This window comes from Oncorhynchus kisutch, linkage group LG11 (genome assembly GCF_002021735.2).
Source record: "Oncorhynchus kisutch isolate 150728-3 linkage group LG11, Okis_V2, whole genome shotgun sequence".
In the NCBI taxonomy this organism is placed as follows: Eukaryota; Metazoa; Chordata; class Actinopteri; order Salmoniformes; family Salmonidae; genus Oncorhynchus; species Oncorhynchus kisutch.
Genome location: NC_034184.2, coordinates 67,199,209 through 67,260,156, shown reverse-complemented (window position 1 = coordinate 67,260,156; position 60,948 = coordinate 67,199,209). Strand labels below are relative to the sequence as shown.

General features: G+C 44.0%; 2 protein-coding genes across 2 annotated transcripts in view; one reads left to right on the top strand and one right to left on the bottom strand.

The window, feature by feature from the left end:
- The first annotated feature begins 5,164 nt into the window (after nucleotides 1-5,164).
- gfod1 (glucose-fructose oxidoreductase domain containing 1) lies at nucleotides 5,165-48,182 on the top strand. Its single transcript, XM_020494545.2, has 2 exons — nucleotides 5,165-6,256; nucleotides 40,596-48,182. Exons 1-2 carry the CDS (start codon nucleotides 6,004-6,006, stop codon nucleotides 41,516-41,518), a joined length of 1,176 nt encoding a protein of 391 aa, XP_020350134.1. The 5' UTR covers nucleotides 5,165-6,003; the 3' UTR covers nucleotides 41,519-48,182.
- A 6,192-nt stretch (nucleotides 48,183-54,374) lies between these two features.
- LOC109899025 (uncharacterized) overlaps nucleotides 54,375-60,948 on the bottom strand; it is a 7,288-nt gene continuing 714 nt past the window's right edge. Inside the window, exons 2-17 of the mRNA XM_020494068.2 lie at nucleotides 60,872-60,948; nucleotides 60,599-60,734; nucleotides 59,033-59,120; nucleotides 58,833-58,913; nucleotides 58,552-58,689; nucleotides 58,247-58,292; nucleotides 58,068-58,146; nucleotides 57,736-57,841; nucleotides 57,217-57,412; nucleotides 56,912-56,945; nucleotides 56,714-56,817; nucleotides 56,227-56,251; nucleotides 56,009-56,116; nucleotides 55,247-55,375; nucleotides 54,970-55,093; nucleotides 54,375-54,713 (exon numbers count right to left, since the gene is read on the bottom strand). The exon at nucleotides 60,872-60,948 is cut by the window's right edge and continues 42 nt beyond it. Coding sequence (XP_020349657.1) covers nucleotides 54,540-54,713; nucleotides 54,970-55,093; nucleotides 55,247-55,375; nucleotides 56,009-56,116; nucleotides 56,227-56,251; nucleotides 56,714-56,817; nucleotides 56,912-56,945; nucleotides 57,217-57,412; nucleotides 57,736-57,841; nucleotides 58,068-58,146; nucleotides 58,247-58,292; nucleotides 58,552-58,689; nucleotides 58,833-58,913; nucleotides 59,033-59,120; nucleotides 60,599-60,734; nucleotides 60,872-60,948 — 1,645 coding nt within the window. The 3' untranslated portion in view covers nucleotides 54,375-54,539. The remainder of the gene's footprint in view (nucleotides 54,714-54,969; nucleotides 55,094-55,246; nucleotides 55,376-56,008; nucleotides 56,117-56,226; nucleotides 56,252-56,713; nucleotides 56,818-56,911; nucleotides 56,946-57,216; nucleotides 57,413-57,735; nucleotides 57,842-58,067; nucleotides 58,147-58,246; nucleotides 58,293-58,551; nucleotides 58,690-58,832; nucleotides 58,914-59,032; nucleotides 59,121-60,598; nucleotides 60,735-60,871) is intronic.

The following is a 60,948-nucleotide window of genomic DNA, read 5'->3' as shown; positions in this document are numbered from 1 at the left end:
TCCACCAATCAAGCCTTTATGGTAGAGTGGCCAGACGGAAGCCACTCCTCAGTAAAAGGCATGAAAATGAGATTGAAATCTTTGGCCTGAATGCCAAGCGTCATGTCTGGAGGAAACCTGGCACCCTCCCTACGGTGAATCATGGTGGTGGTAGCATCATGCTGTGGGGATGTTTTTCAGAGGCAGGGACTGTGAGACTAGTCAGGATCAAGGCAAAAGTGAATGGAGCAAAGTACAGAGATCCTTGATTAAAACCTGCTCCAGAGCGCTTATGTAACAGTATAACTTGAGACCGTCCCCTCGCCCATACCTGGGCGCGAACCAGGGACCCTCTGCACACATCAACAACAGTCACCCTCGAAGCATCGTTACCCATCGCTGCACAAAATTCGCGGACCTTGCAGAGCAAGAGGAACCGCTACTTCAAGGTCTCAGAGCAAGTGACGTCACCGATTGAAATGCTATTTAGCGCGCACCACCGCTAACTAGCTAGCCGTTTCACATCCGTTACACTTTGGACCTCAGACTGGGGTGACCTTCCAACAGGACAACAACCTTAAGCACAGAGCCAGGACAACGCAGGAGTGGCTTCGGGACAAGTCTCTGAATGTCCTCAAGTGGCCCAGACCTGAACCAAAAGGTGCTTCAACAAAGTACTGAGTAAAGAGTCTGAATACTTATGTAAATATGATATTTTAGTTTTTAATTTGTAATACATTTGCTAAAATTTCAAAAACACTGTTTTTGCTTTGTCATTATGTGGTATTGTGTTTAAATTGATGAGGGAAAAAAATCTATTTAATCCATTTTAGAATAAGGCTGTAATGTAAAAAATTAAAATGGGAAAAAGTCAAGGGGTCTGAATACTTTCCGAATGCACAGTATGCTATTCTGACATGGAGAGTAAGGAATCATGTCGGCTCTGTTGATGGCATTTCTAACCGTTGGACAACTTTCAGTACATTGCACCATCCTGTCCTGAACTGCAGGATATTGCGTCTGTCACATGGACTCAGAACACTGTAGAATCTCTCCACCAGGGGGCAGCCAGCCCTTTATACATCTAAGTAGTCTGAAAAGCCACATAGATAAGCCACATCTTTTGCATGCTTATTTTGCGAGAGAGCAAAAACGTGTCCCACTGCATGAATCAGAGTTGATCAGATGTCTGAGTTTTGACAGAGTTTGGGTATGTGTTGTTAGATCAAACCTTTTTCTGTATCCAAAAGGGGTCATCAAGACTTCTATAACCTCCAGAAATCACTGTTATCTTGTTTAAGATGTAGTGGTTAAGTAGTGCCATTTGTGTAACCTTTTGCGACCTTTGTCACCTCTGATAGATACTGCTGAATTGTAGTTTCATTCGTCTTTGCATTAAATGCCCCTGTGATGAACCCAGGGGGGTTCAGGAGGACAAAAAGGGAAGAGAATGCTTTGGATAGTTTCAGTGGACATGTCGTTTTGTCCCTGTCATTCACTATGTGAATGATACATTAATATATTGTGGGTTAGTGCATTGTCTGTAAAACACACAATTGTATAGTCAGAGGAATTGTTTGTTATAGTACAATCATGACAAGCCATTGGTGTTGAAAAACTGTCCACTAGGAGCCTGCTAAATCCTGAATGAGACCGAGGTTACTGGATACCTGGGTGACACAGTAACCATCTCCTGTCATTATATATTTTTTGTGATTGTGTGTGTGCGCTGACACTCCTATATTCTCATGCTGATGGACAGAGAAAATATTTTGAGAGTACATTCAGGACTTCATACTCCTAACTCTGGGCTTCTATCACCAACAGGTCCTAACCAGAGCCAAGGCACATGGTACTGGTCACTCCTCCTAGCCAGCCAGACCGACCAGACACCCCAGTCAAATGACCCACAGCAGGACGTGACCGCCGTCTGTCTGCAGCAAATCAACGGCACGAGCATCTCACACAATGAGAGAGAGACACAAAGACAAAGTGTGTTGCAGTGTTATTCAGTCTGTTTGTGACACTGTGTCATACCACACACAGATGACTCACCTTGACATGACCCTGCTGGGCTGGCCCTCTTGCTCAGACATGAGAATGGGTAGTCAGGATGAGTGTGAAGATGCACGTAGCCTACGTGGACTGCTTTGGTCTCTGTTACTGTAGGTGGGTTAAAACAAGCCTGTGGTTGTAAATGATGCCCTTTACTAGTCTGTCTTCCTATACCTACAGGTTTATATGGACTGTCACCAGATGGATTCTCTTTGCCATCCTGCTAGCCTGCACTGTGACTGCTTCAAGCCCTGCACCCATCACTCCCCGGTTGAGTTGCCCTTAACGCTTGGCTAATGTCAGGTATTCTCCTTTCCCCATAAGATTAAGTTTTGGATTGGGGTAATCTGATCCTAGATCTGTGGTTAGAGGCATCTTTTCAAATTCTCACTACACTGGGCAAGGAAAGTACCAGAACCTTGAACTTTGGCATTGAATGACCTTTGACCTCTTTTACAGTATATGAATCGTCAGCACAAGCTGGGCAAAGTACTGCCACTGTTTTCCACCTCAGTTTGCTCTGTTGTTTACAGAATCAACGGCACACTCTGCCAAAGACAAACTGATATAGACACTGTGGATTATGTCAGCAAGTTCACAGTGGTTACAAAATAAATGGAAGATGTGGTGCTGAAGGCTGAACTAATCTGTATACTTAGTAGCAACAATGGCCCAGCCATGAAGTGGTAGGCCACACAAGCAACACTTACTACAGAGTTCCAAACTGCCTCGAGGAGCAACGTCAGCCGAAGAACTGTCCGTCTGGAGCTTCATGAAATGGGTTTCCATGGCCGAGCAGCCGCACACAAGCCTAAGATGACCATGCGCAATGCCAAGCGTCAGCTGGAGTGGTGCAAAGCTCACCGCCATTGGTCTCTGGAGCAGTGGAAAGGCATTCTCTGGAGTGATGAATCACGCTTCACCATCTGGCAGTCTGATGGACAAATCTGGGTTTGGCAGGTGCCAGGAGAACGTCACCTGCCCAAATGCATAGCGCCAACTGTAAGGTTTGGTGGAGGAGGAATGATGGTCTGCGGCTGTTTTTCATGGTTTGGGCTAGGCCACTTAGTTCCAGTGAAGGGAAATCTTAATGCTACAGCATACATGTAGCATAATTCTACAGCATACAACGACATTCTAGAAGATTCTGTGCTTCCAACTTTCTGGCAACAGTTTGGGGAAGGCCCTTTCCTGTTTCAGCATGACAATGCCCCTGTGCACAAAGCGAGGTTCATACAGAAATATTTTGTTGAGATCGGTGTGGAACAACTTGACTGGCCTGCACAGAGCCCTGACCTCAACCCCATTGAACACCTTTGGGATGAATTGGAAGGCCGACTGCGAGCCAGGCCTAATCGCCCAACATCAGTGCCCGACCCGGCAGCAATGTTCCAACATCTAGTGGAAAGCCTCCCAGAAGTGTGGATGCTGTTTTAGCAGCAAAGGGGGGGACCAACTCTATATTAATGCCCATTATTTTGGAATGAGATGTTCAACGAGCAGGTGTCCACATACTTTTGGTCATGTAGAGTACCTCCATATTATCATTTCAGAGTGAGTAGCAGTAAAATAAAGCGAACTGATAGAATCCGGGCCATGCCGAGGAGCAAGACAGCGTACAGCGAACTCGATCCTGATAAAATTCCAATCCTCGCTGGCACCCAGGGCATTGTGCTCTGCTGCAGAATTCAAAGTAGCTCACATCCGTCATATGATAAGATATGCCAACTGCCAATGAGGTTCTAAGATTTCTCTTTTTCTTTTGCTTAAGCCTGTAGTATTATCCAGCATTGCAGCGTCACATGGTTTATCAGTCTCTCTGTGACATCCAATAACTTCACAACAAAGTCGACTACAAATGCAAAGTTGCCAATGTCTTTGCAATTGTTACAAACAAGCAAGACTGAGATGACTGCATTCAAATATAAACAGTAGGCTATAGGCCTATTTCAATCATATTGAAATATATTTTATGTTCAATCGAGTTCTATTTTGCTACTTATAGGCTACTGTCTGTAATTTGTCTCAATATATTTCATGATGTGTAGCCTAACGTGTGCAATGACATGCCAAATCGGTGGTTTAGTGCCTCGATATTTGCAGCTCTCTAGGAGCTGATCCATTGCCAGTATTGTGAAATAATTTAATGGAGAAGGCTGATCTGAGAGCAGCATTCCCTTTCAAACACGTATGTGTACATTTATTTTACAACTCTTGTGCACACAACGCGGGCGGTCTGGTTAGTATGTTAGGCTTATGCTTGTTTTAACAATGCATATTTCCTACAACAGCCAAAGACGTAACATTCGTTTCCCAAAACACCACACATCGAGAACAGTTGCTTCGTGCGCCGCTGGAGCATGTGTTGATACTGATAGGATCGAAAGAAAGGCATTGCTGCTCTCGGATCAGCTTTTATAATTAAAATCTTACCATATCATTATTTTGCAATACTAACAACGGATCAGCTTCTCGAGAAATACAGTACAGTGGCTTCAGAAAGGATTCACACCCCTTGACTTTAGTGCTTTGTTGGAAACAGGATGCATATTTTTGCCATACTGGCTTCTTTCTTTTCACTCTGTCAATTATGTTAGTATTGTGGAGTAACTACAGTGTTGATCCATCCTCAGTCTTCTCCTATCACAGCCATTAAACTCTGTAAATGTTTTAATGTCACCGTTGGCCTCATGGTGAAATCCCTGAGTGGTGTCCTTCCTCTCCGGCAACTGAGTTAGGAAGGATGTCTGTATCTTTGTAGTGACTGGGTGTATGTAATTAATAACTTTACCATGCTCAAAGGCTTGTTAAACACATTTTTACTCCTGAACTTATGTTTGCTTTCCATAACAAAAGGGTTCAGTACTTATTGACTCAAGACATTTCAGCTTTCCATTTTTTATTAATTTGTAAAGATTTTGAAACATAATTCCACTTTGACATTATGGGGTATTGTGTGTAGGCCAGTGACAAAAAGTGGGCGTGAATCATTTCTGAAGGCACTGTATTACCACCTACGGCTGCAAATATTGATGTGGCTTGTTCTTATGCTTACCCAATAAAAAGTAACAAAATCACAGATTTGGCACATCATTGCGGCTGCGCACATCATTGCGGCTGCGCACACCTGAAATGAAATAGAGACAAATTAGACCGTTTACAAAGTCGCAAAATAAGGAGGACAAAATAAAACACGACGCATTTAGCTGTTCTACGAGTGGTCTGAGGCAGGTGTTAGATTACGAGCATTTTCAAGTGCAACGTTATAACGATGGTTTTGGTTAACAGCTCGGAGATTTAACGATACTCCTATGATCTTAGCCGTAAAATGCTTTTTGGAGACCATGCCCTGGTCTTTAATAAACTATACTCCATTATTGCACCTGCTGCGACTATGATGGGCGTCAAATTCGAACCACTTCATACCAGGAGCGAGAGGGTTAAAACTGGGAGGGGATCACTCTCTGGAGCCTGACGTATCCAGCACAGTCATTGCAGAACTGGGTTGCAACGTTATTAAAAGCTGCATAATACCGCTGGATCATCGGCGTTGCATGCATTTAAATACAGGCATCCTCCCAGGCCTATTGAAGGCGACTGGAATGCTTTTTCACACCTCTACAACGTTCAGGAAATTCGGACTTATTTTCTTGGTTTCTATATCTGTACAGAGGGCGTTGCAGGAAAGACGAAAGTGACATGCCCTTCATTCGTAGCCGGACGCGGTTAATTCAGAATGGTGCATTTTAATTTGTGTATCTTGAATACGCGGATTTAGGTATAATTGTTGTGATAACTGCGGATATGACCATATCTATTACAAATCGATCAAAACGGATGCTAAAATGCGAGGTGCCAGGTCGATTTGAGCGGGTGGATGGCCAATCTGATGTTAACAATTGCGTTTCTCCCCGCGTCTGCCGCGTTGCTATGCTGTGAAGCTGGTCGGGAATACCGGGCACTCGAGCCATGCTTCCCGGGGTCGGCGTGTTTGGCACCAGCTTGACCGCGCGTGTGATTATCCCTCTTCTGAAGAACGAAGGATTCGCCGTCAAGGCTCTATGGGGACGGACTCAGGAGGAAGCAGAGGAGTTGGCCAAGGAAATGAATGTACCGTTTTATACCAATAGAATCGACGACGTTTTGCTGCATCAGGATGTGGATTTGGTGTGCATTAACCTGCCTCCACCTTTGACGAGACAGATTGCTGTCAAAACATTAGGTGAGTCGGGGATGCTGTGACACGAGCTTCCTTGGTGTGATAGCCTATATATGGCGTTTGACTTATTCCCCATTGATTTCACAAGGACAGTTATACAGCTTATTTCAACATTGCTATGTATTATTTTCAATTAACAGACGTAGAGTAAGGTAGGCTATTTGCGGAGAAGTGTATCTGATGTTGCCGACAGCTGTGGCAGTCTCTCCCAATCAGCTGCAATCCAAATGAATGACAATGAGCAGCCTATACTTCTGTATAATCACTTTAAAATCCCTTACTAATAGGCCAGGGTTCGGGACACAATGTCCCTGCTATCTTAATTACGTCTTCTTCAATATGAACCAGTTGACATTTGGTAAGGCAGGAACTTTTGCAATTGATTCTACAGTTATTCCATAATTATGACAGAAATGACTGGCTGACTATTTGAGAAGGGTGCAACTGCAGCTGCAATTTGGGGTGTTCCTGCATGTGGGAATTCCTGCATCTGCAGGAACCCCTCTTTATTCTACACTACATGACTAAAAGTATGTGGACACCTGCTTGTCAAACATCTCATTCCAAAATCATAGGCATTAATATGGAGTTGGTCCCCCCTTTGCTGCTAAAACAGCATCCACTTTTCAGGTAAGTTTTTCCACTAGATGTTGGAACATTGCTGCGGGACTTGCTTCCATTTACCGACGAGTGTTAGGGAGGTTGGGCATTGATGTTAGGTGATTCGGCCTGGCTCGCAGTCTGCCTTCCAATTCATTCCAAAGGGGTTGAGGTCAGGGCTCTGTGCAGGCCAGTCAAGTTTTTCCACACCGATCTCAACAAACCATTTCTGTATGAACCTCGCTTTGTGCATGGGGGCATTGTCATGCTGAAAAGGGCCTTCCCCAAACTGTTGCCACAAAGTTGGAAGCACAGTATTGTCTAGAATGTTGTATGCTGTAGCGTTAAGATTTCCCTTCACTGAAACTAGGGGGCCTAGCCCGAACCATGAAAAACAGCCCCAGAACATGTTCCCTCCTCCACCAAACGTTACAGTTGCCACTATACATTGGAGCAGGTAACATTCTCCTGGCAGCTGCCAAATCTGCCTTTCGTGCACTGTTTTCCTGCAGTTCCGTTAACGACGGCGAGGGCAGGTGTTCGGGCAGGCGGGAGCGAAGGACACTGCGCTAGCTTAACCAGCTAGTCCTAAGGAGGACTCCAGTACACGGGAGGTGGGGAAGGCTAGCACACAATGTCGCTAGCACACAGTGTCGCTCCCGCCTGCTCTGTACCGGAGTAGCTAGCTGTAAGTGGGGGTGACACTGGTATACCGTGTCCTTCGTCCCAGCCTGTCGGTTACGGTTTTCTATGGTACACAGCAGGCTGGAGGCGGGGGCGAGAACTAGCTAGTTAGCACACGGTGTTGCTCCAGACTCCTGCCTGCTTTACTAGCAAGAGGCGGGGGTAACCAGTAGACCGTGTCCTTTGCCACTGCCTGTCGGGCACTGTTTTCCTGCAGTTCTGTTAAAGACAGTGAGGGCAGGCAGGGGAGGGGGGGTGTTCATGCAGGAACCAATGGGATACTCGAGGTGGGGATGTTCCTGTAGATGCCCACAGGCAGGAATGCTCCGAATTGCAGGCTGCAGTTGCACACTATTGGACTATTTGCCTCTAGTCTAGACCATGTGATAATGGATAAATCAGATGGACAGACTGACACATGCAGGTGTCCAGGGACGATGATGAAATAGGAAATAACCATGGGACGAGACATGGGAGACCTAAAGATAACCCAACGCTGGTCGAGCCAGCAGAGGGCAAAACGCATCACTAAGGCCACATCACAGAGAATGATAACCTTAATAAATAAAACCCTCTTAATAAGCCTACTTTCTGCGGTTCTTGGAGCTGTGGCCTTGTTACATAAGTAGAGGCTGAATATAGTTACATGATGTAGGATCTTAATTTGATCACTATTTTGTTGGTAAGAGTTTTCTTACATAGTAGGAAATGCAATATTGTAGTGTATTCAAGGTTTAAAAAGACTTCTAAAGTTTTTAATTTCCACAAACTTTTTTTTTTTTTTTTCCATTTTTATTATTATATTTCGTGGTATTCAATTGGTAGTTACATTCTTTTCTCATTGCTGCTACTCCCGTACGGACTCGGGAGAGGCGAAGTCGAGAGCCGTGCGTCCTCCGAAGCGCAACCCAACCAAGCCGCACTGCTTCTTGACACAATGCCCACTTAACCCGGAAGCCAGTGGCACCAATGTGTCGGAGGAAACACCGTGCACCTGGCGACCGTGTCAGCGTGCACTGCGCCCGGCCCGCCACAGAAGTTTCTTGTGCACGATGGGACAAGGACATCCCTGCCGGCCAAACCCTCCCCTAACCCGGATGACACTGGGCCAATTGTGCGCCGCCCCATGGGTCTCCCGGTCGCAGCCGGCTGGGACAGAGCCTGGACTCAAACCCAGGAATCTCTAGTGGCTCAACTAGCACTGCGATGCATTGCCTTATACCACTGCGCAACTCAGGAGGCCACCACTTTAACATTTCAGACATGATTTGCCCTGATATAAAATGTATCAATCATTTTAATCCATATAATAATTCACATTTCCTGTTGCTGCAGGATTATGTCCCTGCTGTAGCAAACTGGCTCACATTAAGATCCTACATCTGTAGCTAGCATTAGGGTCAGACTCAGCAGATAGGAAATTATGGACTTTAAGAGGCAGTTTAGCAGAGTTAAACTAGTAGTAATTAGTCTAACAGTGGCGTTTGGTGCCGTTTTAAGATGAGGGAAGACAAGATCTTTTTTCATGAGCACAGCCTTATTTCTATTAAAGCATATATAGCTAGCTCTCTCTCTTGCTTCTCCTTCATTTTTGAAGAAATGTATTTTTTCAAAACAGTTTAACTATTCTTTCTCTCTCTTTGAATCAAATACTTACCAGATTTTATGCATTGCACTGATATCTAGCTATAACTAATGCCTTCTAGTAAGATTCATTCTCTGATCCTTTGATTGGGTGGACAAAATGTCAGTTCATGCTGCAAGAGTTCTGATGGGTTGTAAGATGTCCTCCGGAAGTGAATTACTGTGTAAGTCTACGGAAGGGGGTGAGAACCATGAGCCTTCTAGGATTTGTATTGAAATCAATGTACCCAGAGGAGGACGGAAACTAGCTATCCTCCGGCTACACCATGGTGCTTACCCCACAGAGTGCTTTTGAGGCAACTGTAGACCATTGCAAAACAGTGTGTTTTAGAGGGGTTGGGTTAAATGCGTAAGACACGTTTCAATTGAATGCATTCAGTTGTACAACTGACTAGGGAAAGGGAGATACCTAGTCAGTTGTCCAACTGAATGCCTTCAACTGAAATGTGTCTTACGCATTAACCCAATCCTTCTGAATCAGAGCGGTGCGAGGGGGTTGCCTGAATCAACATCCACGTCTTTGGCGCCTGGGGAACAGTGGGTTAACTGCCTTGTTCAGAATGACAGATTTTTACCTTGTCAGCTCAGAGATTCCACCCAGCAACCTTTGTGTTACTGACCCAACGCTCTAACCACTAGGTTACCTGCCGCTAGGTATCCCTCTTTCCTTAATCAATTATTTGGTGACGTGAATATTTTATTTTACTAGGCAAGTTAGTTAAGAACAAATTCTTATTTTCAATGACGGCCTAGGAACAGTGGGTGGCAGAACGACGGGATTCGATCGGTTACAAGGCCAACGCTCCAACCACTAGGCTACCCTGCCGCCCCTATTTAGTATAGTTTTATCTTAAAATGATAGCTTTTTTAAATGTTTCACTATTTTTTTTTTTATGAAATAAACTGAGGAGGAGGGTCCTCCCCTTCCTCCTCTGTCCTCTGAGGAGCCTCCACTGCAGTGTCAGATACTACACAGGTAAAGAGCAATGTGAAATGTTGCCCAGATGAGTACTGGCCAGTGTATGTTCAACAAATGCCCATGTAGCTGATGTGATGTCAACCCTTCCTAACCTGGAAGGCTTTTGCTCACTGTCCAGACCAATGTATTTGTTTATTGTTAATGTGTGAAGATGACATTTTACTTGTCATTTACCTTTCTTTGAACTGTGACCAAAGCAGCAGCAGCAGCTGACAGGAGCACCAGATAGCAGCCTCAAGGACACAGCAGTGGTAGAACTGGGTGGTGGCGTCTCTTCGGTAGAAAATGCTTGGGGTCGTTAAGGTTCATTGACCGTAGTAAAAAAAGATTGGACAATTGAAACAGATGTTTCACCGGATGTATAAATCTGAAGCATCCGGTTATCATTTCCACTCGCCACCAAATATGGTAATGAGAGGAGGCCCAGTGGGAGAAGATGGAGTGAGATGGATTTTGCCCGACATTCTGCAAATTTTCGCATTGATGAAACATTTGAGCTCAATACAGTTTTCTGTTCACAAAACTTGAACCTGTTACGAACAAAGTGGACTCAGTTTTGTAGACTTTACCCTTTGCCAAAGTTTTTAAAAAGTGTGTCATTTAGGAGTTCAAGGGCTAATTGAGTCATTGCACACTTAACAGCGTAGGCGTTCCCTACCCTTTTTGTGGTACCTTAAATTGTCATGCTGGCCATGTTAGAAAAGTATAACCAGAGCCTGAAGATGTCAACAGTCACTACGCAGCGGAGTAATCAAAGTGTCATCATTGTAACTTTTGGAGTGAATTCATTGTACTAATTTGTTAAAGGTGTGCCGATATGCGTACAATGGTCTTTGTCATAACTTGAACTTTACTCTGGCGTGTGTAAATAAAGTTGCCACCAACCGTGACCACTCTGGTGTAAACATGTCATCTAGCTTCTGTTTTGACAGTCTTTCTTAGAGCCCCTTATTACATTTCCCACCCCAGTTTTGTTGGTTTAGGTTTAGTGACAGTGCTAGCAGATGATTGATGAGAGCAAGGCAAGCCTCTGTTTACTCCATGACTGGGCTAATGTGAAATATTAAAAGTGTGACCACACACCACCTCGGATTTTGTTCCATTTATTGCTGTGGTGACGGTCTTCATGTTCCCCCTCCACCTGAACAGGTACTGACATTTTGAGTTACGTTACGTTCTCATTTCTCACTATGATGTCAACCTGGAACGCTGTAGCCCTGCCCCTCCTCGACCAGATCCTCCATGTCTCATTGTGTCAAACATTATTTCTGGAATCTCTCTGTCTCTCTGTCATGTGGAGGAGGAGTGTCAAGATACAGGTCCTTTGACAGCAGCCCATGATGGCTCAGGAAATTGCTTTGGCCACCAACCCACGCTGGATTGGAATAGTGTCCGTTGAATGCAAAGCTACTTCCCCTTTTCAGGGTGTGTGACAAGGCAATGCTTATCTCTCTAACACCGGCTTGTTTACCTCGTGCATCGTGTCGATAAGCCCTAATCAGACGGTTGCAGAACTGGAATTTGCACTTGGAAGGCATTTGCCGACTGTCTAACCAAAATCATGGATGGGCCGGCCTGACAATGGACATAGAACCAAACTAAGGGGACCAGGGTAAAACACTGGCATGAGGCAAGTGATGTTTCCCAAGCAACTGGTATTGTTATGCGGTTTTACCCCTCAGTGTAACAATCTTGGTCACATTACAGCAAACTGGTCTAACCAACAAGGCCACATCTTCTTCAAAAGGAATTTCTTCTTTGTTTTTTCTCCTTCCTACTATAGCATTACTAAGGCATCTGATGTTGGGAGTCTGAGACATTTCTCAGGGAATTGGTGCGCTGGTTGGGATTAGTAGCTCATCTTACAGTCTTCAGTTAAAGGACTTGCGTTAGCACCTAGAATTTATTGCCCGACAGTGTAAAGTGCATCAGTGTTTAGGCTGTTAAGGATTAGGAACTCCCTCACTCACTCAAGTTTTACCCAAATTCATTAGCATTTCTTCTGCACTCGAGCCCAAAGAATTTCCATTTGCTGCTGTGCATTCTAGCAAGGAGATGGAGGATGAGATCAGATTGTGTGATGTAGGACAGATGCTAGATGCAATCAGAGACTGGAAGCAAATGTATTTTGAGGAAGAGGTGCTGGTGCACTTTTCCTACCTTTTGCAGATTTGTCTTGTAGGTGGGAAGAAAATATAGGCGGGAAGACATTTAAACCTGTTTTGATGCACACTCACCATCTAGCACGTTCATCTGGTGTAGAGCGCGTGTGACACAGGTAGAGCCTTGAGCCTTCCTGTGCAATTCATGAATGAACACACAGAATACAAAGCCAAGTAGTGAAACCACAGTGTTGACTTGGTACAATAGTTAGCCTACAAATGGCATCTTATCAGTACATTGACCAAAGTATCACCTGTTAATCGTTTGGCCTATCTGTCTCTTCTCTCTATGCCATGTCAATCTGTCTGTCTATTTCTAAGTGTCCCTGGTTAGTTTAGACTGCTCACTCCCACTATGAAGTTGTTTCAAAGGAACAGAAACCCTGCGGAGACGTGATGGGCGGGGTGAACTAGTTGGGCCTGGGAGGGAGGAGGAGTTTGCCCGACTTCTAGTCTTCTCCACATCCCATTTTCCTTTGACCTATATGTCGTTATCAATAAAACGTCACAATACGGTGCAGAGCGTTTGATTTGACTCCTGGGGGGGGGGGGGGCAAGGAGACCCACAGCTCCTCTGAAACCATTGACAACTACGTGCTGTTTTCAAGGGATTGTTAAATAAATGTTAGCACTATTTGGTTTTAATATCATCACTTCTCAAAGAGCATAGTCAGAACACATTTTCCCATTATTCCACATTTCACTCAGAGTTTACAGCAAGCAACTGCATGCTTTTCATGATCAGTAAACATCAATCGATCGTCATTTCAGATACGTGAGGGTAGCCTATCCATTTGGCATGTAGCTAGCTAGCTCAGCAAACAACATGTCATTTAGCTTCCTTCATCAGAGGTTAGGCTTTTGGAAAGAGCTTGACATCGGCAAGTCCTTGTCCTGGTAAAGTCGGACTACTGTCATCACCACTAGCATGGCAAGCAAATCTAACAATATTTGGATATCGCCATCTAGTTTATCTCCTGAAAGTTGGCTTGTTAACGAGCCATATTGAAGTGATCTGTTATTAGCTAGCTAGCCAATTTGACGTGGTCCATCAATCCATGTAGCCTATCATATCTGTCAGCAGCAATCGTGATGAAACAACCTTAAAAACAATGTTGAAAGTGGGATGTTAGCTAGTTTCGCTAGGTAGACCTACATTGGTTGGAGGACAAAGTACATTAGGTCTACTTACCACTATGTTTAGCCAATTATATGAAGTTTCTACCAGTAGCTTGCAAGGTAAACATTATCAGCTAACAGTAAATCAGCAACACAGGAGGCTGCTGAGGGGAGGAAGGCTCATAATAATGTCTAACACAGCAAATGGAATGGCATCAACCACATGGAAACCATTTGTTTGATGTATTTGATACCATTCCGCTCCAGCCATTACCACAAGCCTGTCCTCCCCAATTAAGGTGCCACCAACCTCCTGTGATCGGCAAATGTGCCCTTCTGCTGCTTGGCAGGCAGAGCCAACAAAGGATGGGAAATTAATCCTAAACCACATACTTGTCAGTTACAGTTCACTTTCTTTTAATACCACTCAAATATCCAATTGTAATGAACAAAAATATATACGAAACATGCAACAATTTCATTGGTTGTACTGAGTTACAGTTTATATAAGGAAATCTGTCAATGTAAATATATTCAGTAGGCCCTAATCTATGGATTTCACATGACTGGGAATACAGATATGCATCACAGATACTGTACCTTAAAAGAACGGGTCACACAATTGGCCTTAGGATCTTGTCACGGTATTTTTGTTAATTCAAATTGCCATCGATAAAATGCAATTCTGTTCATTGTCCGTAGCTTATGCCTGCCCATACCATAACCCCACCGCCATAATGTTCACAACGTTGAAATCAGCAAACCGCTCGCCCACACGACACCGTGCACGTGGTCTGTGGTTGTGAGGCCGATTGGATGTACTTCCAAATTCTCTAAAACAACGGTAGAGAAATAAACATTCAATTCTCTGGCAACAGCTCTGGTGGACATTCCTGCAGTCAGAATGACAATTGCACGGTCCCTCAACTTGAGACGTAACATTGTGTTGTGTGACAAAATTGAACATTTTAGAGTCTCCTTTTATTGTAATGATCATGCTGTTTAGTCACTTCTTGATATGCATAACCTGTCAGGTAGATGGAATATCTTGGTAAAGGAGAAATGCTCACTGACAGGGATGTAAACAAATTTGTGCACAACATTTGCGAGGAATTAGGTTTATGTGCATATGACAAGATTCAAGGATCTTTTATCTCCGCTCATGAAACATGGGACCAACACTTTACGTGTTACGTTTATATATTTGTTCAGTGTAATTGTGTCCAATATTGAGAGATCGTGAGACTACCCTCACACATCTGAAATTACATGATCAATTGATTTTGACTGATCATGAGAAGCATGCATTTACTTGCTGTGTAACTCTGATTACAGAACTAATTTATTTTGCATGGAATAATCAGACATTTGATGTTCTGATCTATGCTCTTCAAGGGGTGATGATATTGCAACCAAATAGTTAACATTTATTTAACAATCGCTTGACAGCGGCACAAAGTTGTCAATGGTTTTAGCGGAGCTGAGGTCTCCTTGCCCGCCAGCATGAAATCCAACGCTCTGGACCTTATTGTAACATTTTAATGATAAGACAATTCTCAGTAGGTCGTTATCAGTGTATGCAAAGGAGAAGAGATGAGGAAAGGAGGCCACTTTATTCTATTGAGATGCAGCCTCTGCTCTCTGGCTCAGTGTTGGGGTCTATGATGCAACTGACCTTTGCAGCACCGTGTGAGCCTGCCTGCACTCCTAAGCCTGACCCTGGTTTCAGCGGCCGGGGCTATCGGGTAACAGGTCAGCGTCCTCTGAGACGCACAGACAGACACTTCCTCATCAATAGAAGAAGTCCAAGCGGAGCTACCTGCTAGTGGTGTGCAGCTGTTGTGATTATAAACTGGGTGGTTTGAGCCCTGAATGCTGATTGATTGACAGCTATGGTATATCAGACTGCATACCATGGGTATAACAAAACATTTCTTTTTACTGCCCTGATTACATTGGTAACCAGTTTTTATAATAGCAATAAGGCACCTCGGGGGTATGTGGTATATGGCCAACTGCGTTGCGTCGTGCCTAAAAACAGCCCTTAGCCGTGGTATATTGGCCATATACCACACCCCCTCGGGCCTTATTGCTTAATTATATCCTGTGGAGAGTAGGCCTCCTCTAGCCTAAACACTAGCACTGCCCAGATACTACACTTCCAATACATTTGGTACCTACCAACTCTGCCTGGATTGGATATCATCATGTACCTTGCAGTTACCTCACATGCGTGTAGGTTATGCTAGCTGAAACCGGCTGACCTCTGTGACACTTTCTGTGGGCTTAAAGCCTTGCAATTGCTCACCCTACTGTGGTGGACATACTACAGCCACCTATCATGCTGTGGAGAAGTCTGAAGGAGGTCTTTCTAGGGAGCTTGGTTATGTGAATGTACTAGAGCAGTCCTCCACAGGATATCTTCCTCTGAGAGAATGATGATGTCCAAAATGTAATGTGACAAGCCTTCAGGGCACCCAGAACATTGTGGTCTAGATGAACTATTGGTCTTCCACGTCCTTCCATTGCCCTCTGTTCTAGGTCCCTATTGTCAAGACTCGAGCTGTGTGTGTTTGTAGCTTTTTTGGCTCGGTGTTAGCCAGACGTATAGGAGACCGAATGACCGTGCCATTCCCATGCTTTTCCTCAATGTCGCTACTTGTTTTTTGGGAGTTTCCCGGCCCTTCATGTTCCATCCTGTTGGACGTCCATTTACATGCTAATAGAAGCTGCAGAGGGAGAGTGGGAGAAAGAGAGAAAGGGCCCTGGTCTTAAGGTCCTGTGAAATTGCCTTTGTTTGCGAACTGAATCGCAGAACAGGAGCTCTTTCAGGATACCTTCTCCCGGTGCTGAAAAGTGAGCGTTCCTCAATTGGGGGGAAGAGTTTACTCTTCGAAGCCCGTCTGTCTCTATGAAATGAGGGTCTGTTCTTTCGCTGCTCTGTGCCTCCACTTGTTGTTTGTGTTTTTGAAAGTGCCTCAATGGCTACATTTGGCCATGCACCCCACAAACGCAGTGATGCCTGGATGCATAATTACTTTTTTTTGCTGCCTCCATTCCTTACTTCTATTCATGTTGTGACACGCTGCACTAATCGCCAGAAATTGTGCCCGTCATCCAAATATCCATCCAAAAATGTTCTGCAGGATTGCCTTGTTGCCAAATAATGTATCTGCTGACTGTTGTGGGGGCATCTTGATTGACGTTCCTTTGACCAGAAGCGAAGCGTAGACATTTGCCATAAACCAATCCTTCTAGGTGAGGTTAAACAGGGATAATCTTGTCTACACAAAGTACAGACTTGCAGCTACTGTACCAGTCGGTAAGAAATCAGGGATGATGTCATTTTTCTGCACTGCAAACACTGATAGACACGGAACCTATTGTTTCAAGATTTTAAAAATCAATTTATTGTTGATAGGATTTTTTTTTTTTTTTTGCTGATATTATTATCATTACCAAGGTGGAATCCTCACGTAAGAGATTCCATGCTAGCACAGCAAAAATATTTCCTGACTATCTCTGATTGTTCTGGCAATTCTTACATAGAAACTTCATTGGGATGTTTGACATGCTTATTCCATTTGTATCACTAACCATTTTTGAGAGAATCATGATGAAATTGGCCATTTTACGTCCCTTTTAAGACCATATGATCTGTGAACTGTACATGATACAGACATCTTGGTGTCATTATACTCCTTAGTGTGCTCTATAATATGAAGTATGTCCACACAGCATAAATATTAATATCTCAAAAGTACTCTTAGTTTTGGTCATTTTATGATATTGTTAGGAACAATATTCTGTACAAGTACATCACATTTCTAAAATCGGCTCTGCTAAATGTAATAAATTTTATGAGCACCACCAACACTGTGAATGGGAAAATGGATTCAAATGGGACTTGCTGAATGTGCAATCCTGTGATTGGTTAATGACCTAGAAAGTCATTTTCTATCCATAAACTGGGTGGTTCGAGCCCACAATGCTGATTGGCTGAAAGCCGTGGTATATCAGACCGTATACCATGTGTATGACCCCAAAATATTTTTACTGTTCTAAGTACGTTGGTAACCAATCTATAATAGCAATAAGGCACCTCGGGGGGGTTGTGATATATGGTCAATATACCACGGCTAATGGCTGTATCCAGGCACTCCGCATTATGTCGTGCGTAAGAACAGCCATATACCAAATCTTAACTTGTTTGAAGCATAAATTGTTACAATGTCTAAAAATAAACAATAAAAAGGGTACTTTTGAAATATTATATTTTGATGTTGAACAGATTAATGTGAAGTTTGATTTCAGAATCTAGATATACTGCATATTTGAGAGCACATTGTAAGGAATATAATGACACCAAGATGTTGTCTGTGTCTTGTACGGTTGACAGATCATAGGGTCTTGCAGGAGGCATGTATAGGTCTAAAAGGGTCATGTTCATCTCATAAATAAAGCATGTCAAACAATGAAGTTAATATGTGCGAATTGCCAGAACAATCTGAGATACCAAATTTTTTTTCGGGCTACGCTGGTGTGGAATCACCCCCAAATGTCTTAAATATCCTTTGTGCATTTGCACAGGAGCAGCCACACTTGTGTTTCATAATTGGACAATGGGGAATAGAGACAGGTGGCAGTCCCATGAGGAGAGAGCAGACTACTCTGGAAGGCCACCAACATTCACCTGCAGTCCTAAAGAGCCTTAACATAAGATTTGGTCTGACAGTGCGGTACCCCAGTCAGATTAACAATTATAGGATGGTATCAGTAACGCATCTACAACTGTGTTTTAATGCTTATAGATGGGGTTTGTAACACCATTGAAAGAAGAGACTTCTTTTAAGACCTACTGTAAGAACAGGAAGGCCATGTTTGTATCAGATCTAGCCGCAGTACATATCTCACTTCCTGTATGAGTGTTTTTGTGTGGTCATGCTCTGGTATTTGAGAGAAGTGTGACTTCAAGTGCACCTTTGCAGGGTGTCTTGCTAGCAGCAATGAACAACAGGAAAAAGGAAGTTCCCTGCTATGACAATGCTAATCATGGCCACAACCTACATACACCATGGGCGGCTGTCGACAAGAGCCTATTCAGGGTGCGACATCCGAAGAACAATGCCTCAGTGCCATACTCAAAAACATCCCTCTTGAGTGATTCGTATTTGCATACCCTGTTCTTGCTACTTGGGCCTAGCTGTCCAATTTCTCCACCAAGACGTTTTCTTCCAATCTACCAGCAACACAATTCTTCAGAACGTCTACTTATATTCCATTTCTGGTCCTTGTCACCCTCAACCCATTCATTTCCATCCTACATAGACCAGTAATTGTGGTAAGTTTCTCTCATTGAGGTCAAGCATCCTGGCAGTCCTGCATTGTAGCAGTACCGTGATTTCAGGTCTCCATTGTCTTTATGCCGCCTCAGAATGCAGAAGACCAGTCTCAGGGGTCCTTCTGTCTGCTCCATCTCTACAGCACAAGCTGACCCAAGCAACCTGCAGTCATCCCCAAAGCTGAGAGGGAAGCTTCTGTGCTCGCATCACACACGTGCCCCCCTCTCCCGTGAAAGACAGACATGTGGTTTCCCCCTCAAAGAGATTGTCTTCACGGGGGGAGAGTCCAACATTATGTATATGCAGATTTATTTTAATTTATAGCCGTTGTGGGATGCAAAATACACATTTTCTATTAATGGTATTCAGTGACTATGTAGGCGCTTACTCTTAATTTCCCACAATCATCATTGCCATTGATGCAGAGTCACTTCACTTTTCTCACTCATGTAGTGTTATTTTAATGTCAAGCCTTTTTGAAGGGTGCCCATCTCCAATCCTCGGTACTACCATCACATGCTAGGCACAATGGCCCTTTTCCATGAAGGGCTTAATAATGAAGCAGTCCTAAGTTCTGTCCTCTGATACACCGACCTGCTGTGCATTGATATCAAATGTTATTTGTCACATGCGCGGAATACCGCAAAATGCTTATTTACAAGCCGTGAACCAACAATGCAGTTCAAGAAATAGTTAATGAAATATTTGCTAAATAAACTAAAGTAAAAAAATAAATAAAGTAACACAAAAAAATTACAACGAGGCTATATACAGGGGGTACCTGTACAGAGTCAATGTGGGGATACATGTTAGTAAGGGTAATTTGTACATGAACGTAGGGGTAAAGTGACTATGCATAGATAATAAACAGAGTAGCAGCAGTGTAAAAACAAGGGGGGGGGGGGTCCATGTGAAAATCCCGGATGGCAATTTGAATGTTGTTCAGCAGTCTTATAGCTTTGGGGTAGAAGCTGTTAAGGAGCCTTATGGAGCTAGACTTGGCACTCTAGTACCGCTTGCTGTGCGTTAGCAGAGAGAACAGTCTGTGACTTGGGTGACTGGAGTCTTTGACAATATTTTGGGCCTTCCTCTGACACCGACATGAGCAAACTTAATGATGGTGTTGGAGTCGTGCTAGGCCACTTAATCGTGGGTGAATGGGGAGTACAGGAGGGGACAAAGCATGCACCCCTGAGGGGCCCTGGTGTTGAGGATCAGCGTGGCAGATGTGTTGTAGCCTACCCTTACCACCTGGGGGCAGCCCGTCAGGAAGACCATGATCCAGTTGCAGAGGGAGGTGTTTAGTCCCACGGTCCTTTAGCTTAGTGATGAGCTTTGTGGGCACTATGGTGTTGAACGCAGAGCTGTAGTCAATGAACAGCATTCTCACATAGGTCTTCCTTTTGTCCAGGTGGGAAAAGGCAGTGTTACCGTCACATTCTTGGGCACCGAGACTATGGTGGTCTGCTTGAAACGTGGGGAATACAGACTCGGTTAGGGAGAGGTTGAAAATGTCAGTGAAGACCCTTTCCAGTTGGTCTGCGCATGCTCTGAGTACACACCATGGTAAGCCGTCTGACCCCGCAGCCTTGTGAAGGTCTTGCTCAAATCGGCTACGGAGAGCGTGATCACACAGTTGTCCGGCAACTGCTTGCCTCAAAGAAAGCATAAAAGGAATTTAGCTCGTCTGGTAGGCTCACGTCACTGGGCAGCTCGCGGCTGGGTTTCCCTTTGTAGTCCGTATTAGTTTGTAAGCCCTGCCACATACGACACTGGCTCTGACGCTCGTTAGAAGATTCAATCTTAGTACTGAATTGACTCTTTGCCCGTTTGATGGTTCGTCTGAGGGCATAGCTGGATGTCTTATAAGCCTTCATATTAGTGGCCTTTAGCTCAGTGCGGATGTTGCCTGTTATCCATGACTTCTGGTTAGGATATGTATGTATGGTCACTGTGGGGACAACGTCGTTGATGCACTTATTGATGAAGCCAGTGACTGAGGTGGTATACTCCTTACTGCCATTGGATGAATCACAGAACATATTCCAGTCTGTGCTCTCAAAATAGTCCTGTAGTGTAGCATCCGCGTCATCTGACCACTTCCGTATTGAACGAGTCACTGATACTTCCTGCTTTAATTTGAGCTTGTAAGCAGGAATCGGGAGGATATAATTATGGTCATATTTGCCAAATGGAGGGAGAGCTTTGTATGCCTCTATGTGTGGAGTTAAGGTGGTCTATAGTTTTTTTCCCCCCTCTGGTTAAACATGTCACATGCTGGTAGAAATGAGGTAAAACAGATTTAAGTTTGGCTGCATTAAAGTCCCCAGCGACTGAGAGGGCCGCTTCTGGATGAGCATTTTCTTGTTTGCTTATGTCCTTATACAGCTCGTTGAGTGTGGTCTTGGTACCAACATCGTTTTGTGGTGGTAAATAGAGGGCTACAAATAATATAAACTCAGCACAAAAAAAAACGTCCTTTCACTGTCAACTGTGTTTATTTTCGGCAAACTTAACGTGTAAATATTTGTATGAACATAACAAGATTCAACAACTGAGACATAAACTGAACAAGTTCCACAGACGTGTGCCTAACAGAAATGGAATAATGTGTCCCTGAACAAAGGGGGCATCAAAATCTAAAGTAAAAGTCAGTATCTGGTGTGGCCACCAGCTGCATCAAGTACTGTAGTGCATCTCATCCTCATGGACTGCACCAGATTTGCCAGTTCTTACTGTGAGATGTTACCCCACTCTTCCACCATGGCACCTGCAATTTCCCTGACATTTCTGGGGGGAATGGCCTCTGATCCAACAGGTCCCAGACGTGCTCAATGGGATTGAGATCCGGGAACTTCGCTGGCCATGGCAGAACACTGACATTCCTATCTTGCGGGATATGACAAGACTGCTCCAAATCGATCCCACTCCAGAGTACAGGTCTTGGTGTAACGCTCATTCCTTCGACGATAAATGCAAATCCGACCATCACCCCTGGTGAGACAACCGCGACTCGTCAGTGAAGAGCACTGTTTGACAGTCCTGTCTGGTCCAACGACGGTGGGTTTGTGCCCGTTGATGTCTGGCGAGGATGATCAGCTTTCCGTCCTCTCTCCATGTAGCGCTGTCTTAGGCGTCTCACAGTACGGACATTGCAATTTATTGCCCTGGCCACATCTGCAGTCTTCATGCCTCCTTGCAGCATGCCTAAGTCATGTTCACGCAGATGAGCAGGGACCCTGGTTATCTTTCTTTATGGTGTTTTTCAGAGTCAGTAGAAAGGCCTCTTTAGTGTCCTAAGTTTTCATAACTGTGACCTTAATTGCCTACCTTCTGAAAGATGTGTCTAAACGACTGTTCCGCAGGTGCATGTTCATTAATTGTTTATGGTTCATTGAACCAAACCCTTTACATTGATCTGTGAAGTTATTTGGATTATTACGAATTATCTTTGAAAGACAGGGTCCTGAAAAAGGGGCGTTTCTTTTTTTGCTGAGTTTAGATGAGAACTTGGTAGATAGTGTGGTCTCCAGCTTATCACACCTCGAGACTTCGTTAATATTAGACATCATGCACCAGCAGTTATTGACAAATAGACAAACACCCCCGCCCTTCGTCTTACCAGACTTAGCTCCTCTGTCCTGATGAATGGAAAACCCAACCAGTTCTATATTATCCGTGTCGTTGTTTAGCCACGACTCTGTGAAACATAAGTTATTACCATTTTTAATGTCCATTGGCAGGATAGTCTCGATCATAGATCATCGAGTTTGTTTTCTAGTGATTGCACGTTGGCCAATAGAACTGATGGTAATGGCAATTTACTCACTCGCTTGTGAATCCTAACAAGGCACCGCTCCCTTCTCCCTCTGTATCTTCGCGCCAATGACGGGGATTCGGGCCTGTTCTCCAGAAAGCAGTATATCCTTTGCGTCGGACACATTAAATAAAAAAATCTTTGTCCAGTTCGAGTATCGTTTTTCTGATGTCCAGAAGATGTTTTTGATAATAAGAGACGGTAGCAGCAACTTTATGTACAAAATAAGTTACAAACAATGCAAAAAAACTAACAAAATGGCACAGTTGGTTAGGAGCCCGTAAAATGGCAGCCATCCCCTCCGGTGCCATTATAGGCAGACCCTGATTAACATTCTATAGAAGTACTGCAGGCCTCTTATATAAACAAGGCAGGTTGCAGTCCAACACAGACACCCTATAGAAATGGTAGATTCTGTTAGGAATAGAAAGACGATTCATGCTGCAAGCTTGAAACACATTTCCTGTTTTCTTTTTCTGTTGTACCGTAATCTAATTTACTTACCGCCCTGACATGGACTTTTTATTTTAATGTGTGGTCTGTGGAATGACTGTGTTTCCTACGGTAACAACAGTTGAGTCAGGTTGACATCCTCTTAGCAGGATCGTTTTCGTCTGCATAGCTCTGTCAGAATGAATTGTGTTCCGTATATATTTTAGACATTCAAGGAGAGTGATTGGTGCTTTAGTAAGTACATGCGCAGTATTGTTTTTCTCACAGCCTTCTGGGTTGGTCTGCATTGGAGTTGTAAGGCAGAATTTACAAAGCGGAAAATAAATCAGGGCCGTATCCTAGAGAAGCTACCAGAGAGGTGGGCAAGTCTGTAATTCGAGTGTATGATTGTTTTTATTTTCACTCTGCACCGTGACACTGAGCACGTAAAGGCCTCTCTGCTGTCACAATTGAGCCTCGAGGCTGCAGAGTCTAGGGATGCTGCTGCAGAGTCTAGGGATGCTGCTGCAGAGTCTAGGGATGCTGCTGCAGAGTCTAGGGATGCTGCTGCAGAGTCTAGGGATGCTGCTGCAGAGTCTAGGGATGCTGCTGCAGAGTCTAGGGATGCTGCTGCAGAGTCTAGGGATGCTGCTGCAGAGTCTAGGGATGCTGCTGCAGAGTCTAGGGATGCTGCTGCAGAGTCTAGGGATGCTGCTGCAGAGTCTAGGGATGCTGCTGCAGAGTCTAGGGATGCTGCTGCAGAGTCTAGGGATGCTGCTGCAGAGTCTAGGGATGCTGCTGCAGAGTCTAGGGATGCTGCTGCAGAGTCTAGGGATGCTGCTGCAGAGTCTAGGGATGCTGCTGCAGAGTCTAGGGATGCTGCTGCAGAGTCTAGGGATGCTGCTGCAGAGTCTAGGGATGCTGCTGCAGAGTCTAGGGATGCTGCTGCAGAGTCTAGGGATGCTGCTGCAGAGTCTAGGGACGACACAAGCGATAATGCATGAACAGGAGCGAGGAGGGTTTTCTCATGTTGGCTGTTCATCTAGCTCACGGATTATCTAGCCATTCAGATGCATGCAGGCCCAGAACCATATCGTTCAAAAGCACAGCGTTTCTTGGAAGATAAGGATGTTTGATTCATATGTTGAAGACGAAGCATCTTCCAGTGTTGAGCCCTGTGAATAACTGCTGCGTAACACTCGACTCATTTTTGTTTGTTTTGTTTTACTCTTCTAAATGATCCTCTCCCTGAGGTGCAGTGCATATGTCATCATGTTTAGCCGACATCTTGAGGCAGGAACCACACAAATTATTCATTGTGGCGTTCCTGTCAGCAATGCTTTTCTTTCACACAAAGGCGGAGCTATCTGCTGAGCTCTGTATCATAATGCTCTGCCAAGGCATTTAAGGATGGACAATCCTGATAAAATTGTTGCTGTAAGTTACCAAATGGCCAAAGCAAGAAGAGCAATTAAACCCAACCTATAATATAGAAATATCTTGCAATGTGTCAAGGAGGTTATCTGGGGCCATTTCCATCCAAAATCAAAGCTTATCTTGAAGGGCTGGGAATTGCCAGGGACCTCGCGGTACGATATTATCATGATACTTAGGTGCAGATTGTCAAGTTTTTAAATTCGATACTGTGATTTTATTGCGATTCAATTTCCAAACATATTGCTCACCAAATGTCTGCTGCAGAGAGCTATGAGAAAACCAGTCATGGAGATCAAAGTGCTGAAAACTAATTGGCTCCCTATTTAAAAAGAAGATGGCGAACAACTATGAAGGACCAATAATGGAGTTTTGGTGCAGGTACATCCAACTAGCACAACAATAATATTGTGATATTGTCAAAACTATACGATATATCGTCAAAAAGAATATCCCGATATGTAACTGTAGATTTTTTTTTCTTCCCACCATCACTATTATCTTGTGACCTTGTCTTAACTTTAGCCTCTGAGAGAATAATGTCTCTATGTTCTCTATGTGGTAGTAATCAGTCATCCTAAATGGTTGTTGTCCTCAGCACTGATTGTCCATAAAGGCTGAAAGATTGCCAACCCTCTTTCCCGTAGAGATATGATATCTGTGTACTCTCCCTCTCTTGCTCTTTAACCTCCCTTTGTTTCTCTCTCTCTCTCCCTTTTGACCCTGAGTGGGAGAATGACAGAGGGCATCACCATGTCGATGATGACAACCCCCCCCCCCCTTTCCCAGTTACCCAGCTGAGCGTTCATTGTGTTTCTCTCCTCCCTTGAGAAAGAGGAACTTAATTTCTAGCCATCTTTGCAGAAAGGGCTGGCAGTGAGGCGTACAAGGCAAGCGAGGCTCTATTCAGCCATAGCTGTTATACTGCCTTTCCCCTGTAGTCACTGTGAGTTAATGGAGATGTCTGGCTCTGTTGCTCAGACCTGGCTGTTCCATTCAGTTGCCTGTAGGCCTTTTTGACATCGATGGTTATTAATGAATGTCTCTATACTAACATCAGATGGATTTATTGAACTGTGTAAATATCCCTCTGAGGGTGAGAAAGTTTGAAGGGCACGGTTGTTAGTAAACCGTCACTGTGGGATCTGTCTTCTAGGATGATACCATTTCCCAGCAGCCTGAATATGTTCCTCCTCCTCGCTGGACTGGACTGCCCCCCCCCCCCTCTCCTCCTTTGCCTTTTCCTGTAGTCCAACTACTATGCTGCTTTTACCATATTTTTTTATGAGTTTAGGATTGAAGTGAATGAGAGTCACATGTGAGGGAGCTAACAAAGTCACATGCCCAACCAGCCCTTGTCTTAAGGAGAAGGATGAGGGTCCTAGAAGGTCACTTGTTTTTCTTTTAATCTCATTACCTCCAGCCATGTTTGGAGGACAACTTTATTGTTGGTTGTATTTTATTATGTTAAATAGTGTAGTACTAGAAGTTTTTGTTACTGGAAAATGTCACTCACTAAGCTGTGAGGGACCAAAGCTGTTCCTGTCGTCCATTGTCCATCTTTGCCTTAGCATTTAAGTCACCACTCTAACACCTCAGACACCTTCATTTATTTCTGGAACAGTTTTGAAAGCCGTTCCACTACAAAGATGTCAAAATGAGGGTTGAGTTGACTTCATGTGACAGCACGGCTTGTCCCAAAAGATGGGCCTTAACGTGCACATTGAGCGGTATCCTTACTTGACCTAACATGCTCCTTGTCTAGCCTGTTCTCTGCTGGTGAGCAAGCTGCTCTCCTATGAAAGGATAGGCACCATTTCCCAGTAGACAATGGAACTGATCAATCACCTAAACTGTTCAAGACGACCGGCAACCACTACATCACTATTGTTTTCAACATGGGGGTTATGTGCGAGGCTGCCCCCCCCCCCCCCCCCAAATGTTGTGGCCAATAATTATTCACTCTACGCTGGGCCATAACAAACAATTTACCCCCTCAAAGTAGCCTATAATTGTTTTGACATTTATGCTGGCAGATTAATTAAATGGAGAGCGCTTAAGGCCAATATAGATAGTTAATTTACATAGCTAGCGCCTGCCCGACATGCTTTCATTAGCATGAAAATGGACAGTGTGACTCACTGAATAGTAGATATATTACGGCATCATTATTTTCCTTTGTGTGGTTACATGTTTTCAGGGACACGTGTAATGCTGTTCCACAGGAGATGGCATGAAGGTGGGTCTAATGATTAGGTAGGCAGGGGGGTTAGCGCAGATGGCTAATTGGTCCCTCAGGAATAAATCAAATGTTATTGGTCGCATACACATTTAGCAGATGTTATTTCGGGTGTAGCGAAATGCTTGTGTTCCTAGCTCCAGCAATGCAGTAATGTCTAACAATTCACAACAATATACACAGATGTAAAATAATGAAATTAAGAAATATATAAATATTAGAACGAGCAATGTTAGAGTCCGGGAGTATGAATAAATATATACACTACCGTTCAAAAGTTTGGGGTCACGTAGAAATGTCCTTGTTTTTGAAAGGAAAGCAATTTTTTTGTCAATTTAAAATAATATCAAATTGATCAGAAATACAGTGTAGACATTGTTAATGTTGTAAATGACTATTGTAGCTGGAAACAGCAGATTGTTTTTTTTATGGAATATCTACATAGGCGTACAGATGCCCATTTATCAGCAACCATCACTCCTGTGTTCCATTGGCATGTGTTAACTAATCCAAGTTTATCATTTTAAAAGGCTAATTAATCATTAGAAAACCCTTTTGCAATTATGTAAGCACAGCTGAAAACTGTTGTTTTAAAGAAGCAATCAAACTGGCCTACAAGTTCCCGCTACAATAGTCATTTACAACATTAACAATTTACACACTGTATTTCTGATCAATTTGATGTTATTTTAATGGACAAAAGCACTTTTTTCTTTCAAAAACAAGGACAATTCTAAGTGACACCAAACTTGTGTGTGTGTATCTCTCAGCAAAAAAGGTTACGTCCTCTCACTGCCAACTGCGTTTATTTTCAGCAAACTTAACATGCTATGTTCATACAAATATTTACACAAGATTCAACAACTGAGACATAAACTGAACAAGTTCCACAGACATGTACCACATGAGGGAGGAGGATGCCTTCCCTGTAACTCACAGCATTGGGATTGCCTGCATTGACAACAAGCTCAGTCCAATGATGCTGTGACACACCTCCCCAGACCATGACGGACCCTCCACCTCCAAATCGATCCCGGTCCAGAGTACAGGCCTTGGTGTAACGCTCATTCCTTTGACGATAAATGCGAATCCGACAATCACCCCTGGTGAGACAAAACCGCGGCTCGTCAGTGAAGAACACTTTTTGCCAGTCCTGTCTGTTCTAGCGACGCAAAGCTGTCACCAAGGCAAAGGGTGGTTACTTTGAATCTCAAATATAAAATATATTTTGACTTGTTTAACACTTTGGTTACTATATGATTCCATAAGTGTTATTTCATATTTTTTATATCTTCACTAGTATTCTACAATGTAGAAAATAGTTAAAATAATGAAAAACCCTGGAATGAGTAGGTGTGTCCAAACTTTTGACTGGTACTGTATATGTGATGGGATGTATAAACATTATGGACAGTATGTGGATAGAATATTTAGTATATCTGTAGGATAGAATATTGTGTGTGTATATATATATGTATATGTATGTATGTATGTATATGTATGTATATGTGTATGTATATGTATGTATATATATATGTGTGTGTGTGTGTGTGTGTGTGTGTGTGTGTGTATATATATATATATATATACACACACACACAGCAATAGTTAGGATGGCATTGACTAGAATACAGTATATACATATAAAATGAGTAGAACATTATGTAACTATTGCTTAAGTGACCAGTGATTCCATGTCTGTACATAGGTCAGCAGCCTCTTAGGTGCTGGGTTGAGTAATCGGGTGGTAGCCAGCTAGTGACAGTGACTAAGTTCAGGGCAGAGTACTGGGTGGAGGCCGGCTAGTGATGGCTATTTAACAGTCTGATCCCTTACAAAAAAAAGATTAACCGTTTTGAAACTGCAGTAGAAGTGCAGTAACTGCGGTATTTTGGACGCAGTATTTGCAGCTTGGCACAGTTATACTGCATTCTAACTATAGTGTACTGCAGCTATATTGCACTCTGACTGCAATCTTTTTTCGTAAGGGGATGGCCTTGAGATAGAGGTTTTTCAGTCTCTCGGTGAACAGGTCGTGGCTCGGGTGGCTGATGTCCTTGATGATATTTTTGGCCTTCCTGTGACATCTGGTGCTGTAGGTGTCCTGGAGGGCAGGTAGTTTGCTCCTGGTGATGCGATAGGCAAGACCGCACAACCCTCTGGAGAGTCCTGCAGTTGTGGGCGGTGCGGTTGCTGTACCAGGCGGTGATATAGCCCGACATGATGCGCTCAATGGTGCATCTGTAAAGGTTTTGAGGTTCTTAGGGGCCTTGCCAAATTTCTTCAGCCTCCTGAGGTTGAAGAGGCGCTGTTGTGCCGTCTTCACCACACTGTGTAGGTGGACCATTTAAGATTGTCAATGATGTGTACGCCGAGGAATTTAAAGCTTTTCACCTTCTCCACTGTCCACTGCGGTCCCATCGATGTGGATGGTGGAGTGCTCCCTCTGCAGTCTCCAGAAGTCCACGATCAGCTGCTTCATTTTGTTGATGTTGAGGGAGAGGTTATTTTCCTGGCACCACTCCACCACAGCCCTCCTCTTCTCCCTGAAGGTTGACTCGTCATTGTTGGTAATCAGGCCTACTAGATGTGGCCAGGGCAATAAATTGCAACGTCCATACTGTAAGACTCCTAAGACAACGCTACAGAGAGACAGGATGGACAGCTGATCGTCCTTGCAGTGGCAGACCACGTGTAACACCTGCACAGGATCAGTACATCCGAACATCACACCTGCGGGACAGGTACAGCTTGGCAACAACAACTGCCCGAGTTCCACCAGGAACACACACTCCCTCCAATAGTGCTCAGACTGTCTGCAATAGGCTGAGAGGGCTTGGAAGTCAGATCCTCACCTGACATCACCGGCAAAAACGTTGCCTATGGGCACAAACCCACCGTCGCTGGACCAGACAGGACTGGCAAAAAGTGCTCTTCACTGACAAATCGCGGTTTTGTCTCAACTGGGGTGATTGTTAGATTTGCGTTTTATCGTCGAAAGAATGAGAGTTACATCGAGGCCTGTACTCTGGAGCGGGATCGATTTGGAGCTGTCTTGTGATTTCCTGCAAGACAGGAATGTTTGTGTTCTGCCATGGCCAGCGAAGTTCCCGGATCTCAATCCCATTGAGCATGTCTGGGACCTGTTGGATCAGAGGGTGAGGTCCAGGGCCATTTCCCCCAGAAATGTCTGGGACATTGCAGGTGCCTTGGTGGTAGAGTGGGGTAACATCTCACAGCAAGAACTGGCAAATCTAGTGCAGTCCATGAGGAGGAGATGCACTGCAGTACTTAATGCAGCTGGTGGCCACACCAGACACTGACTGTTACTTTTCATTTTGACCCCCCCTTTGTTCAGGGACACATTATTCAATTTCTGTTAGTCACATGTCTGTTGAAATTGTTCAGTTTGTCTCAGTTGTTGAATCTTATGTTCATACAAATATTTACACATGTTAAGTTTGCTGAAAATAAACGCAGTTGACAGTGAAAGGACCTTTTTATTTTTTTTACTAAGTTTAGATCTATTGTATCAATCAAATGTATTTATGAAGCCCTTTTTACATCATCAGATGTCAGAAAGGGCTTATACAGAAACACAGTCTATAACCCCAAAGAGCAAGCAATGCAAATGTAGAAGCACAGTGGCTTGGGAAAAACTCCCTAGAAAGGCAGGAACCTACTGTAGGAAGAAACCTAGAGACGAACCAGGCTCTGAGGGGTGGCCAGTCTTCTTCTGGCTGTGCCCGGTGGAGATTATTAGAGTACATGGCCATTAAGCCCCGATCATTCTTGTTCAAACGTTCATAGATAACCAGCAGGGTCAATGCCTGTACCACTGTATGCTGCTACTAAATGCAATGGCAGATGTTGTGGTAGTGCTTCATCTATTATGAATTCACTGTCCTTTTAAATGGATCAGTATGCACCATCTATGCAATGTAATGGCTGCACTCTAAGCATGTGGGAAGGCTCTGTTTATGGCTCCGGGGCATTAGTGGGAGTAAAATCTGGTTAATGCTTATGCCCTCGATCATCATCCAGACAGGACGGCCCTTGACCGCTAGCTATTGGAGCTCCTAGGATCATCCATACCCTTTATGAGCACAGCCAGATGTAAATAGGTGTTACTTTTCAAAGCCCTCCTGTTTGAATATTCTGTTCTAGCAGAAAATGTCCCAGACCTATTGACATTGGACGCTATTATATTTGACCCATTTCATTTGTAATACAGCAGTAAGGGCCTGTGTGACTTTGTTGGTAAAGCATGGCGAACGCATCGGCAGGGTTGTGGGTTCGAGTCCCACCAAGGGACCAGTATGTAAAAGTATGGTGTAGGTGTCTTGTTTATTTGGTTAGTTGTGGTGGAAAAGGTCAGTTAGTGAGCTTATCCCAGCACCAATGGGCACCGATTTAAGAGGGTCAGAGCCTGGGAGAAAGGAAAGGGGTTTGTTGGGTAACGTTTCCCACTGCCATTGGAACTACCTTTGCTGTGTTGTTTTTTGTTTCAGGGCCAGTTAAGCAAACATTGTTCTGTCCCTGGAGATGGGCCTATCCATCACTCCTTGGATGGACCATTTACATACTAATGTCTGACTGGGCACTGGACTGGAGGAGGCAAACCCAATGGAACAATGAGAGCAAATTAGTCAGCAGGAAGCTCTTTGTTTGAGGATATAGCGAGAATAACTTGTTTTTTTTCTTTTTGCTCAGTAATACCTCCTCCCTCTTGTAATTACTTCAAGACAAATTACATTTGGGCAAACAGCAGAAAGATGAGCTTGTTGCTGGGTGTCTGGTTTTCGTCTTTCTGTCGTATCCTTCCCTCTGACAGCTGATGTGTTTTCTAAACGTGTCCTAAACGTGTCCTATTTGTAGTGGCCTGATGCCCAGTTACTCAGCATATCTGACACTTCCAGTGAAATACAGTGACTGGCCGGCTCTGTATCATTCCACCTTTTATGATAAACATGGTTACAACATGGATACCGCAGAGGTTTGTAGCTCAACTTGGTTGATTTCTTTTCACTTCAGATAAATCCCTTTATCAGCATGGCCTCGCAAGCCGCCTGATCTCGCAAGCTCACATGATCGTTCGCTGCACGGTGATCAGTCTTGTAATTACAAGGGTAGTATCAAATGTTATTAGTCACAAGCACTGAACACAACAGGTGTTCAGTGAAATGCTTACTTACGAGCCCCTAACCAACATTGCAGTTAAAAATGTATAGATATGAGTAAGAAATAAGAGTAACGAGTAACTAAAGAGCAGCAATAAAATAATAATAGCGAGACTATATACAGGGGGGTACTGGTACAGAGTCAATGCTCGGGGGCACCGGTTAGTTGAGGTAATATGTACATGTAGGTAGAGTTATTAAAGTGACTATGCATAGATTATAACAGAGAGTAGCAGTGGTGTAAAGGGGGGGGGGGGGGGGTCTGAGGACCCATGCCAAATCTTTTCAGTCCCCTGAGGGGGAATAGGTTTTGTCGTGCACTCTTCACGACTGTCTTGGTGTGCATGGACCATGTTAGTTTGTTGGTGACGTGGACACCAAGGAACTTGAAGCTCTCAACCTGCTCCACTACAGCCCCGTCGATGAGAATGGGGGCGTTCTCGGTCCTCTCTTTCCCTGTAGTCCACAATCATCTCCTTTGTCTTGATCACGTTGAGGGAGAGGTGAGAATGTTGCACATTCTTAGCATAGGTTTGATTCAAGTCATTGCCATCTACTGTTTGGCACTCCATTAGCTAGTCTATATCTTTGTGTCTTTGCTTTGAGTTAAAGCCACTATCTTTTGCTCGTTCATGCAATCATAATGGATTTTGTTTGTTTGCCCCCCCCTTCTGCAGCTTTTTATCATTAATCAACGATATCAGCACATTCTCTCCCATCCACCAGTGTAAGTTGATAATGAGTCTGTAAGCTTCTGAAAAAGCCTTGGTTGATTAAACACTGATTGGGCAGAACATTGTGGCCTTGTGTTCAATGGCTGGGCTAATTACTTTTCCACCGGGTTGCTAGCAGACGACACACTTTGATCTTTGGAAGCCCACTCATTCCACTTAGTCTTGTACACTGCACCACCACACACACACACACACACACACACACACACACACACACACACACACACACACACACACACACACACACACACAGAGTCATATAGCATCCACAAGTGAAAAAGACTGCAAGGTAACAGCGGGTTAGCTCCTGTACAACGGCAGCATAATTCCACTGGCGGCAGGTAGCCTAGCGGTTAAGTGTTGGGCCAGTAAACAAAAGGTTGCTGGTTTGAATCACTGAGCGGGAAAGGTGGATAAATGGTCCGTTCTGCTCTTCAGCAAGGCAGTTAACCCCCAACAACTACCGGCTCCCCGTGCGCCGACGATTTGGACGACAACACCTCTGATTCAGAGGGGTTGGGGTTAAATGTGGAAGATCCATTTTGGTTGAATGCAACTGATCTGGTATACCCTTTCCCTGTTCCACACTATAAAAGCTGTCATTTTCCTATCTGAAGATCAATCTGTCTCGCAGACACACATTGTCTTGACTCTGCCTCAGAGAAGCATGTGCACATGACAGCGTTCATGATTGACCGGTTTTCCCTGTTTTTTAGTTTTTTTCAGCCGCTTCTATTTTTGGCATCCTAAAGTAGAGGGGGGCCTTGTGTTCAGCTGTCACACAGAAGCATCCATTTTAATATTTTAATCCACCTGGATTTTCCACATTGGACTTTCGGTCAGTGCAGTTGTTGCCCAGTTTTGTTAGCCAGGCTTATCCTCCAGCTCTACCCCTAGACGTTTAGCATAATTTGGAGCTCTGGTTATTAACTGTTTGGAGGTGAAAACACCACTACCAGCTAAATTCCAACCATAATTAGCATTAGCCTTACGGCTCTCTGTCCAGTATCCCAGAAGAGAGATTGTTGACCTGTCTTGTGTGCCTGGATGTGGACACTCCTCTCTGGGTGTGTTTGCTGCTGCAGCTGGGTGTGGATCGATGGTGCAGGGTGTGATAGGCTATGCTGCCTAGGGGGACCAGAAATTCAATACCACAGACACAGACTGCCTCTAGCTTCTGGTCTCTCTGTAACAAGCTTCCTCCACCACCACCTAAATCCCATTTCCCCTCCTCTACAGTCACCCTCCTCTGGCTTCCTTCCTCAACCTTATTGTTAATGTGCACGAACGCTGGATACGTGTGTTTGTGCGTAATTGGAATGCAATGCACTTCGGTGTACATATTGTCATTTTATGCAGCTTGTGCATGACACGTGCTTTTGCCTTCTTGTGCTTTTGCATCATGAATTTGCACTACATGTTTTGTCAATATACGCTACATGACCTGCTCTTCAAACATCTCATTCCAAAATCATGGGCACTAATATGGAGTTGGTCCCCCCTTTGCTGCTATAACAGCCTCCACTCTTCTGGGAAGTTTTTTGGAACATTGCTGCAGGGACTTTCTTCCATTCAACCACAAGAACATTAGTGAGGTCGGGCACTGATGTTGGGCCATTAGGGCTGGCTCGCAATCGGCCTTCCAATTCATCCCAAAGGTGTTCAATGGGGTTGAGGTCAGGGCTCTGCAGGCTAGTCAAGTTCTTCCACACCGATCTCAACAGACCTTTTCTGTATGGACCTCGCTTTGTGCATAGGGGCATTGTCATGCTAAAACAGGAAAGGGCCTTCCCCAAAGTGTTGCCACAAAGTTGGAAGCACATAATCGTCTAGAATGCCATTGAATGCTGGAGCATTAAGATTTCCCTTCACTGGAATTAAGGGGCCTAGCCCAAACTATGAAAAACAGCCCCAGACATGTATTCATCCACCAAACTTTACAGTTGGCACTATGCATTCAGGCAGGTAGCGTTCTCCTGGCATCCGCCAAACCCAGATTTGTCCGTCGGACTGCCAGATGGTGAAGCTTCATCACTCCAGATAACACGTTTCCACTGCTCCAGAGTCCAATGGTGCCGAGCTTCACGCCACTCCAGCCGATGCTTGGCATTGTGCATGGGGATGTTAGGCTTGTGGGAGGCTGCCCGGCCATTGAATCCCATTTCATGAAGCTCCCAACAAACAGTTATTGTACTGACATTGCTTCCAGAGGCAGTTTGGAACTCTGTAGTGAGTGTTGCAACCGAGGACAGACGATTTTTACGTTACGCGCTTCGGCACTCCCGTTCTGTGAGCTTGTGTGGACTACCACTTTGAGGCTGAGCCATTGTTTGTCCTACACATTTCCACTTCACAATAACAGCACTTACAGTTGACCGGGGCAGCACCAGCAGGGCTGAAATTTTACGAACTGACTTGTTGGAAAGGTTGCATGCTATGACGGTGCCACATTGAAAGTCACTGAGCTCATTAGCTAGGCCATTCTACTGCCAATGTTTGTCTATGCAGATTGCATGGCTGTGTGCTCTATTTCATACACCCATGAGCAGCGGGTGTGGCTGAAATGGCCAAATCCACATACTTTTATTTATATAGTGTCTATGCAGTGTTTGTGCAGTTGTGTGCGTCTGTATGTCACTTTCGTACCAGCATTAATACCAAACACACTATTCCCAGGGCTTAACTTGCTCCTGTCACGTCTGCCCTGGCTCCTTGATGTACATCTGGTGGGGATGGGTTGGTCATTAGAATGTTGGGATTTATCTGGCACAGTGGAGCGGTAAGCAGAACAGCTAGCGCCACGGGAAGCCCGCCGGCCCTTTGTCATAATGATGCTGCTGCTGCATTTCAAACTTCTCTGAGCGCACAATTCATTTACACCCACCTCCATATTCTCCCATAATCCCCCTCTTTCAATCAGAGTGCAATCTGAGCAAGCCACTGTGATAGGCTAAGAGGCGTCTATTGTGGATCACACGTCTTCGTTTGCCCCATAGAAGAGACGGAACCAGTTTTACCTGCCTCTGTTCCAGGGGGAGATGGAATGATGATACGCAGGTGTGTATTTTAAGCCCTGAGGTAATGCGGTCAGCAGAGGGATTTAGGAGGCATGGGGTGTCTCACTATGGTGAGGTGTGGCACTACTATCCTAGTCTCTGGCCACACTTGTGACAGTGACACATCTGGGACAAGTCTAGTGATTGGGGGAGGGGAAAACCCCCTCTGCAGTTACTCTTCCTGGTCTGATCACAACCCCTAGTTCCTCTTTCTAACCCATCAGTTCTTGCAGATCTGAATGAACTAAACTCAGCAAAAAAAGAAACGTCCTCTCACTGTCAACTGCGTTTATTTTCAACAAACTTAACATGTGTAAATATTTGTATGAGCATAACAAGATTCAACAACTAAGACATAAACTGAACAAGTTCCACAGACATAACAGAAATTGAATGTGTCCCTGAACAAAGGGGGGGTCAAAATCAAAGTAACAGTCAGTATCTGGTGTGGCCACCAGCTGCATTAAGTACTGCAGTGCATCTCCTCCTCATGGACTGATGTTACCCCACTCTTCTACCAAGGCAGATGCCTTGGTAGTTCCCAAACAATTCTGGGTGGACTGGCCCTAGACCTCACCCTCCGATCCAATAGGTCCCAGACATGCTCAATGGGATTGAGAGCCGGGCTCTTCACTGGCCATGGAAGAACACTGACATTCCTGTCTTGCAGGAAATCACACACAGAACGAGCAGTATGGCTGGTGGCATTGTCATGCTGGAGGGTCATGTCATGCAGGAAGGGTACCACATGAGGGAGGAGGATGTCTTCCCTGTAACGCGCAGCGTTGAGATTGCCTGAAATGACAACAAGCTCAGTCCGATGATGCTGTGACCCTCCACCTCCAAATCGATCCCGCTCCACAGTACAGGCCTCGGTGTAACTCTCATTCCTTTGACGATGAACGCGAATCCGACCATCACCCCTGGTGAGACAAAACCGCGACTCATCAGTGAAGAGCACTTTTTGCCAGTCCTGTTTGGTCCAGCGACGGTGGGTTTGTGCCCCTAGGCGACGTTGCCGGTGAGGATCTGACTTACAACAGGCCTACAAGCCCTCAGTCCAGCCTCTCTCAGCCAATTACGCACAGTCTGAACACTGATGGAGGGATTGTGCGTTCCTGGTGTAACTCAGGCAGTTGTTGCCATCCTGTACCTGTCCCGCAGGTGTGATGTTTGGATGTACTGATCCTGTGCAGGTGTTGTTACACGTGTCCGTCCTGTCTCCCTGTAGTGCTGTCCAGTATGGACATTGCAATTTACTGCCCTGGCCACATCTGCAGTCCTCATGCCTCCTTGCAGCATGCCTAAGGCACGTTCACGCAGATGAGCAGGGACCCTGGGCATCTTTCTTTTGGTGTTTTTCAGAGTCCGTATAAAGGCCTCTTTAGTGTCCTAAGTGGTCATAACTGTGACCTTAATTGCCTACCGTCTGAAAGCTGTTAGTGTCTTAATGGCCGTTCCACAGGTGCATGTTCATTAATTGTTTATGGTTAATTGAACAAGCATGGGAAACAGTGTTTAAACCCTTTACAATGAAGATCTGTAAAGTTATTTGGATTTTTACAAATTATCTTTGAAAGCCAGGGTCCTGAAAAGGGGACGTTTCTTTTTATGCTGAGTTTAGATAGGTGTAAGTTAGGTGTAGCCATCAGTTTGCATGCTCTTTATCTCTCTCTCTCTCTCACTCACTCACTCACTCACTCAAAGGGCAGTTGTATTCCTTTCTCCAGTGTTGATGACTGGAGGGATGTGTGATTACCTCTGTGGCGTTAAGTGGGTTCCCCCCTTCTTCTCCTCCTTTTTCACGTTTAATTCCTCCCAGTGACAGATGATGGGTAATTGAGAATGAAGATGCGATTCTTGGAGCCTAGTGACAATTAGGCTGCTCATTCATATTAGATCTGTTTTGAATGGTTTTATTTTGAAGAGAAATGGGCACATCGCCCATTGGAAACCATGACTGATCTTGAAGCTGTGTGGTGTCCACATGCCAGTGGCTTACTGCTAATCAGTGGTCTTACAGTGTTCGCTGCTCATTTTCCATGCTTGAATTTGTGGGTTTTGTTGGCCCAGATTTGATTGAGGTTTTCTCTGCTGCCTCGCCTATCAAATAGTCCTTTATCGTGCTACTGTATGATGTAAGAAGTTGTCATTGCTTAAGTGCTGTTAATATTGAATGTGTAGAGTATGTCCCATGGGAGATGTTCCAGTAGGTGCTTCCTTATTAACCAGAGCTATAAGACCTCATGACTCACTCTGATTTTAAACATGGATTTGCGTTAATGCTGTCAACATTTCTGTGTTGGTGAACAGTAGTAGCTTATATTAAATTTTTTTAAATAAAAACAGTTTCTGCCTATGACAGTCTATTGAGACTGTGATGAAAGAGACATATTGAGTCTCAATATAAATTTGTTCACCTACAGTCCTTGTCTAGTAAATTTTAAAGTCATAGACTGGGTGTCTCTAGGGATACATGAGAATCATTGAGATGACGGGATTGTCTCATGTTCAGTAGGTGATTCTGACAGGCGTCTTAAAATCAAAAGCACCCAATGAAGTTTGGCTGCTCATGACACTTGATGACTTCAAAATATGAAAAACCCAGGTTAGGTTTAACGAGAAGGGCAGTGTCAGCTCTGCCCTCTGAAATGGCAATCTGGTGTCGACCACATGCTTAGCATGGGGTGGAATTCCCACTACCCACTGCCAGCTTCCTCACTCTGTCAGGCAAGGCTAGTGGGTTCTTTGAACTACTGTATGCCTGGCGCTTAACATGCATTATTGATGGTAAGGGGCTGTTCTGCTCCATTACCGGACTCCCACTGGGACGTAGACACTACCTGTGAGATGCACACTTCACCCCAGCTAGCATTTCCTAACACGGTTAGTACTGTATTTCTACTAGGGAAACTTCACTTTAGTTACGGTTGGCTAACACAGTTAGCAATGACCTCCTCTATTTCTATGTGCCCTGGCTGTAAGAAGCCTCTGTCTGCCTGTTGCAAAGCTTTAGTCATTAGCGTTAGACTGGCTTCTCTAATCCGCCAGCAGCACCCTGGGGACAACTGCAGGAAGTGTGTACCGCAGGCCACATGATGGAATAAGCTCTCCTCCACCTTTTTTCTTTCTCGCTCTCTCTCTCTTGGTTGATTTCCCTTTCCCACTTTAGCTCTCTGTCTCACTCACATGTGCACCTCTCTTTCATTCTCTACCCCTCTCCATGTCCTCTGCATACTCTCTTCCTCACACTCAATCCCGCTCCCTCTAGCTTTGCTCTCATACACACACTCCCCTTTCCACTCAGGTGCTGTTGAGCTCGACTGATGACCTTCAGTGTGACCTCCAGAATCTAGCTAGCAACCTTTCAGACAGGAAGTGAGGGGAAGGCAACTCATGACTTGAAGAGCTGTCTGCACAGTAAAGGCCTCAGACGTAACGCATCAACACAGCGTGAGCTGGTGTGAGAATGGATTTGTAAAAGGGCCGCTTTTCATAGGCGTGAGAAATTGTGACAGGAACATTAGGCTAGGCTAAGACCGGCTCAGTTGAGCTTTTCGCTAGCAGCCTGGCTGTCTGTCACTAGATCTCACTCACTGCAGGCCTATGTGCCAAGTTGTTTAACTGAGAGCCGGCGGCACTTAACTTTTCGCAGGGGTGCAGATCTGGGGTCAGGCCTCCTCGATAAGGGTGCACTGTAGCCAGCCTCGTTGCCTTTGTCCAGGGGGAAGGTTTTTTCCATCGCACCGGAGAACTGGGTCAAGGGGATTAATTTCCTGGCCTGGCTGGATCTAGTCGTTCGGCGCTAATGGGAGATTAGCTGGGAAGTTTCAGTTCCAAAACGTCTCTGGGTGCCGCCTGCCTGTTCTTCACATGGGTTGGGGGGATATTTAGGAAGTGATTGGTGCCTCTAAATAGGGGTGGTTGGGATGTGGAATGGGTAAAGGAGGGGGTTTGAAGAGGTTGGATGTTTTCCCACCCCTGCTGTTCATCAATGTGACTGGATTAATTACAGGGGGCATTGTGTTCATGGGGGGGCAGGCTGGCCAGGAATCAGGTGGTGTAGGGGGGGTATCTATTGGCCTCCTATTACCAGAACGCTTTCATTACCATTGGGTGGTGGAGGGTCTTTTAAAAAAAAACTTTTTTGTATATACAATCTTTTGATTGGCCACCCACAATTCCCCATTGCTTTTATTTTATTGGCTGTCTGGTGTCCATTTTGTTTCTCAAAGTCACTGCAGACACAGAGTTATGAATAGGGTAATTGCTCAGCTCGGAGTAATGTGCCCTTGAGCGTAATAGTGTAATGGGCTATTAGCGGCTCTATGTTAATTGTTTTAGCCTTTCTCGCGGCACAGTCAGGGCAGTGTGTGAATAGCCTCGCTCGCTCTCGCTCTGCTGTTACATGGTTCATAGAAGCTATGTTTTGCCCAGCGTTCTTTTTGCAGCAGCTGTATTCCTCATAGATATCTGTAATGAGGTTGTGAGCACAGCACCACTGGGGGTTTGGTAAGTAGTGGAATTAAAAGAGGGCCTAATGAGGTTTCTCTCTCTCCCTCTCCTCATCCCTTTGGTCTCTTCACTCTCATTTGCTTCCCACAGCAGTCTAAAGTCAACCCTATCTGTACAGTAGGTACACTCATGACAGACAGACTGACTCTTTCCTCTCAGAAAAACAACAGTATTGACAAAGCTTCTAGAATGTTTTCTCATGTTTCATTTTCAGAATCACTTGTTGACCCGTGGGTTTAAAATCGTTTTGGAGAGGTTATGTTAGCATATTTGTGTCAGCTAGTCGGGGTGAGGGGTATCTGTTTTTTGCACTGATTAATGTCTCTTCAGGTGATGTTTTCATGGAGAGGAGGATATTATGTCTACATGTGAGTAACATTGGCCTCTCTCTCTCCCACTACCTAGGTATCGGTAAGAATGTGATCTGTGACCGAACCGCCACCCCACTGGATGCCTTTCGCATGATGTCGGCTGCCCAGTACTACCCCAAGCTGCTGAGCATCATGGGAAACGTACTGCGCTTCCTTCCCGCCTTCGTACGCATGAAGGAGCTAGTGGAGGAGGGCTACGTGGGGGAGCTGCTGGTCTGCGAGGCCCAGGTCCACAGCGGCAGCCTGTTGGGTAAGAAGTACAACTGGAGCTGTGACGACCTGATGGGCGGTGGGGGGCTGCACTCGGTAGGCAGCTACATCATTGACCTGCTCACCTTTCTCACGGGCCAGCGGGCGGCCAAGGTGCACGGCTTCCTCAAGACTTTCGTCAAGCAGACGGAGCACATCTGCGGCATCCGACAGATCACCAGTGACGACTTCTGCACCTTCCAGATGGTGCTGGAGGGCGGCGCCTGCTGCACCGTCACACTCAACTTCAACGTGCCTGGTGACTTCCGCCAGGAGGTGATCGTGGTGGGCACAGTGGGCCGGCTGACGGTCAGTGGCACGGACCTGTACGGCCAGAAGAACACCACGGAGGGAGGGCCGGAGCTACTTCTGAAAGACAGCACCCCTCTGGAGAAGGCCTCCCTACCGGAGAAGGCTTTCAGTGACATCCCTTCGCCCTACCTGACAGGAACCATCCGTATGGTGCAGGCGGTGCGTCAGGCCTTCGAGGACCAGGACGACCGGCGCACGTGGGATGAAAGGCCGCTGACTATGGCGGCCACATTTGAGGACTGCCTGTACGCACTTTGCGTGGTGGACACCATCAAGAAGTCCAACCAGTGCGGCGAGTGGCAGAACATTGAGGTAATGAAAGAGGAGCCCGAGGTAAGCCCGGCGTACCTTATCAGCGAGGCCATGCGGCGCAGCAGGATGTCGCTCTACTGCTAGCACTGGCACCTAAATGGCTGTCTGGTGCTAGAGACTGGGGGTGAGAGAGCTGTCACTGTGCCCTCATTGGTTCGCTACCCTAAAAAAAGATGTGAACAGTGATGAACTCCAATCTCCTTGTCCTCTCTTCTGCATGATCTATTCTGGAATCACTAAGCCGCGCATCGTGACTCTGAGAAAGTGGAGGAATAAAGAGCACCTCCAAAAACAAAAAGGCGTTGCCTTTGGATGCTACACTCGGGACAACAGTGGTTTAACTGTACCTCTAGAGAGGTGAATGTTTAATCCCCAGGGGGCTTCGGACCCTGTCTCTGTGTATGTCTGCTGTGTGTGAAACCAGAGAAGAAAAACGCAGAGAAATCAATTGTTTGTCTGGTAGGGCTTTTAGTGAGGTCCCCTCCTCCGGTTAAGTATGCAATAAATCCAATCAGAGCTCCAGGCTAGTGGAATTAAGTCATCCTAAGCAAAAAAAAAAGTGTGGTGGGTCCCCACTCATTCGCACTCAGAATTATGTCATCCTGCCTGAATCAAGGGAATGCCTTTTTTTGCCTGCTTCTCGTTTTTGTAGTAACGTCCATATGCAATAGACCGACACATAATCTGTGGATGGTGGTGCAATCCCATGCTATGCTGTGAGTAAAACCTAGGCACATGTTTTCTATCTCAAGGTCATGCCTGTTGCTAAGCTAATATCCTTAGCTTAGCCAGCTAGGTTAGCGGTGCATGCGATTTAAAGCTTATTACACAACAGCAGCAATGTAGAGTGAAACAATCAGTAATAGTGTCCCTCTGGGTTAGTGCATGAATGGGACACTTTCACGCATGAAACATTCCCATCTGCTTGTAAAGGCTAGTGTTTTGTGACTCTTTATAGTTTGTGTAAATATGTAGCTTAGTACTACTAACAGAAGGGCAAGTAGAACATGGCCTATTTTTTGAGAAGACCTCTGGTTTTCACCTCATCACTATCCACATCACTATCCACACAGGTTACACGAGATAATGGTAGTACAGTAGCATAAATTCACGAAGCCAAAACATTTTTGTATTTTATTCAAGCTCGATCTTATTGTTTCTCCAATGTTGATTGTGTTCGCCATCTGCATTTGCCTACTTTTCCATGGTCTTGTATAATACAAAAAAGTGAATATGGTTTAAAATGTGTCATGATATAAATGTACTGTATGTATTTTATTTCTTTTTAAACTATCTGCAAAAGACAGGAACTGGAACATGTTTTGATACACACACTGTTCAGTATCAAATTATTTATTTTAAATTTTGGACTGATTTCGTACTGTCTAGTTCGTGGGCGACAGTTGAGGTAAGAGAGGCCTTTTAGTATTCAGTTGCTCTGTGTGTTGGTCCATACTGTGGGATGTCTGAAGACAATGACTACTTTGGTTGGAGTATATAGACATTTTTTTAATCATGTGATCCTAATTTGTAATAAATGTTGATAGGTGCAGCCATTTTAAGATTTGTAGCTATTTAATCGTTATCTGTCCAGTCGGCCATTTTGCCCTGTATTCATGTTTCATCTATGTGATATATTGTGTTTGACAGTGGGTTTTGGAACATTTCATATTTTTCTGACTATGCTCCAGTTAGTTTATTTGGCATTTTGTGTCGTGCAAGTAATTTTTTTCAGTAGCTTTTCAACCAACCAGACAACCTTCTCACATGCCCGCTGACCTTTCCCAGGTTCTGTAAATATTATCTCTCACTGATGGGTGACCATGTGTTCTGCATAGAAACATGATAAGATGTCACCTGTTATACCATTGCAGATCATAATAGCTTATCAATACTGTAGACTTTCCCCTTTGTCCACTGAGGACCTTTTATACCATAAACATGCCTTGATCTTTTCAATGAAACCTGGACAACATTATACTGGAATAAACTCTCCAAAGTTGCACACTATGGTATAAGAACCCCCCGGTTACTTGATGGACTTTGCCATTTAAAGGATGGAGATATAGAGCAACATCTAAAGATGTGCTCTTTCCAACTCTCTCCGTTAGTCCCCTATATTCCTATCCCGGGTCAAGGGCCTTGTTTCAAACAACGCTCCTCTAAAGCTGCACCCAGAGAACAGGAGAGGAAGTCCCCTGTTGAGGCCTTATAGGGAGGACGTAGGAACCGTGGTTTAGTCCCCAGTCTTTCAGTCTGGATAAAACTCTATAGCTTTACATATATGACAGGAAAGAAATAGGGACTACATTAAATCAAACAGTTGAAGTAAACCCTTGCGAACACTTCACATTATAACGTATGCTGAATCAAACTTATTATCATGTAATATCAATGTAGGGGAGAAAGGGTCAATGCAAAGTAGAGAGGAGTCCCTTTGCCGGTTTGATCCAGCACCCATGTGTATTTAGGCTTAATCCTACATCTTGCTAAGGTGCTGTAGAGCAGTCCTCCTCAAACCTCTCCTCTAGAACCCCCAAATGTTTTCCTGATTCACCTCGTCAAGGCTTGCGTTTCTCTGCCCAGACATTGATGACGCATGCCAGTTATTACTGGCATTTTGCGTATCAGATAACCACATATGTTAGAGCAATCTGGTGCCCGACGGCACAGTTGATGAGGTGGCACGTGACCATTGGTTGAGTCATGCAACTTCTGACCAGGGGAATGCAACCAAGGGCTTGACGATTAGTTGATAAGTTGAATCAGGTGGAATAGATCAAATACGTGGACTGGCTGGTGGTCCCCGAGGAGAGGTTTGAGGATCACTGCTCTAGAGGCACCTTACCATTTTCTTCTACACTGAACAAAAATATAAACGCAACATGCAACAATTGCAAGGATTTTACTGAGTTTTATAATTCATGGAAGGAAATCAGTCAATTGAAATGCATTTCTCAGGCCCTAATCTATGGATTTCACATCACTGGGAATACAGATATGCATCTGTTGGTCACAGACACCTTAAACGAAAAGGTTGGGGCGTGGATCAGAAAACCAGTCAGTATTTGGTGTGACCTCCATCATGCAGCGCGACTCCTTCGCATGGAGTTGAATCAGACTGTTGATGGTGGCCTGTAGAATGTTATCCCACTCCTCTTCAATGGCTGTGCGAAGTTGCTGGATATTGTCGCAACCTGGAAAACGCTGTCGTACACATCGATTCAGAGCATCCCAAACATGGGTGACATGTCTGGTGAGTATGCAAGCCATGGAAGAACTGGGACATTTTCAGCTTCTAGAAATTGTATACAGATCTTTGCGACATGGGGCCCTGAATTCTGCCAGGCCGCAGTTGCAAATGAGAACTTGTTCTCAACTAGCCTACCTGGTTAAATAAAGGTGAAAAAAAAAAAAAATTCTCATTCTGAAACATGAGGTGATGGTGGAAGATGAATGGCACGACAATGGGCCTCAGGATCTCGTTTACGGATTCTATGTGCATTCAAACTGCCATCAATAAAATGTAATTGTGTTCGTTGTCTGTAGCTTATGCCTGCCCACACCATAACCCCACCGCCACCATGGGGCACTCTGTTTACCACATTGACATCAGCAAACCACTCGCCCACGCAACGCCATACGTTGCCATTTGCTTGGTACAATTGAAACCAGGATTCATCCGTGAAGAGCACACTTCTCCAGCGTGCCAGTGGCCATCAAAGGAGAGCATTTGCCCACTAAAGTCTGTTACGATGCCAAAATACAGTCAGGTCAAGACCCTGGTGAGGACGACGAGCATGCAGATGAGCTTCCCTGAGACGGTTTCTGACAGTTTGTGCAGATATTCTTCAGTTGTGCCAACCCACAGTTTCATCAGCTGTCAGGGTGTCTGGTCTCAGACGATCCCGCAGGTGAAGAAGCCAAATGTGGAGGTTCTGGGCTGGCGTGGTTACACGTGGTCTGGACGTACTGCCAAATTCTCAAAAATGACGTTGGTAGAGAAATTAACATTACATTCTCTGGCAAAAGCTCTAGTGGTAATTCCTACAGTCAGCATGCCAATTGCGCGCTCCTTCAAAACTTGAGACATCTGTGACAAAACTGCACATTTTAGAGTGGCCTTTTATTGTCCCCCGCACAAGGTGCACCTATGTATTGATCATGCTGTTTAATCAGCTTATTGATATGCCACACCTGTCAGGTGGATGGATTAGCTTGTCAATGGAGAAATACTCATGAACAGCGATGTGAACAAATGTGTGCACAACATTTGAGAGAAATAAGCTTTTTGTGCTTATAAAACATTTCTGGGATGTTTTATTTCAGCTCATGAAACATGGGACCAACACTTTACATGTTGCGTTTTATATTTCTGTTCAGTGTAAATATCCAGGCCAGTTGATGTAAAATGGGTTGGGTATTTAAGTTGTTGAATATTTAATGTCTGAAATGATAAGATTTCATGCATCTGATGTCTGCTGATTTGATTTATACATTTGAATTTAATCCGGGGGTGTAAATCTCATTCCACGGAGGGCCTAGTGTCTGCAGGTTTTGTTTTTTCCTTTCAATTAAGCCCTAGACAACCAGGTGTGGGGAGTTCCTTACTATTTGCTTAATTCATCAGTCATGTTCAAGGGAGGAGCGAAACCCGCAGACACTCTGCCCTCCTTGGAATGAGTTTGACACCCGTGATGTCATTTCTTTATGCCATTTTTTTTTTTATAAAGTGTATGTTTCAGGTATCAGCTAATATTGGTTATTTTTTATGATAAAATGGATATGGATTTGAATGGACAACTGCTGTATTACCATCAAAGCTGCAACACCTGGACTATTACTACTGCGGTCAATACAACTGGAAGACGTGTATCACTGTACCTGAAGGTATTACCCTGAGAGCACTGTAGGGGTGCCGTTGTCTGAGGACACTGTAGTCACTGTCTGTCTAGTATGGGGGGAAAAAAGAAGACCAGTCACATTACTTATTGTCATTGCTCACTTCGCTTGTGGGTTCTTACGATGCATCCAGCTCTTGGCTTCAAAAAAGAACAAAACTTGAAACACGGGGGAGATGTTACAGTTCAAAATGTTGTGTGTGTGTTGCTGAAATGTATATATTTTAGATCTCCTTGCTGTGCCAGCATTTACAAACACTTGAGGAGATTGGGGTTTCCTTCTTCAGCATAGCTAGTAATCTAGCTATGTGTGATAGATTTGGGAAACAAAGACTCAAATGTGGTTTGGCCACCTGACTCTGCAATTCCCCTCCCCCTCTCCCTGCCCTCAGTGCCCTAAGGGGGTCACTCTGTTCATAATGAGAGAAGCAACCTCAAAGAAGGTGCTTCTTGTGCACCCTCAGTTCGTCACCTAGCAACCACTGTGGCAGCCACTGTGCCAAAACTCATCCCATCTTGGATTTTTTTCCCCCCTACTCATTCTCTCTCCTTTTCCTGTTTCTGTGTTTTGTGTTTCACTGACACACTTTCTTCCTCTCTCAACATTTCTCTTCTTCACTCTCTTTTATTCTGTCTGTCTGCCTCTCTCTCACACACACAGACAGCCTGGAGGACAAACTCACTTGGTGCTTCTGCAGACCTCTGCTACCTTAGCATTTTGTTCACCATTCTGTTTAAAGAGCCTCTTTATATTTAAGCTGTAAGAGGACACATGATATTGATATATTTCCCCCACATTTCACCTACCATACAAAGTGTCCTTTGTCATTCATTATGTCACAGACAAAGCAACCACTGGGCAAGGAAGCTTACATTAAGCCTGCTTATTTTGATGAAAAAATAATTTGTTGTAATTGTATTGATGATGATGACGATGGTCATTTGATATGTTATGTCTTATCTCAATGTAGATATGATGGCAAAAGTCAGTTAAGCAAATGACTACTGCTGTTAGTTGGGTGACTGTTTCCCTTCATACTGAGGAAACCCTAAACTCTACTCCTACTTGCCCTAGTGTCCATTTTCTTGACTCCAGGCTGGAGTAGCCAATCAGGCAGTAGCCAATCTGGTAGTCCCAGACTCCCGGCCCCTTTTGTTTACTGGGCTCATTAGGTCAGAAGTGGTGACTATGGTGACCGCTGAAAAGGGTGACACACGCACACCGGAACCCTCCCCAACAGGTTAGTAAATGCTGATAATCACAGTTTGCTGTACCGTTAAATTGCTTAGTTCATGTTGAAGGAAATATCCGTCTTGATGCTGTAATGATGTTTGTTGACTATTTATTATACTATAAGTATATCGTGGACGCATGGACCTTTGTAAATATTTTGAACCAATAGGCTCATATTAATCAGTCTTAAACTAGAGAATGTACTGTAGGAATATATTTATATCTATATTTTCTATATATCTGAAAATGACAGTTGTGATTTGGGAGTTGGGTGTCACATTAACGGTCCTCATTTCTCTCTTTGTGGAATATGGAAAGGCATGATCATGTGCATCTGTTAATGAAGTCTTCATTCATTCCTTGGGCTGGCTCTGTGAACCCTTTGTCAGTGTTCTACTGTTTGATCTCCCCGCTCCAGTGCTCTGCATCGCTATTGTGTATGTGTGTGTTAACAGTAAGCGAATGTGTGTGTGTGTGTGTTGCTGGGGGGGGGAAATGTGTCTTGTTCTGAACACATCACCCTGGTGTTCATGAAAGCCTGCAACATGGTTTACCGCTTTAAAACTTGTCCGATGCTGCAGTTTAGGGATAAAAAAAAATTGATACCTACCTACACCTTGTCATGGTTTCCTTTCTTCACTGCATCACAGCCTTATCACTGCACATAGTCTGGAATTACTCAGACATATCAGTAGTTACTCAGGCCCTTCATCACGCTCCTCTCCCTCCATCTCTTCACACACATTAGCCTTTTCCAGTTGCGGCTAACCAGAATGGTAAGATTAGCTTGAATACTGACATACACATTGATGTTTTGAACCTCCTGATGTCAGTAAAGACCATCTCTAAAGAGGCGCTGACAGAGGCCTTCTGCTGCCACCTAGTGACTGGAATAGAAACTGCCTGTTATCTCCACAACCACTATCAACATAATGCAGAACTATTTAATGACACTATTTTAGGGCTTGTGGTTTCCTTCCTTCTAATCTGGGACTAAATCAGATGTGTAAGCAATGACTAAGTAAGCTGAAAGGTTTCTGCCTCCTTATTTGCAGCTCTTGTAAAAGTTGTCTCCCTCATGTTTCACCCCAGATAACCTCCTATTCAACTCGGTAGAAAATGTGAAGGGGAAACAACCAAAAGGAATGAATTAAGGCCCACACCCACAGTTCCACCAAACAACATCAAACAGACAATTTCCCTGCAGAATGGCGTCAAACGTGGTTTCTATATGTTAGATGTGTTTAACACCGTTCCATATATCCCCTTCCAGCCATTACAATGAGGCTGTCCTCCTAAAGCTCCTCCCACCAGCCTCCTCTGGTGTGCAATGCATAAGAAGCCGGTTAAAACCCGCTGTAAATTCACATCAATGAAATGTGTGGCCGTGGTACTTTATAAGGAGCTTAAGGGGGGCTAGAGCAATCTGCTGGTAATGCAAGGTACATTTAAATGGCAGTGATATGGAGAGAAAGAGAGCTGGTTTGATGCCCCTGCAGAGAACTGTGGCAGAGTTTAACCCCCCCCCCCCCCCCCCCCCCCCCCCCCCCCCTGCTTTATCTGAATGCTTTAATAGCTACATCAATTTGGGTTAATCTCATCCTGTCAGTGTCAGAGGATTGAGACGACTTTAATATGGAGAGAATGATGCCCCGTGGGGGGAGAGAGAGATTGGGAGCGAGAGACTGTACTGCACATCAAATGTATAAATCAAACGCACCAAAACAAATATGCTGTGACTGATTTACGTATTTGATGTGCAGTACAGTCTCTCTCGCTTCTCTTTCTATTGCTTCCAAATCTCTCTGTCTCTCACTCTCCATATTAAAGTCGTCTCAATCCTCTGACACTATGACAGGATGAGATTAACCCAGATTGATGCGGCCATTAAAACATTCTGATAAAGTGGGAGAGTGGGATATAAAACCCTGCCGCGGTTCTCTGTAGGAGCATCAAATCATCTCTCTCTTTCGCTTTCTCTATTTCCAATATCACTGGCATTTAAATGTACTTTGCATTATCCGCACATTCATTTTTCTACCTTTAATTCCACTCAACCACACACACACTACTTTGAACACCCCCTCTCTCCTTTCACTGTGAGTGACACTCAGGTAGTGAGACACCGGTTCACATTTTCTCTCCCTCGGTTTGAGATTGTGTAGCAAAGCCTGAGGGGATTGATGTATTGTAGATACTTTAATATTTATGTTTCACATTCATGGTCTGTAGCTAGATTTAAAAAAGATACCGTCCTGGAGAGCTGCTGTGTGTGCAGGGTTTTATTTCTGCCCTGCAACAACATACTGGATTACACTTAGCTGCTCATCAGAACTTTGATTGACTGAATCAGGTGTGATAGGGGCTGGAGCAAAAGCCTGCACATCCAGTAGTTCTCCAGAAGGGTTGGCCACCAATGTTGTAAAATGTTCTTTCATCGTCAATGTGCTTTATAACATGTCACCTTATAATGCTGTTCACCGCTGTAGAACCTCTAGTGGGAGGAGCAGTGTCCATTTTTGTTCATAAACATTTTCAATTCTTAGTCAGAGAGGGCCTCGCACTTACATCTGATAACATTGATGTTGAATCTCTTTTCATAGAAAATCACTTCTGTTCATTTGATGGTAAGTGGTAATTGGATACATATCTCGATTCTGACATTGGATTAATAGTGAAGATAACATTTGTTTGCTATTGGGGGATTACAAAATACATTTATTTAAAAGTGAGAACCACCCACTGACATTGACTTTTTGAATACTTTATACTCCAGCTAACTATATCCCCTCATCTATGGTGGAAAGAAAAAGTATGTGAACCCATTGGAATTACCTGGATTTCTGCATAAATTGGTCATCAAATTTGAGTCACAAGTCACAACAATAGACAAACAGTGTGCTTAAACTAATAACACACATTGTATTTTTCTTGTCTATATTAAATACATCATTTAAACATTCACAGTATAGGTTGGGGAAAAGTATGTGAACACCTAGGCTAATGACTTCTCCAAATGCTAATTGGAGTCAGGAGTCAGCTAACCTGGAGTCCAATCAATGAGATGAGATGTTGGTTAAAATTGCCTTGTCCTATAAAAAAAAACTCACAATTTGAGTTTGCTATTCACAAGAAGCATTGCCTGATGTGAACCATGCCTCGACCTAAAGAGATCTCAGAAGACCTAAGACTAAGAATTGTGGACTTGCATAAAGCTGGAAAGGGTTAAAGTATCTCTAATAGCCTTGATGTTCATCAGTCCACGGTAAGACAAATTGTCTATAAATGGAGAAAGGTCAGCACTGTTGCTACTCTCCCTAGGAGTGGCCATCCTGAAAAGATAACTGCAAGAGCACAGAGCAGAATACTCAATGAGGTTAACAAGAATCATAGTGTCAGCTAAAGACTTACATACATCTTTGGAACATGTTGACAAGTCTACAATATGTAAAACACTAAACAAGGAGGGTGTTCAAGGGAGAACATCACGGAAGAAGCCACTGCTATCCAAAAAAAAAACATTGCTGCACATCTGAAGTATGAAAAAGTGCACCTGGATGTTCCACAGCGCTACTGGCAAAATATCCTGTGGACAGAAGAAATTATAGGAAGGAACACACAACTGTGTGGATAGAAAAAAAGCACAGCACACAAACAAAACCTAATCCCAACTAAAGTATGGTGGTGGGAGCATCATGTTTGGGGCTGCTTTGCTGCCTCAGGGCCTGGACAGCTTGCTATCAGACGGAAAAATGAATTCCCAAATTTATCAAGACGTTTTGCAGGAGAATGTTAGGCTCTGGTTGTCTAGCTCAACAGAAGTTGGGTGATGCAACAGGACAACGACCCAAAACACAGAAGTAAATCAACAGAATGGCTTCAACAGAAGAAAATACACCTTCTGGACTGGCCCAGTCAGGTTCCTGACCTCAACCCGATTTGAGATGCTGTGGCATGACCTCAAAAGAGCAGTTCACACCGGACAGCCCAAGAATACTGCCTAACTGAAACCGTTTTATAAAGAGGAATGTTCCAAAATTCCTCCTGACAGTTGTGCAGGTCTGATCCACAACTACAGAAAACATTGGGTTAAGGTTATTGCTGCCAAAGGAGGCTCAACTAGTTAAATCCAAGGGTTCACATACTTTTCCAACCCTGCACTGTGAATGTTTACACAGTGTGTCCAATAAAGACATGAAAACGTATAATTGTTTGTGTTATTAATTTAAGCAAACTGTGTGTCTATTGCTGTGACCTAGATCAGATTTTATGACCAATTTATGCAGAAATCCAGGTATTTCCAAAGGGTTCTTGCCACTGTATAAGCCCACAAGAGTGACCATGTTTCTTGAGATGTTTTTACAACTTGGAGTCCACCTGTGGTCAATTCAATTGATTGGACATTATTTGGAAAGGCACACACACCGGTCTATATAAAAGGTCCCAAAGTTGACAGTGCATGTCAGAGCAAAACCCAAGCCATGAGGTTGAAGGAATTGTCCGTAGAGCTCAGAGACGGGATTGTGTCAAGGCACAGAGCTAGGGAAGGGTACAAAAACATTTCTACAGCATTGAAGGTCCCCAAGAACACAGTGGCATCCATCATTCTTAAATGGAAGAAGTTAGGAACCATCAAGACTCTTCCTAGAGGGAGGTCAGGGAGGTGACCAAGAACCCAATGCTCACTCTGAAAGAGCTCTGGAGTTCCTCTGTGGAGATGGGAGAACCTTCCAGAAGGACAACCATCTCTGCAGCACTCAGGCCTTTCTGGTAGAGTGGCAAGACGGAAGCCACTCCTCAGTAAAAGGCACATGACAGCCTGCTTGGAGTTTGCCAAAAGTCACCTAAAGACTCGCAGACCATGAGCAACAAGATTCTCTGGTCTGATGATACCAAGATTGAAACCAGTTGGCCTGAATGCAAAGCATCACTTCTAGAGGAAACCTGGCACCATCCCTACGGTGAAGCATGGTGGGGGCAACATCATGCTGTGGGGATGTTTTTCAGCAACAGGGGCTGGGAGACTAGTCAGGATCGAGGCAAAGATGAATATTGTAAAGTACAGAGAGATCCTTGATGAAAACCTGCCCCAGAGTACTTAGGCTGGGGCGAAGGGTCACCTTCGAAAAGGAAGATGACCCTAAGCACACAGCCAAGACAACGCAGCAGTGGTTTCGGGACAAGTCTATGTCCATGAGTGGCCCAGCCAGAGCACGGACTTGAACTCATTCAAACATCTCTGGATAGACCTGAAAATAGCTGTGCAGAAATGCTCCCCATCCAATCTGACAGAGATTGAGAGGATCTGCAGAGAATGGGAGAAACTCCCCAAATACAGGTGTGCCAAGCTTGCAGCGTCATACCCAAGAATACTCAAGGCTGTAATCACTGCCAGAGGTGCTTCAACAAAGTACTGAGTAAAGGGTGTAAATGCGATATTTTTTCTTTGTCATTATGGGGTATTGTGTGTAGATTTTTAATCAATTTTAGAATAAGGCTGTAACGTAACAAAATCTGAAAAATCAAGGGGCCTGAATATTTTCTGAAGGCACTGTGCATGTAGAATATTTGACAAAAGTAATTGTGAGTGTTTATAGATCAGGCTGATGTGGAGTCTGCTTTCAAGACTTTTCTCACATCTTTCAACTTTGTATTTCACCACTGCTTTCCCTTAGTTAAACCACGTAAGAGAGCAGCAGAAGGGTTCTGGAAACATTGGTTTACAACCGGTCTCAAAGAATCCTCAGTATCAAGTTGTATAAAAAGTTCTGCAAATTACAAAAAGTATAAGAACAAATTTACTCCCCTACTTCAGATATCCACAAAAATAGATTCTTATACCTCCTAAAAACCAATTCCTTTGTTAACAAAAATACTTTCATCATTTCCATGTCCAACATTATGTATGGATGGAGACTTGATACCTGTAGTGTAAGTACTTTTAAAGTTACTGTATTTCCTTTATACATTTTTTGATGAAATCACAAAATAAAAACCAATATGACATTAGTTTTCTACAGGTAATTTCTGATCATTCCTCACGCCCTTACATTAGAAATATTGATCCAGTATTCGCTTTTTGAACGTGTTAAGAGTTTCAGCAGACATTCCTTTGGGTTGGGATTAAAGAACTTATGTAATGCATTATTGTTGTGACTGCTTTAAATTAAAGTACCATGCATGTAAAATGTGTATGCAAAATATATAAAATATATAGCAGAAAAGCTGTAAAAAAAAAAAAATAATAAAAAAAAATATATATATATATATATATATATGTCCTCCAAAGAGGGGGGGTGGTGGAGGGGTTAATCATTTTCAAAAAATACATTCCTTTGGTTAATACTGGAGGATTTTGGAGAGGGAGATCTCTGGATTTCCTCTCCTTTAATTTATGACAGGGTGCAAGCTGTCAAACCGGCCCAGTTCCCCCCTCTCCTCTTCTGTGGGTGAGAGAGGTCTGGTTACTGTCAACCATTGCCAAGCTGATCTGATCCATTGGTTTATTTTTTTGTGATTGCTGGTTGGTTCATTTGTACATTTATAATTAGTAGGTTTTGTTATGTTTTAACAAACCTTTTATTTTTGTACTATGTATTGTAAAAAAAAGAATTGTGGGGTGGTTTTTATAGAAACCCTTGGGGTTCTAACACTTGTGTACCGTTTAGGAATTTATTTTTATCTGTAGTTGTTGTTTATCACTTATTTTCTTTGGTGCAAATAAATTAAACCTTGGCCCATCGGGCATGGTTTTTCACAATAGCGTAATATTCAAAAACATTATAAAAAACACATTTAGAGATACTAAATGTTAAGGTGTTTTATTAACAGAACCAGCAAACATATTTCATGAAGCCTTTTCCTGAGCCCTCAACATCAGCTATTCCACCAAGAGCCCAGGCTTCTCAGTCCAAGGCCCACATTGTAGACAGGCAGTGAAGTAAAGAGACCAGGCGGATATTATTTGTTTTTAGGAGGAGGATTCCTTGGTGGGGAAGGGCAGCTTCAGGTACTGGTACCACTGTTTGAGTTGCCGTGGCAACAGCAGCAGGACTTTCTCGGTGAGGAAGAGCAGTGCTTCCTGTATGGCTGGTCGAAGCAGCTGATTGGCTGGCATGGAGAGGACCAGGAGACAGAATTTCTCCTTCAGAGGTAGATGAGAGACCGGGTCATGTTCATTTGGACCCAAATGAAAAAAAAAAAGACAAACAGGGTGATTCTTGTCCAGTAAAAACCGCTTGTTCTGAGTTTCCGTTACAAAACATTTTACTATGGTATGCACTAATGAATACAACCCAGGTTGAGTATGTTTCTGTGTCTTCTAGGAAGGGGGAACATTTCAAAATGCAATGCATAGATCGGACACAATTGCCTATTCTCTGTGACAAATACTTCCATACCTGGGAGTAGGGGACCCTTTTGTTAGAGAAGCTTTGAAATGCTGAGATCTTCTGCAGTATGCTGTTATATTTGGGGTCTCTGTCTCCGGACAGTTCTGTGGCCTCACTCTGCAGTGTTGCAAACCTGTTCATACATGATTAACATTTATTTTGTTCCATTTATAATTCTCTTACAGGAAGTGAAGATGAAGAAAAGCAGTCAAGGAGTTTCAAGCAACTTGAAATGGTTGAGTTACACCACATGATGTTTGTATGAGAGAGGGGAGAAAGCACCTACCAGAGACCAGTGGTGGATTTGGGCTCCTTCAGCTCACTCTTCAGAGAGGCAAGGAGCGAAGACAGACCAGCATCGGTCTTGGAAGCCATTAGAGCATCGAAAAGAGTTCTCATCCTTTCCTCACGGTACCTGAGGACAGAAAATGGGACTACAATGAGTCGCCGAGTAGGGCATTTTGACGACAAATCATCACTTTTTGGTCATTACATTTTAATCCATAAATTTGATTCCCAGTGAAAAGGTGGGCCTGAAACCAACTCCTTTTATGTTGTTTTCAAATTGGTTGTGTTTCTACTTCCTGTCATTGCCATAGGGGACAGAGAACTGATCAATTGTTCCTTGAATGGTTTCCTATTCATATACCCTCTATGTCAACAGGTGTGGTACTGTGTGGCTCAGTCAGTAGAGCATGGCACTTGTAACACAAGGTTGTGGGTATCGATTCCTGCTGGGACCACCAATACATAAAATGTATGCATGCATGACTAAATAGCTTTGGATAAAAGCCCCTGCTGAATGGCATGTATTATTTTAACAGGAACATCATCCAGAACAAATGATCCTCTATAAAAATGACCTGACTGTGACATGTAGATACTTCAAGTTTAAACTTTATTTGTCCCAGAGGGCAATTGGTTTTCCCAGCAAAGGGGCATAAAAACAACATTGAACATATAAAATTCACACGGATCACAATGTATAGTTCTAGTGAATACAATGAGCTACTACAGCAAGTCATAGGGCGGACAGTGTCCTCCTCACTTTTTCTTTTCAAACACTCCTGACTTGACCTGGATGTTTAGAACCTTCTTCACATTCAGGTATTGGACCTTGGCTCTCTCCAGCATGGCTGACTGGTCTACTCTAGGCCTAGGTGAGGGAATGAAAACAGCACCTTAATCTTTACATCTCAACCATGTGAATAAATTATCCATTTTACATACAGATAAATACATTTTGTTGGTTTGTTTCCCACTCACTTGACTGTTTTCTTCTCTAAGGATGCTGTCGGAAAAGAAAACAGGTGACTATAGAAGCAAAACATGAAAGATACTGTATTCACAACAGTGAACGGATTCATCTTTGTAGAACACATTGTAAAAATACTATGGCTCAAACGAAAGCTTTGCCATTCCCAAAACAAACATATCATTTTGCCATTTCAAGGGATTTGTACTGAAGTGATGTGTTTGGCAAAGGGTGGCACGTAGTTGGTGAGGAACACAAATGCCACAATCCATCAGGAATTCATGCTGTGGCAGAATCCAAAAAGCCACAAGCCACAATATAACCAGGGTGACACTGCACATGGGGTCTAGTCTCACTATGATACTGTTGGCTGCATGTATTTCCTGTGCCTTAGGGCAATAATCACATCAATAAGTGTTACAAAGCCACAATGGCTGTGTCTGCTAAGTGGGAACATGGCACATCGTTGTTGTTGTGTGTGGTATTGTATTGACTGACTGTTCTCATCCAGCAGCAGTAGTAGCCATGGGGGTATGTCTCCATCTCCGTCTGGATCTCGCTGGCCAACCTTACGCCTGGGCCCAGACTGCAGAGCTTTATATCTGTGATTATAGACCAGCAATGTACTACAGTATGGAGGGATAGATCAGCAATAGCTGATGTTGTCATGTCAATTATTGTTCATCATTCTCTTACCCTGTGGTTCGGATGGTGGTCATCTTTGAGGGCTCTGAAATCCACACGAGAGTCAGTTTAATGATCGGCTAAGACGCACACTCAAAGCTATTTGGATATCGCGAATCATGTGACAATTATCCAATTGATTAGGTCAGCATGATTTATTGTTTAATTGAATTTATTTGCACACCAAAAAAGTGAAAGACAAACAGTGAAGATAAAATAAAAACAAGGTATGAAGGTGTGCAGGTGAGGTTGGAAACAGAGGGCTTGTATGAAAACACCACAAAACAATATACTGTATATAGAAAACAGACTGTCACCTGCGGCATCCTGGTGACCGATGAAGGTGTCCCACACGTCAGGGGTGCCGTTGTGACAGTCATCAGGGGCCAGAGACACCAGGCGTCCGATGGCATTCACTGGAGGGTTGTAGTAGCTGTGTGACTGCTTCAGGATGATTTTGGTCTTCTCTGTGTCCTTCATGATGACATTCACATAGTTGCTGTTGAGAGGAACCTGGAATACAGGCTGTCAGTATTAAATCACCAATCAATCAAATGTATTTCATGAAGCGCTTTTAACAGTTGTCACAATGTGCTTTACAGATACACAGCCTAAAACACCAAAGAGCAAGCAATGCAGAGGCAAAAGCACAGTGGCTTGGAAAAATTCCCTATATTAACAATACAACATACAGTAATAATAGATAGGGTTGCAAAATCCCAGGAACTTTCAATAAATCCACTGGTCTTCCAGAAATCCTAATAATACGTCACACATGTTGTTTTATCATTTTTCTTGTTTATTTAGTTGTTTTTGTTGTACTAGCTGAGTCTCACCAGTGTCTTCAGGTCTTTGTTTCTCATGTGAGAGATGCCACACAGGACCATGTAGATCCACTGCAGTTTCTCTGAGAACAGCTTCTGCTTCCTGTACTGTATCCTCCTATGAAGAGAACAGGGAAATACAACATGCTGTATGTCAGGCAGGGGAAAAGGCCACCAGAAAGTCCCAGACAGAACTATGAGGAACATTTCTTATCAATAAGAAAAATCCAGCTTTGCATGTGAGTATGATGGATAAAACTGCAGGAATCTATGTGTCGTAGCAGTATTTGGTTTGATTACAAATTTCATTCAGGAGAAACAAACAGGAACAGTGCACAACGTACTGTAGGTTCTCCTCTTCCTCTGGGTCCAGTGCCTGTTGGTTCATGGTCATGGGGGTTGGTGGCACAATCTCTTTATCAGCTGAAGAGAAAGAAGGATCAGAGTGCATGGATGGGGTCAACATAGTAGAATGTAGTAGTAGCATTGTAATTCATTCTGCATTGTGCTTTAGGTGACCAACCTGACATGGCTCGGTCACATGATGTCATTAGCGATGACTGTTTATCCTTTACAATGAGAACATAGTAGAGACATGTATTCTTCATGTTACAGCAAGTGGTCCTAACATTCTATACAGTTCAAGAAGAATTAGGTTTTCAACAGTGAATTGAACCCAAAAGGCTGGAATTCATCGCCGGAAGTCCAGAACAAACAATCACATCTCAGTGCCATAATAATACTCAGCAAAAATTCTAATAACTATGGAGAACTAAACAAAAACACATTTAGAAGTTTCCTGAGTTCTGTTTTCCCACAGTGCATTACCTGGTCCCTGAGGCAACATATGAGGGGGCGTCCAGCGTGGAGAGCACGTCTAATGGAGGCCATCTCCCTCAGGTAGTGCTTCAGCTGGAGGAAGCCATCCAGGGTCTGGCTCTCCATTGGAGGGGCTGTGACGTTCTCCTAAAGAGTGTTGAAATATATACTATTCAAATATCAAATACATGAATGTGATAATGAAGAAGGATTTACTACATGATAATGAATTATGTTTGGTCACAATTCTAGAGTTAAGTCCCTCCCCCTTTGCTCTCCCCCTCTCTCACCTTTTTAGCCTTCTCCTGAGTGAATTTGCTGGAGATCACTCCACCTCCTGACTTTTTGCCAAACTTCTTGTCCCAGTGTGTCTGCCATAGAAAGACTGAGTGAGGACCAGTCATTTTAAACAACTACTGTATAAACAAAACAATGAGTTGATTATGTGTGTTTGTCCGTGAATACGGATGTGTGTGTGTGGGTGTGTCACCTTCAGTGACTCCTGATCCTGTGACGTTAACCAGGTTGAGAAGAGATCAACGTTGTCAGAGTAAAGCATTCCCACTGTTTTGTATGGTCTATCCAAGGGACAAGGCATTACTTTAAATTGAACGTTTATACACACACACACACACATCACAGATACCATCACAGTTGAAAATGAATAACATTTAATTCATACTATACAGTGCCTTCAGAAAGTATTCAGACCTTGACTTTTTCCACATTTTGTTACATTGCAGCCTTATTCTAGAATGGATTATATAAATAAAAATCCTCAGCAATCTACACACAATACTCCATAATGACAAAGCAAAAACAGGTCGAAGAAATTGTCCGTAGAGCTCCGAGACAGGGTTGTGTCGAGGCACAGATCTGGGGAAGGGGACCAAAACAATTCTGCAACATTAAAGGTCCCTAAGAACAGTGGCCTCCCTCATTCTTAAATGGAATAAGTTTGGAACCACCAAGACTCTTCCTAGAGCTGGCTGCCCGGCCAAACTGAGCAATCGGGGGAGAAGGGCCTTGTTCAGGGAAGTGCCCAAGAACCCGATGGTCACTCTGAAAGAGCTCTGGAATTCCTCTGTGGAGATTGAGAACCTTCCAGAAGGACAACCATCTCTGCAGCACTCCACCAATCAGGCCTTTACGGTAGAGTGTCCAGACGGAAGCCACTCCTCAGTAAAAGACACATGACAGACCACTTCGCGTTTGCCAAAAGGCACCTAAAGCCTCTCAGACCATGAGAAACAAGATTCTTTGGTCTGATGAAACCAAGATTGAACACTTTGGCCTGAATGTCAAGCGTCACTTCTGGAGGAAACCTGGCACCATCCTTAAGGTAAAGCATGGTGGTGGTAGCATCATGCTGTGGGGATGTTTTTCAGCAGCAGGGACTGGGAGACTAGTCAGGAAAGAGGGAAAGATGAACGGAGCAAAGTACAGAGAGATCCTTGATGGAAAACTGTCCCACAGCGCTCAGGACCTGACTGGGGTGAATGTTCACCTTCCAACAGAACAACGACCCTAAGCACAGTCAAGACAACGCAGGAGTTGCTTCAGGACAAGTCTATGAATGTCCTTGAGTGGCCCAGCCAGAGCCTGGACTTGAACCCGATATAACATTTCTGGAGAGACCTGAAAAATAGCTGTGCAGCAACGCTCTCCAGCCAACCTGACAAAGCTTGAGAGGATCTGCAGAGAAGAATGGGAGAAACTCCCCAAATACAGGTGTAGCTTGCAGCGTCATAGCCAAGAAGACTCTAGGCTGTAATCGCTGCCAAAGGTGCTTCAACAAAGTACTGAGTAAAGGGTCTGAACACTTATGTAAATGTAATATTTTAGTTTTTTATATTTAATAAATTAGCAAAACTGTCATAAAATGTTTTTTCTTTGTCATTATGTGGTATTGTATGTCGATTAAACAAATATTTAATCAATTTTAGAATAAGGCTGTAACCTACCAAAATTTGGAAAAAGTCAAGGGGTCTGAATACTTTCAGAAGGCACTGAACTTTAAAGTGTAGGAAATGGTCAAGGATATAATATGTCATACTTGTTAACAGGGGAGAAAAAGCCTTTTCTGAGCATCTCCTGTCTCCTGTCATAGTTCTTCTTGGCCTGGCCATTTTGTATGAGGACATACTTTGTGTCACTGCGGGTGACAACCTTCTCAGGTAAGTAGCTGTGCGCTTGGAAAACACAAAGCAAAATGTGCTAACAGTCAGTAATTCATTGCATTAATTCAAACGTCATCCATTATCTCAAGTGGCTTTTCATGAAGTATTGTGACACATTGTACAGTAGCCTAGTAGGGCCATTCGCTCACCTTTTTTGAAGTCGGTGGTAAACTTGTGCTTGATGTAAGTGATGAGCTCTTGGTCTCTCTCAATAAGAGCAGCTATT

Excerpts from the sequence above, each read along its gene's own strand:
- gfod1 (XM_020494545.2), top strand. The coding sequence starts at position 6,004 with ATGCTTCCCGGGGTCGGCGTGTTTGGCACCAGCTTGACCGCGCGTGTG. Across the intron at positions 6,257-40,595 it reads GATTGCTGTCAAAACATTAG|GTATCGGTAAGAATGTGATC; the intron begins GTGAGTCGGGGA and ends CCCACTACCTAG.